Source organism: Oncorhynchus nerka, linkage group LG18 (genome assembly GCF_034236695.1).
Source record: "Oncorhynchus nerka isolate Pitt River linkage group LG18, Oner_Uvic_2.0, whole genome shotgun sequence".
NCBI classification, from domain to species: domain Eukaryota; kingdom Metazoa; phylum Chordata; class Actinopteri; order Salmoniformes; family Salmonidae; genus Oncorhynchus; species Oncorhynchus nerka.
In genome coordinates, this window is record NC_088413.1 from 33,883,694 (window position 1) to 33,955,782 (window position 72,089).

Here is a 72,089-nt window from a genome sequence, read left to right on the forward strand (position 1 = left end):
CATCATCAACCAATTAGCAGACAATTAGGAGGCAATGCCTACTCATAATTGGCTTAAAATTACAAAATGCACACCGATGATGTCATTGGAAACACTCATCTTCCTCTATCTTTCTTTTACTACAAAACCGAGAAACACAACATTTTCACATTATGTTGATGTTGGGATGGTGCTGGAGATGATGAAAATGAAGTTGAAAATGGTTTAAATTTCCCTTCAATACCCATCCTCGTTCTCCAGCCATCTGCAAAAACGAGAGAGCTGTTTTTAGAAGACACAAACTATGCCGGGAGACCTAGTTGTGTAATCAGGTAGCTTCGGTGGAGCCAAAATAGACGAGGCGTCAGCTCTTGTCAATTGTTAATGCCCAGGATGGTGATTAGTTTTGAGAAGCCCACGCACAACAAGTTCAGTGACAGAGGGCTAGCGGTAAAAATACGAGGAAATACAGGCAGACTGGGGCAGCTCAAATTGATTGGGTCCTGGTCTCACCTTCCCAAGGGTCCATTATGTATGTTTGTGTTTGTGTATCCTGTGTGCTGTGTTGTTGGGAGGGGTGAGATAAATATCTTTTTTTTTTAAATGTCACGTGTACCAAATACAACGGGTGTAGGCTTTACATGGAAATGCTTACTTAAGAGCACTTCCCAAAGATGTAGAGTCCATTTTGTTAAAAAAAAGCTAATTATTACTTGTAACTCAAGAGGAATAACATACACGATAATGGAGTTATATACAAAGATTACCAGTACCAGATCAATGTGCAGGGATACAATACAAAAACTGTATTGTGAAATATCACATTTACGTAAGTATTCAGACTCTTTACTCAGTACTGAGAATTGGTCCGAAGCCACTCCTGCATTGTCTTGGCTGTGTGGTTAGGGTTGTTGTCCTGTTGGAAGATGAACCTTCACCTCAGTCTGAGGTCCTGAGCGCTCTGGAGCAGGTTTTCATCAAGGATCTCTCTATACTTTGCTCCGTTCATCTTTCCCTCAATCCGAACTAGTCTCCTAGTCCCTGCAGTTGAAACACAACCCCACAGCATGATGCCACCACCATGCTTCACCCTAGGGATGGAGCCAGGTTTCCTCCAGACGTGACGCTTGGCATTCAGGCCAAATCTTGTTTCTCATGGTCTGAGTCCTTTAGGTGCCTTTTGGCAAGCTCCAAGCGGGCTGTCATGTGCCTTTTACTGAGGAGTGACTTCGGTCTTGCCACTCTACCATAAAGGCCTTATTGGTAGAGAGCTGCAGAGATGGTTGTCCTTCTGGGAGGTTCTCCCATCTCCACAGAGGATCTCTGGAGCTCTTTCAGAGTCGCCATCGGGTTCTTGGTCACGTCTTTTACCAAGGCCCTTCTCCCCCGATTGCTCAGTTTGGCAGGGCGGCCAGCTCTAGGAAGAGTCCTGGTGGTTCCAAACTTCCTTGACCTCATGGCTTGGTTTTTGCTCTGACATACACTGTCAACTGTGGGACCTTATATAGACAGGTGTGTTCCTTTCCAAATCATGTCAGATCAATTGAATTTCCCACATGTAGTGTCCAATCAAGTTGTAGAAACATTTGAAGGATGATCAATGGAAACAGGATGCACCTGAGCTAAATATTGAGACTCATAGCAAAGGGTCTGAATACTTCCACTACTGGTCAAACGTTTTAGAACACCTACTCATTCAAGGGTTTTTCTTTATTTTTACTGTTTTCTACATTGTAGAATAATAGTGAAGACATCAAAACTATGAAATAAACATATGTAATCATGTAGTAACCAAAAAAGTGTTAAACAAATCAAAATATATTTTATATTTGAGATTAGCCACCATTTGCCTTGATGACATCTTTGCACACTCTTGTCATTCTCTCAACCAGATTCACGAGTAAGTCAACGGGAATGCATTTCAATTAACAGGTGTGCCTTGTTAAAAGTTAATTTGTGGAATGTCTTTCCTCAATGCGTTTGAGCCAATCAGTCGTGTTGTGACAAGGTAGGGGTGGTATACAGAAGATAGCCCTATTTGGTAAAAGGCCAAGTCCATATTATGGCAAGAACAGCTCAAATAAGCAACGACAGGCCATCATTACTTTAAGATATGAAGGTCAGTTAATATGGAACATTTCACTAACTTATTTGATTTTATAAAAAGAAAAAGATTCCAGAGAAAATTGGAATCCCTCACAAGTTCTTCTGAAACTTAAAGGGTCTCATATATGGCCACGGATCCACAAGGTCTTATTGGAGTATATCTTAAGTCAATATAAAAAAGTGAACAAATAAGTTATAAACCCTCAAAAGCAGTCTATGTGAAACGTAGAGGGTTTCCTGCCCCTTAAGTACCTCCATCCTTATCCTTCCACTTCCACAATGTGCCTTCACCCTGCCCGGGGTCCTTGCCCTCCTCCAACGAACCAGGAAGTAAGTAACCTCCTTCTGGCAACCTTTGTTCCAGCAGAGGTGGATCAGTAAACGTTTCTTGCATGATGACTAACCTTCCCTGAGACCTTAAGACTTGTATAAGTTCCCAATGCTAATGCCTGTTTTTTTTTTTTTTAGCTCAGTGGGATAATGGGGCATTAAGTCGTGCAGGCGACCCGGGTTCAATACCAAGTCGGTTACGTCCAACAGTGTACTTACTATGAGGCACTGGCCTATGTGCTGTACTGTCTATAGAGCTAGAACACCTAACTTCAAGCACTGACCCGAGATCAGCTAAAGCCACTACTGTTGTACATGTGTGCTGTGCTGTCTATAGAGCTAGAATTCCTACAGTCAAGCACTGACCTCAGCTAAAGCCACTACTATTGCACTTACTATGAGGCACTGGCCTATGTGCTGTGCTGCCTATGGAGCTAGATCACCAAACTTCAAGCACTGACCCAATATCAGCTAAAGTATTAGCCGAGGAAAACTTTAATCTACAGCTATTCACACATATTACACATGAATGATTGGGATAATACCATTTCACTAATACCAGAACACAATGCCGATGTCAATCCACTTCATACCAATAGTGACATACTATTGACCTGGGTTCAAATACTATTCGAAATCATCTCAAATACTTTAGCTTGATTGAGCATGACAGTTTCAAAGGGACCATTGAATGCACCGAGCTGTCTGTTTAAACTACTAGCACACAGTTCAGACACCAATGCATACCCCACAAGACATGCCACCAGAGGTCTCTTCACAGTACCCAAGTCCAGAGCAGACTATCCCTAACCCTATATCTGTAGTATTTGAACCCAGTTCTGCAGCCAACTACGACTCTCAGAAACCATCAACTCACAAAAATCACTTGGAACGTGTGCTGCACCACAATTGACACAGATTCATTTGGAGGTAGTAATCAGCATAGCAAAGCAAGTTGACCCTTGATTATCTAATTACGCTGGAGCAGTGTGCAAATAGATTACCCCGACTTCTGTTGCCACCGTCCTTTGTTTGCGCCATCGGTTAGTGCAGACATCGGCAGAATAGATGGAAGGAGAAGGAAAGCAGGAGAAAATTGGAGGAAAAGTGAAAGGGAGAGGAGAGGAGAGGAGAGGAGAGAGTGAAATAGGTTGAGGGAGAGAGTGAGAAAGAGAACAAGACAGAGAATGAATGAATGGGGAAGTAAACAGCAATTTTGGAGCAGGAGCGGAGTTGTAGCAGGTGGAGGGATCTTGTAAAATAATGCGTTCTCGATAAATAGCGGAGGGCCGGAGTACCTAATCTCATGAATAATTCATGAGGGAGATATTAAAAACATGCTCACTCATATCTGGCACCGAGGAGTGGGGAGCTGTGCACAGTGCCGAGGTATTGTTAGCTCCTACTGTTTCGGCAGGCACGCAAAGCGTCAGCACTCTCAACAGAATGGCTGGGCTGATAGCAAGATAGAAAATAGGAAATGCCAAAGACAACAGAGGAGCTTCACTGTCCAAGTATCAGTTATTTCATTTAAACTTCTCTGCCAGCGTTGCCGCGCTTAGCATCAGAAGGCTTAGAGGAGTGACATTTCCCTCCCTTCTTCGCTGTTCGATGCCGATGGTGTGGTTTGTGCTATTTGTATTTCTTTGTTTTTCGAGAGAGAGAGAGAGAGAGAATGTTGACGTGAACCAAACATGTACAGCTAGCTAGGTGTGATTGGGGTCACTCCGTCACTCCCTCAATTCTTTCATTTCCCCTCCCTAACCTCCCTGCCTCAGAGAGATTTGCCATTGGAAATCCATCTCCATTTTATTGTTCTCTAATTGCCTCTGTGTTTCATTTTTTGGTACATCAAACCGGCTCCAGGGAGATTGGGAGAGGCCGTTAGGCAGGGAGTGTTTGGTCTAGGCCAATATTGTAGAATGTATGTTGTCTTTGAAAGAATGAGAGATTTCTTGAATTAATTCTGATTTAGCAAACCTGCTTGCGATTTAACAAAGTGTATGCAATTCTACAAATCACGTAAAAGTGTAGCTGATGATTTATGCATATGTAAATTGGAGGGTGCTCATTGATCGTGTCCCCGCTTATAATTATCTGGCCATTTGGACTGACAAAAAGCTATCTTTACTTTTTTTTGGGGGTGAGTTAGTTAATAAATGAATAATAATAAATTAATTCAATATCAGAAAACAAATCGTTCAGTCGAAATCATATCTTTCAGATCCCTTCAATCTCCACTGAGGTGGGCAGATCTGCTTTTAGTTTTTTTTTGCACCTCCAATGCATTTTAAAACTGTAGGAAACGGTGCCTCTATAGGGCATTTCAGATGATTGTCAGAGGACCTTTTCACTGAAGTATTTTCATGTGTATATGGATGAGTCATTTAATGTGTCTATTGTATTTGGACGTGAACTGCGGTGCTACACATCTGGAAACTAACCTTGGTCTCAGCAAAGACGAAGAAGAAGCTAACGCTCCATCCCAACGTACAGGAACACAGCCAACCACGGTGGTTTATCAGGAACTCACAGCACAATTATAACTTGCGTTCACAAATTAATTACCTTTAAGTCAAATGCAAAGTGCTTGCTGACAACATGCTGTGGATTGAATCCTGGCCTTTGCAGAAATCAACGGTGGCTGGTGGAAGAAGATATAGGAGGAAGCGCTCATTGTAATGTCTGGCATGGAAACCATGTGTTTAATGTCTTTGATACCTTTCCATTCATTCCAGCTATTACAATGAACCCTCCCTCTGATATCTCCGCCTACCAGCGTACTCTGATTGAAATTGATATTTTACATTTCTGGCTGGTTTTGACATTTTGCAGCAGTCATAGTGGTTGCAGCTATACCATAGTATTTAGAAAACAGGTGTTTCAGGGTGTTTGTACAATGCAGGATATACCAGATTGCGAGGTAAATGCCTCCCTGTATTTTTTTCACCTTCCAAATCAGCCCCGCTTGATGTGAAATGAAACGGGGCTGAGTGATGACGTCGTCATGATTAGAGTGTGAAAATTGGCCCCAGCTGTCACTCATCTCATCGTTGAGGCAACCATCAAAGCACCCAGACATAGTAAAGCCAAGGGCACAGCAGAGCGATAAGACAGACAGAGAAAGACAGAAAGAAACGGAGGGAAGCGAGAGAGTGAGGGGAAACCAAAATACATAGGGCAAATAGAACGAATGGGAAAAATTAAGAAAGGGGGGGGGGGTGAGAGAGAGCAAAGGAGAAGGAGGGGGTGAAAGGGATTGCGATAAAAAAAAGAGAATAAAGAGAGGGTAAGCGATTGAATGAGAGAAATGGGATTAGAGAGAGAGAGAGAGAGAGAGAGAGAAATAAATCAGATGACAGAGAGAATGTGAAAGAAGTTAGTGTACGGAGGATGTGGGAGATAAAACACAGTAAACTAAAGACATCTAGGCAATAAGAGAAAGATTGTGTGACAGATATGAGAGAGAGAGGGAGAGAGAGAGAGAGAGGAAATTACAATATGCAGAACCTTGTGGGTTTGGGTGGAACCCGCGCAATCAAGCATGGGGCTCATAATCTGATCCCCAAACGCAGCCCAAATCCAGTCATCACTATTCATCCACACACTTGTCAAATACAGACCATGGAACACTCACAGGAATCTTTAGCCATCCGGATAATTTAGATTCACTTAAGCCCATTCTGTAGCCCAAAAACACAGCATACCTGTCATTGGAAGACCCTGAAGGACAGAGAGGATGACAGAAAATGACTGTCTAGTTGCCTCAAAAATGCTAAGATCCTTTGACATCCATTCTCTCTCCATTTCCGATGTGAGTCATTCGATTCAGGTAGGGTAGTCGATGCATTAAAGAACGAGTGTGTAAGTGGTAAGATGGGGTATAATAATGCGCATTACCTACATTTGACATTACCTACATTTTACCTTGGCCCATACACTCTAAGCTGTGTTTAGATAATTCAGCAGTTCGAGAGAGGCCTCACAAACTGGTCAATCTACCATAGTTATGCATGGATGTAGTGGTAAGTACAATTATGGTAAAAGCTAAATGGAGCTGGAAGAGCTGTGAGTAGCATAAATGCTAACAACCCATGATTATATGTATTTACACTCCATTACATCGCTATACGAATGAATTAGAGTGACTGCCAAAGAAGCTACACTCCCCTACATATTTATTTGGACATTGAAGCTACGACTTTAAATGTGTCTAAGACTGTATAAGCATGCTGTGCTTAAGCCTAGGCGTCATTCCGATCTCAGGCAAGGTCTCTCACCGAACCACCTCTGTCACGTTAGGACCAGTCCAGTTGATGTCATCCAAGTGGGGTCATTGGTAAAACTACACTCTCCACCGGTATTTGGACGGTAAAGCTAAAAATCTTTAATTTGGCTCAATACTATTGGATTTGAGGTCCACGTTTGATTTGAGGTGCCGACTGTACAGAATGTCACCTTTTATTTGAGGATAGTCTTGATGCATATCTGTTTTACTGTTTAGCAATTCAATAAAACAATTCGTAGAGGAAACATGCTTTATTGTCTCCGTGCGTTCAGCCCCTATACCGTGGTTCTCCCATCCTCCTCAACTTTTCAAGTCACAAGCCTCCACTGGTGTACATACAGTCACTGGTATATTTGTTTGCAATGTTTGTCTGCTTTTTACCTTTGAAATGACTCCTACAGTAAATCCTTAGGAAAAACGGAACTTATTCAATCCCCCCTCTTAATTTGAAAATGCACAAGGCTCTAAGTATTTAAGTACCAAAACCATACCATTTCAAACTGAGATTGACAGCTTCTAAATTACATCTGGTAGTGGCAGGCGGTGGCAAATCCCGCTTCAGGAGTCTTGTCTAATAGCTCTGAAAGAGACACAATAGGAATGTGTAAAAATCCCCTCCGTAATCTGTGTCTGCTTGGATAGGGCTTGGGGGCTCAAGCAGGTACGAATCAGGTATATGTCGGCATAATGAAAAGGGCTTTATGTTGCCTGAAAACGCTTCACACCTCTCAAAAGAAAATAAGGGATTAACCCTGTCCTGGGTTTCCCCTGTAACCACACCCTCCATTGGCTGGCTACCTCATTTGTCTCTTTATAACTTTTCAGCAAGAATTTGAAATGCAAAACTGAGGAAATAACAATGACAATACCGTCTAGGCGCAGGCGGTGCACCTTGTGATGTGTGACGGCAGCCATTGCAATCGAAGTAGAGGCAGGTGAGGCACGTATAGATAGAGAGACATGAGTGAAATAAGGGGAGAGGACGATTTGAAAGGAGAGTGCTGTTTTTTGTTCTCTTTCTCACTCAGGCCTTTAATCATAATTTTCTGTTGTGCAAAGGAACAGATTATCTTGCTCTCTTTTACTCTCTTTACCTGTCACTCACGACTACATAAATCTGTCTCTCTCACCCACACACACCAGTGGCGATCGTCATTCAGGGCAGAGCCCCACCTGTTTAGAGCCCAACCTGTTTAGAGCCCCACCTGTTTAGAGCCCAACCTGTTTAGAGCCCCACCTGTTTAGAGCCCACCTGTTTAGAGCCCCACCTGTTTAGAGCCCACCTGTTTAGAGCCCCACCTGTTTAGAGCCCCACCTGTTTAGAGCCCAACCTGTTTAGAGCCCCACCTGTTCAGATCCCAACCTGTTTAGAGCCCAACCTGTTTAGAGCCCCACCTGTTTAGAGCCCAACCTGTTTAGAGCCCCACCTGTTTAGAGCCCCACCTGTTTAGAGCCCAACCTGTTTAGAGCCCCACCTGTTCAGATCCCAACCTGTTTAGAGCCCCTCCTGTTTAGAGCCCCACCTGTTTAGAGCCCAACCTGTTTAGAGCACCACCTGTTTAGAGCCCCTCCTGTTTAGAGCCCCACCTGTTTAGAGCCCCACCTGTTTAGAGCCCCACCTGTTTAGAGCCCCACCTGTTTAGAGCACCACCTGTTTAGAGCCCCACCTGTTTAGAGCCCAACCTGTTTAGAGCCCCACCTGTTTAGAGCCCAACCTGTTTAGAGCCCAACCTGTTTAGAGCCCCACCTGTTTAGAGCCCCACCTGTTTAGAGCCCCACCTGTTTAGAGTCCCCACCTGTTTAGAGCCCCACCTGTTTAGAGCCCCACCTGTTTAGAGCCCCACCTGTTCAGATCCCAACCTGTTTAGAGCCCCTCCTGTTTAGAGCCCCACCTGTTCAGATCCCAACCTGTTTAGAGCCCCACCTGTTTAGAGCCCCTCCTGTTTAGAGCCCAACCTGTTTAGAGCCCCACCTGTTTAGAGCCCCCTCCTGTTTAGAGCTCCACCTGTTTAGAGCACCACCTGTTTAGAGCCCCACCTGTTTAGAGCCCAACCTGTTTAGAGCCCACCTGTTTAGAGCCCAACCTGTTTAGAGCCCAACCTGTTTAGAGCCCCACCTGTTTAGAGCCCCACCTGTTTAGAGCCCCACCTGTTTAGAGCCCAACCTGTTTGGAGCCCCACCTGTTCAGATCCCAACCTGTTTAGAGCCCCTCCTGTTTAGAGCCCCACCTGTTTAGAGCCCAACCTGTTTAGAGCCCAACCTGTTCAGATCCCAACCTGTTTAGAGCCCCTCCTGTTTAGAGCCCCACCTGTTTAGAGCCCAACCTGTTTAGAGAACCACCTGTTTAGAGCCCCACCTGTTTAGAGCCCAACCTGTTTAGAGCCCAACCTGTTTAGAGCCCAACCTGTTTAGAGCCCAACCTGTTTAGAGCCCCACCTGTTTAGAGCCCAACCTGTTTAGAGCCCCACCTGTTTAGAGCCCAACCTGTTTAGAGCCCCACCTGTTTAGAGCCCAACCTGTTTAGAGCCCAACCTGTTTAGAGCCCAACCTGTTTAGAGCCCCACCTGTTTAGAGCCCGAACCGGTTTAGTTACATTACATTTTTTTTAAATGCCTGTTTTGTGTTCTATTATGGCATTAATACATGTCACATATCAGTGTGCAAACAATGTACAAATAATAATAATTTATTGAGTAATAATTTCTTGAGTAATTCACAAATTGAATCATAAAATTCCTATATTGAACTTGCATTTCATGATTTGAAACTGAATTGCATTCAGTTTTAAAATACAATTTCAATCAAATTCAATATTCAAATTCAGTTTTCAAATTCAGTTTCTAAATTCAGATTCAAAACGGCTAGCAACAACATCTTGTTACTTTTCCAGCCAGGAAAGTAGAAGAACAATCATAAATTGAACTCTCTTCCAGCCAATCGCAAAGTAAAACAGGCTACCACCTGACCTCATAAATGGCTGTTGCATTGACTGTCTTTGCTGGCAGAAGATACAAGAGACAATAGTGATCGCTGAGCAGTCATATTAACTAACTGTTCTAAGAAAGGCGTGTTCTTTAATTTTACACCTGATCAAGAATAATGTGGCACGATGCCACTGTACCACCACTGACAATGGTACGTTTTAAATGTCTGTCATAGTCACAGCACTAATTAGTGGAATGCAGGACAAGGGTTAAGGTTAGCTAGCTAGCTAGAATAGGTGAAACATTTTAAAATCAAATCAAATCAAATTTATTTGTCACATACACATGGTTAGCAGATGTTAATGCGAGTGTAGCGAAATGCTTGTGCTTCTAGTTCCGACAATGCAGTAATAACCAACAAGTAATCTAACTAACAATTCCAAAACTACTGTCTTATACACAGTGTAAGGGGATAAGGAATATGTACACAAGGATATATGAATGAGTGATGGTACAGAGCAGCATAGGCAAGATACAGTAGATGGTATCGAGTACAGTATATACATATGAGATGAGTATGTAAACAAAGTGGCATAGTTAAAGTGGCTAGTGATACATGTATTACATAAGGATGCAGTCGATGATATAGAGTACAGTATATACGTATGCATATGAGATGAATAATGTAGGGTAAGTAACATTATATAAGGTAGCATTGTTTAAAGTGGCTAGTGATATATTTACATCATTTCCCATCAATTCCCATTATTAAAGTGGCTGGAGTTGAGTCAGTGTCAGTGTGTTGGCAGCAGCCACTCAATGTTAGTGGTGGCTGTTTAACAGTCTGATGGCCTTGAGATAGAAGCTGTTTTTCAGTCTCTCGGTCCCAGCTTTGATGCACCTGTACTGACCACGCCTTCTGGATGATAGCGGGGTGAACAGGCAGTGGCTCGGGTGGTTGATGTCCTTGATGATCTTTATGGCCTTCCTGTAACATCGGGTGGTGTAGGTGTCCTGGAGGGCAGGTAGTTTGCCCCCGGTGATGCGTTGTGCAGACCTCACTACCCTCTGGAGAGCCTTACGGTTGAGGGCGGAGCAGTTGCTGTACCAGGCGGTGATACAGCACACCAGGATGCTCTCGATTGTGCATCTGTAGAAGTTTGTGAGTGCTTTTGGTGACAAGCCGAATTTCTTCAGCCTCCTGAGGTTGAAGAGGCGCTGCTGCGCCTTCTTCACGATGCTGTCTGTGTGAGTGGACCAATTCAGTTTGTCTGTGATGTGTATGCCGAGGAACTTAAAACTTGCTACCCTCTCCACTACTGTTCCATCGATGTGGATAGGGGGGTGTTCCCTCTGCTGTTTCCTGAAGTCCACAATCATCTCCTTAGTTTTGTTGACGTTGAGTGTGAGGTTATTTTCCTGAGGACGGCTGGGGATGCCGTTTGGGCCTGCAGCCTTGCGAGGGTTAACACGTTTAAATGTCTTACTCACCTCGGCTGCAGTGAAGGAGAGACCGCATGTTTTCGTTGCAGGCCGTGTCAGTGGCACTGTATTGTCCTCAAAGAGGGCAAAAAAGTCATTTAGTCTGCCTGGGAGCAAGACATCCTGGTCCGTGACTGGGCTGGATTTCTTCTTGTAGTCCGTGACTGACTGTAGATCCTGCCACATGCCTCTTGTGTCTGAGCCGTTGAATTGAGATTCTACTTTGTCTCTGTACTGATGCTTAGCTTGTTTGATAGCCTTGCGGAGGGAATAGCTGCACTGTTTGTATTCGGTCATGTTACCAGACACCTTGCCCTGATTAAAAGCAGTGGTTCGCGCTTTCAGTTTCACGCGAATGCTGCCATCAATCCACGGTTTCTGGTTAGGGAATGTTTTAATCGTTGCTATGGGAACGACATCTTCAACGCACGTTCTAATGAACTCGCACACCGAATCAGCGTATTCGTCAATATTGTTATCTGACGCAATACGAAACATATCCCAGTCCACGTGATGGAAGCAGTCTTGGAGTGTGGAGTCAGCTTGGTCGGACCAGCGTTGGACAGACCTCAGCGTGGGAGCCTCTTGTTTTAGTTTCTGTCTGTAGGCAGGGATCAACAAAATGGAGTCGTGGTCAGCTTTTCCGAAAGGGGGGCGGGGCAGGGCCTTATATGCGTCGCGGAAGTGAGAGTAACAATGATCCAAGGTTTTTCCACCCCTGGTTGCGCAATCGATATGCTGATAAAATTTAGGGAGTCATGTATTCAGATTAGCCTTGTTAAAATCCCTAGCTACAATGAATGCAGCCTCCGGATAAATGGTTTCCAGTTTGCAAAGAGTTAAATAAAGTTCGTTCAGAGCCATCGATGTGTCTGCTTGGGGGGGGGGGGGTATATACGGCTGTGATTCTAATCGAAGAGAATTCTGTTGGTAGATAATGCGGTCTACATTTGATTGTGAGGAATTCTAAATCAGGTGAACAGAAGGATTTGAGTTCCCGTATGTTTCTTTCATCACACCATCTCTCGTTAGTCAGAAGGCATACGCCCCCGCCCCTCTTCTTACCAGAAAGATGTTTGTTTCTGTCGGCGCGATGCGTGGAGAAACCCGTTGGCTGCACCGCCTCGGATAGCGTCTCTCCAGTGAGCCATGTTTCCGTGAAGCAAAGAACGTTACAGTCTCTGATGTCCCTCTGGAATGCTACCCTTGCTCGGATTTCATCAACCTTGTTGTCAAGAGACTGGACATTGGCAAGAAAAATGCTAGGGAGTGGTGCACGGTGTGCCCGTCTCCGGAGTCTGACCAGAAGACCGCCTCGTTTCCCTCTTTTTCGGAGTCGTTTTTTTTGGGGGTCGCTGCATGGAATCCATTCCGTTGTCCTGTTTGGGAGGCAGAACACAGGATCCGTGTCGCGAAAAACATATTCTTGGTCGTACTGATGGTGAGTTGACGCTGATCTTATATTCAATAGTTCTTCTCGACTGTATGTAATGAAACCTAAGATGACCTGGGGTACTAATGTAAGAAATAACACAATAACTTGGCTGCTTGTTAATTGCAATGTTAACTCTTGGGATAACTAAAACTAAGAGAAACTGTAACACATTGGTTGATGTTTAATAGAATTTTCCCTGCGCAACCAAAATGACACAAAACAGGCTTCTGATGAAGGCGGCTAGCTATCTATGCTAGCAACAGTTGGCCTGGTTAGCAAGATCCAGATGTTGAGATGCGTTAGCATGCGGCAACGGTTTACCCCCAGTCTCATAAAGTAATATACAGTACATGACCAAAAGTATGTGGACACCTGTCAGTCGACCATCTCATTTCAAAATCATAGGCATTAATATGGAGTTTATCCCCCTTTGCTGTTGTAACAACCTCCACTCTTCTAGGACGGCTTTCCACTAGATGTTGGAATATTGCTGCAGGGACTTTCTGTGGCTGCAGGGACAGCCACAAGAGCAATAGTGAGGTCGGGCACTTATGTTCGGCTATTAGGACTGTCTCGCTAAACATCAACCAATGTGTTACAGTTTCTCTTAGTTTTATACTGAACACAAATATTAACTCAACATATAAAGTGTTGGTCCTATGTTTCATGAGCTGAAATAAAAACACCCCAGCTTATTTCTCTCAAATTTTTGCACATGTTTGTTTACAGCCATGTTAGTGAAGATTTGTCCTTTTCCAAGATAATCCATCCAAATGACAGGTGTGGCACATCAAGGAACTGATTAAATGGAATGATCGTTACACAGGTGCACCTTGTGCTGGGGACAATAAACGGCCACTCTTGTCACACAACACAATGCCACATATGTCTTGGGGGAGCACGAAATTGTCATGCTGACTTCACAAATGTTCACCAGAGCTGTTGCCATTGATTTGAATGTTGATTTCTCTACCTTAAGCCTCCTCCAATGTCGTTTTAGAGAATTTTGCAGTATATCCAACCGGCCTCGCAACTGCAGACCACATATATGGCATCGTGTGGGCGAACGATTTTACTGAGATCAACGTTGTGAACAGAGTGCCCCATGGAGGGGGTTGGGTTTTGGTATGGGCAGCCATAAGCTACCAACAACAAACACCATTTTATTTTATCTATGCTAATTGAGTTACTGTGACGAGATCCTGAGGCCCATTGTCGTGCCATTCACCTGCCGCCATCACCTTTCAGCATGATAATGCACAGCCCCATGCCGCAAGAATCTATAGTATACACAATTCCTGGAAGCTGAAAATGTCCCATTTCTTCCATGGTCTGCATACTCACCAGACATGTCACCCATTGAGCATGTTTGGGATGCTCATGATTGACCTGTGCTCCAGTTCCTGCCAGTATCCATCAACGTTGCACAGCTATTGAAGAGGAGTTGGACAACATTCCACAGGCCACAATCAATAGCCTGATCAACTCTATGTGAAGGAGATGTTTTTGTGATGCATGAGACAAAAGGTGAGACAAATGGTGCTCAAATTTCTGATCCACTCCCCCACTCCCCTACTTTTTTTAAGGTAACCAACCGAGACATATCTGTATCCCCAGTAAATGTGACAACCAATGAATTATATTGAAAGGTTATTTTAAAACTGAATGCAATATTCATTATATTCAGTTTCAAATCATGAAATACAAGTTCAATTTTGGAATTTAATGATTACATTTGTGAATTACGAATTCAAAAATATTGAATTAAAATTGTTTACGTACACTACAGGAACAGGACCATGCATATTTATTGATGACATTTTTTCCAGTACCCATTGGATGTAGTTTGTGGCTATATCAAGGAAAGCCAAAGTTCTAAAAGCTGGGACTTAAAACAGTGTGAATGAGATCATGCAAACAATTTTGCTGTGACTCTTATGTGGATGATGTTAAAACATGTTTTTGGGGGGGCTGATGTGATTAATAAGGATCATCCAGATGCTGAACTTCATGAAGTTATTGATAAACATGCAACTGTTAAGAAACGGACTGTTAGAACTGTTAAGGCTCCATGGATTGATGAGGAATTGAAAAACTGCATGGCTGAAACAGATGGGGCAAAAGGGAGTGGCTAATAAGTCTGACTGGCTGCACATTTTTATTTTAATGAGGCAAGTCAGTTGAGAACAAATTCTTATTTTCAATGACGGCCTAGGAACAGTGGGTTAACTGGCTGTTCAGGGGCAGAATGACAGATTTATACCTTGTCAGCTCGGGGGTTTGAACTTGCAACCTTCCGGTTACTAGTCCAACGCTCTAACCACTAGGCTACCCTGCCGCCACATTGCGAAATGATGTGACTCGTCTCAGCATAAAGAAGAAGAAACTGTATTATGAAGCCAAGATCAATTAAATAAGGAATGATGGAAGAATCGTTAGAGTACTTTAATGAAATAATGGGCAGTAAAACACAATCAACTCCATCTTTGATCAAATCCGATGGCTTATTCATCACAACATTTTTATTTTATTGATTGCTTCATTGGCAAAGTGTGGAAACTTAGGCAGGAACTGCCAACAATGAACAGTGAGCCATCGCAGTCATGCATGAAAAAAACAAATAATGAAAGAAAAGCATTGAAAGTTAGAATTTTGTAAAGTTCATGTGGGAGAGGTGGAAAAAGTATTATCGATCAATAATGACAAACGTCCTGGCATTGACAACTTAGATGGAAAGCTACTGAGGACGGTAGCTGACTCTATAGCCACTCCTATCTGTCATATCTTTAATCTGAGCCTGGATGAAAGTCTTTGTCCTCAGGCCTGGAGGGGAGCCAAAGTCATTTCACTACTCAAGAGTGGGCAAAGTGGCCTTTGCTGGTTCTAACAGCAGGCCTGTCAGCTTGCTGTCAGCTCTTAAGAGACTGTTGAGGGAAAAAATGGTTTGACCAAATACAATGCTATTTATCTGTAAACAAATGAACAACAGACTTTCAGCATGCTTATACAGGACACTCACCATGTGCTGCACTGACACAATTGATGATGATTTGATGAAAGAAGTCTGAGTGCTAGTATCAATACTATGCATGCCAGTCTCTCATAGTATCAATACTATGCATGCCAGTCTCTCATAGTATCAATACTATGCATGCCAGTCTCTCATAGTATCAATACTATGCATGCCAGTCTCTCATAGTATCAATACTATGCATGCCAGTCTCTCATAGTATCAATACTATGCATGCCAGTCTCTCATAGTATCAATACTATGCATGCCAGTCTCTCATAGTATCAATACTATGCATGCCAGTCTCTCATAGTATCAATACTATGCATGCCAGTCTCTCATAGTATCAATACTATGCATGCCAGTCTCTCATAGTATCAATTCTATGCATGCCAGTCTCTCATAGTATCAATACTATGCATGCCAGTCTCTCATAGTATCAATTCTATGCATGCCAGTCTCTCATAGTATCAATACTATGCATGCCAGTCTCTCATAGCATCAATACTATGCATGCCAGTCTCTCATAGTATCAATACTATGCATGCCAGTCTCTCATAGTATCAATACTATGCATGCCAGTCTCTCATAGTATCAATACTATGCATGCCAGTCTCTCATAGTATCAATACTATGCATGCCAGTCTCTCATAGTATCAATACTATGCATGCCAATCTCTCATAGTATCAATACTATGCATGCCAGTCTCTCATAGCATCAATACTAATGCCAGTCTCTCATAGTATCAATACTATGCATGCCAGTCTCTCATAGTATCAATACTATGCATGCCAGTCTCTCATAGTATCAATACTATGCATGCCAGTCTCTCATAGTATCTCTCATAGTATCAATGATTTCATGGAACACCCTTCCATCTCACATCGCGGCAAGTGAACCGAAAACGTAGTTTAAACAAAACAAATAAATCAACACCTCATGGTGCAACGCCTCTCCCCCATGTGACCTGTTCGTTTTGCATGTACTCACATGTATGTGTAAATGATAGAGGCACACACACGCTCACACACTACATGTTCATGTTTAAAAAAAATGTATGTCAATTCTAAAGTGTTTTGGCTGTAATGGGATCCTATTCAAATCTAATCAGAAACACCAGGCTTAGGGGCCAAGCCCCGGTCAGATGGAGGAGTGAGAGAGAAAGAGAGGGAGAGGGAGGGAGAAAGAGAGGGAGAGGGAGGGAGAAATTGGCAAAAGGAGCCAAAACAGAGAGAGAGAAACAAGGAGAGGGAGATTGAGACTATAGTTCAGAGGGAGAAGACGAGAGAGAGAGAGAGAGAGAGAGAGAGAGAGAGAGAGAGAGAGAGAGAGAGACAGAATGTGAGAGAGATTTCCAGCTCATTATCCAAAAGAGCAAAGCCGGGGGGGACTAGGGCTAACTGGGTGTGTGTGTGCAATAGCTTCTCAATTAATTTGGCAACGCTCTGCCCTTAGAATATCCAGGTCAGCATGGCCTTGAACAGTGAGGCAAGGCAGTAAGGTTGAAGCTTGCTGTACTTTACTGTTCTGTCCTATGCTGTACTTTCCAAACACGTGAAACATCTATGATTGGTTCAGATTTGGTCAGGCCAGGATCGGGTTTTAACCACTTAATCATTCATAAATAAACTTGATATGAATAAAAACACACATGGTGAATGGTCAGGGCGTGAGTTGGGGTGGGCATGGTAATGGTGAATCTAAGTGCAGGCAGTAGTGCTCGAGGTTCAGGGGTGTGTCAGAAATAGAATCACTATCACGAAAGGGCTGGGATGTTATGAATAAACAAGTTGTGGGTGTGTTGAGGCTTGGCACCTCACTGGCCAATCAGAATGTGCGATTTCTTCTCGTAATGTATTTATCCTATTTTATATCATTCCAATTCCAATGTTAGTCCGTTATAGTTTGTTAATAGCTTACAGAAATAAAATAACAAAAATGTAGACCTATCTTTACTAAATACGTTAATAACTCGAACCCATTTGCAGCCCACATCGTTCTAAGTAATTGCATGGCTTCAAAGCATTCACACTGATAGAGAGGCTAGGCCTACTGTACATTGCATTATGCCTGAGCATAATTGTCAATAAGTAAGAGTAAATTAATTATTGACAAGACCTAAAAAGAGAACGAGTGATTCAAATTCTAATTCTAATCAAGACAACAACTTATTTCAAAATAGGCTACGTCACACTTACAGGCACCGTCATTTCTCCCCGTGGTCATGTAATATTGAAATTACACAGACAATGGAGCGTTTTATGCACATCCAAACTTTTTCACAGTGCCCGGACAGAGATGTAATGTAGACAGAAAGAGAGGATGTCCACTCACCGTTGTACTGCTCCCAAACAGGCCTGTGTTTTATGAACACAAATCAAAACCATCTTACAGATCAGATCGTGTTCACACATCCCCAGGAGATGCATTGCAAACACACCACAGACGTTGTCACCATAAAACCAGGAATGTGAATCATTCTAATAAGGAGCCAAACCCTTTATCCACTGCTTTAACTACTACTGCGATTGCATTGGGCAGACCAGAAAAAGGCTTCAATGAGCTTGGTTTTTAATCGAATAAAAAACGAAACTGGATAAAAAAAAATATGTTTTTAAATAGGAATCAAACAGGCACCAAATGCACATTAGGCTGCTCTTGTTCCATACGCTTATGGGCATTGTGCAGCTGGATAGGATAGGCTGCGTTCAAATTCATGCCATAACCAACTGCGTTACCTCTATAACCAGCTTTTGGTTAGTCTTAAATATCCCTTTCAGCTCTGCCTGAAATTAGCACTTTGGATCATGTTTTTAAGGGCAGACCTCAAATATTTCCACCCCGCCCATCTGAGCCCAAGCGAGCTGATAAAAGACAGGGACATTGCCGAACCTGGCAAAGAGGGCTGGAAAATGCCTTGGTGTGTCATCACAGTGTTCTGTGACTTGTGGTCAGACTCATTCAGGTGGAACAAACTTAAACATGCACCTTTTTTCGACACTGATTTGAATGAAATTAAGAAAACAGAATGTTGTCAACAACAACAACAAAAAATCGAGGATCTGTAATCTGATTGCAATATTTTTTCTGCTAACGTAACAGATTACAATTACAGTTTTTATGTAACTAGTTACTCCCTAACCCTGCAAATGTAATTCTGTTAAAATACCCCAAATCACTGTCTTTTTTTTGTCTGGGTTTCCTGAGGAATCGCTCTATTCTGACAATAGCCAACAGACCTTTACAAGACCAGTGTGTCTGCAGTGTTGTTAAAATCGAGACCGCTAGCAGTGTAGGTGGAATCGGACACTCCAGACTGACGATGGGTCAACTACATGTGTCAGGCCTCAAAAGCCTAATGGTGTAGAAACGGATTGTTGTGACTACCAGTTTTCCAAAAGTTGTCGAACAACTCAGGAGAGAGGCAACGGGTGAAAGCTGACGAGGTCAAGCGTTGATGCGTGAACCGCAGACACACATACATTTACTCACACACTCTCTCTATCTCTTTCTTTCTCTCTCTCTCTCTCAAACACACACCGGTTTGCTTTCCCTCTTCCTGTGTTGTGAGGGAGGGAAAATTTGCTTCAAAATGTCACAGACACACAATCCGAGGAATTCTCACCACTGATTGTTCATAGACGTACATACACAGCCAGTTTTGATTCCCCCCCCCTTTTCTCTGAAGAAAACCACACCACTACTTATGAGGTCGTCCAAGACCTCCAGCCTTATAAGGTAAGTGTAACACATTCAATTTGACTCTTGAGGTCCTTCCATTCCAAATAAAGTTGGAGAGCATTTATTTTGTTAAAGAAGTCGGATGGAATTGAAACTGGTAAGACTTGGAATAAATACATCAACCTTGGTAATATATTCTTTAAAATAGGGAGAGTTCTCCATCTCTGAATCGCTATGTTCTGATACCACACCTGTTATCACACCGATCTAAGGCAGAATTAATAATATTGGTTAGAGGATGTGAAAATAACGTAAGGCTCGCTCGGTGGTTGGTGCACAGGGTTGCTGGTTCAAATATGACCCCAACCCAATCTTATCCAACCACTTCTTAATGCCCAAACTTAACCCAACCTATAACTCTGACTTTGTTAGGAATTACTTGCCTAAACCTACCCATTAACATGTCTTGCCTGGTATATCCACGCATGTCATTGGTTGGTCTACTCTGCAGACTAAAAGCCCCAATGGCCTTCCTCTTAATAACCTGAGCTAGAAATTCATTAAACCATATTAATGGAAAACACAGTCCCAAAAAGACGAATCGCTGGAAGCTCACAACTTGGCCAATTTTACAGCTGACTGTTCAAATCAAATGTTATTGGTCACATACACACATTTAGAAGATGTTATTGCTACTGTAGCGAAATTCTTGTGTTCCTGGCTCCCACAGTGCAGTAGTATCTAACAATTCACAACAATACACAAATTAAAGGAAAATAATGGAATCATAAGCAATATATAAATATTAGGACGAGCAATGTCGGAGTGGCACTGACTAAAACACATTAGAATAGAATAAAGTATATACATACGAAAAAGTAAAGCAGTATGTAAACATTATTAAAGTGACTAGTGTTCCATTAGTAAAGTGTCCAATGGTTCCATGTCTATGTACATAGGGCAGCAGCCTCTAAGTTGCAGGGTTGAGTAACAGGGTGGTAGCCTGCTAGTGAATACTATTTAACAGTCTGATGGTCTTAGAAGCTTTTTTTTCAGTCTCTCGGTCCCAGCTTTGATGCACCTGTACTAACCTCACCTTCTGGATGGTACCAGGGTGAACAGGCAGTGGCTCGGGGGGGGGGGGGTTAATGTCTTTGATGATCTTTTTGGCCTTCCTGTGACATCGGGTGCTGTTGGTGTCTTGGAGGGCAGGCAGTGTGCCTGATGTGTGGGGCAGACCGCACAACCTTCTGGAGAGCCCTGTGACTGCGGGTGGTGCAGTTGACGTACCAGGCTGTGATGCTGTACAGCTCGACAGGATGCTCTCAATTGTGCATCCTGTACGAGTTTCTGCCTACAGGAAGGGAGGAGCAGAATTAAGTCGTTATCTGATTTGCCTGAAGGGAGGGCGGGGCAGGGCCTTGTAGGCATTGCGGAAGGGAGGGTAGCTGTCACGGGATTCTTCCTGGGAAGGAGAGGAGGACCAAAATGCGGCGTGGTTTGTGTTCATCTTGATATTTAATGACGAAAACACTGAACACTGAAACACACTATACAAAACAATAAACACATAACGACCGTGAAGCTAAATGAGAACTGTGATGACACAAGCAATCAACATAGACAATCACCCACAAATAAACAGTGAAACCCAGGCTACCTAAGTATGATTCTCAATCAGAGACAACTAATGACACCTGCCTCTGATTGAGAACCATACTAGGCCGAAACATACAAATCCCCAAATCATAGAAAAACAAACAGACTGCCCACCCCAACTCACGCCCTGACCATACTAAATAAATACAAAACAAAGGAAATAAAGGTCGGAACGTGACAGTAGCGGTGATCGAGCATTTTAACAGTGCTATTACTACAGTCAATGTGTTGCTAGTACTTCCAAATGTTCAAATTTGCTTCATTAAAATCTCCAGCTACAATAAATGCGCCCTCCGGATATGTGGTTTCCAGTTTGCACAAAGTCCAGTGTAGCTCCTTGTGAGCCGTTGTGGTATCGGCTTGAGGGGGAATATACACGGTTGTGACTATAACCGAAGAGAATTCTCTTGGAAGGTAATCATATCGGCATTTGATTGTGAGGTGTTATATAGATTGGGTGAACCAAAGGACTTGAGTTTCTTTACGTTATCACAATCACACCATGAGTAGTTCATCATGAAACATACACCTCCACCTTTCTTTTTCTTGGAGAGTTCTTTATTCCTGTCTGCGCGATGTACTGACAACCCAGCTGGCTATATGGAAGGGGACTGTGTATCCGGATAGAGCCATGATTCTGTGAAACAGAGTATGTTACAGTCCCTGATGTCTCTCTGGAAGGAGATCCTCGCCCCAAGCTCGTCCACTTAATTGTCCAGAGACTGAACATTAGTGAGTATTATACTCAGAAGTGGTGGATGATGTGCATGACTCTTGAGTCAGACTAGAAGTTAATTCGAATACCTCTTTTCCGACGGCAGAGTCTTGGAGCAGCCTCTGGGATGTTCAATTGCCCTGGGGGATACGAATGAAGGATACAATTCGGGAAAAGTCATTTTATTGGTCGTAATGCTGGTGAGTTAACACCGCTCTGATATTCAAAAGTTTTTTTCCGGCTGTATGTAATAACACAAAAAACGTTCTGGACTAATTATGTAAGACATAACACAAAATAAATATACCGCGAAGTTGCTTAGGAGCTAGAAGTTGAGTTGTCATGTCTGTCGGTGCAATGTTACTTAGTCCTTTTTCAAATGTATATACACCACTAAAGATGCTAACACGAAGAAGAAACTGCTCTCGCAGGTGAAAAGGGTAAATAGATATATATATTTGATAGAAATACATATTTTTAAGGAAGACCTAGCCAAGCCTCCGGGAGAGTGCCTTTTTAAATTAGGACAAAAACATTTTGGTGCAGTAATGTGACGAGATGTTGAAATAATATAGCCCCCGGATGTCATGGTGACTCCTAGGGTGGCAGCACTACCACTAGGCCAGCCCCAAAGTGTGCGAATGAATTGTTCTTTGTGAGCCACTGACTCAAGTCCCCAACTCTGCTCCACGATACACCAACCCCAGTTTAAGAACTTAAGAACCACATTTTCTTATAATGTGAAACACCAATGATGGTTTATGGAGGCTTCAAAAAGCCTTTAAAAGTTATAATATAAACTCACCGGCCAGTTTATTATGTACACCACCCCATTCGTGAAATTGGATCGCTCCTGTAGACAGTGATCACGTGGCCATGGCTTGGTATATAAAGCAGGCAGACAGGCATCAAGGAATTAGTTACTGTTCAATCGAATGTTAGAATGGTCCAAATGAGTGACCCAAGCAACTTTGAGCGTGGTATGATCGTCGATGCCAGGCGCGTCGGATCCAGTATCTCAGAAACGGCCGCCCTCCCGGGCTTTTCACACAACGGTGTCTAGGACTTGTTAATAAGAGAGGTCGAAGGAGAATGGCAGGAATCGTGCACGCTAACAGGTGGGCCACAAACAGACAAATAACAGCGCAGCACGACGGTGGAGTGCAGAACGGAATCTCGCGTATGGACAACTCATCGATCCTAGTCACCAATGGGCTATTGCAGCAGGCGGCCACACCGGTTTCCTCTCCTATCAGCTAAAAACAACAAGGCTCCAGTGGGCACGTGATCACCAACACTGGACAATTGAGGAGTGGAAGATCATTGCCTGGAACAGTTCAGTTTACATGAGTGGCCTGCACAGTCCACAGACCTCAACCCAATAGAGCAGATTTTTGGGATAAGATGGAACGGGCTGTTCGCAGCATGAATGTACCTCTGTCCAATCTGCAGCAACTGCGTGAAGCTATTGCGTTAGCATGGACTGACATCCCTGTGAACTGTTTTCCCGACCCCTCGCAGAATGCCCTGAAGAATTCAGGCTGTTCTGGAGGCAAAGGGTGGTCCAACCCTGTACTAGATGGGTGTATCTAATAGACTGTATACTATTTTAAGTGTGATCACATTTCCTAAAAACAACATTTGAACAGCCTATAGGTATTTATAAGGTGTCATAAGCTCAAATAAATGCTTCTGGCATGTTTTTTTTATTTCACTTCAAGGTAAATATTGGAAAGCCGTTATCTTATACCGACATAAATACTCTACAGGTACTCAAATGTTTGCAGTTGGTCAAACATAATCTTTTTTTCAGATACATTTACATAAACTTTCATAGAGCACTTCAGCTTCCTCTCCCGCTAGCCAGGAACCATTATTGATGTAATCTTATTCCCCAGACACATCCTCCTTCCTCGAGTGGTCTGGTCGCCCCCCAACCTTTACACATGGCCTTCGCTAAACCCAATAGAAAGATAAGAAAAAGTCCTGATCCAATAGAAAAAGCCCTCACCCATAGTCATTTGCTTTCTCTCTCATCAATCACCTCTCTCCGAACTCCCCCCCCCCGAACCTCTGAAAACAGCCTCAAGCACACCGAATCTTAATGATAAGGAGGAGTGTTTCTGTCTGTAAGAAAGCCCTTATGTGGGGAAAACTCATTCTGGTTGGCTGGGTCTGGCTGCCTAGTGGGTGGGCCTGTGCCCTCCAAGGTCCACCCATGGATGCACTCCTGCACAGTCATGTGAAATCCATAGATTAGGACATAATTAATTTCTTTCAATTGACTGATTTCCTTATATGAACTGTAACTCAGTCAAATCTTTAACATTGTTGCATGTTGTGTTTATATTTTTGTTCAGGATAAATGCAAATGGAGGGCAAGATAGATGTATGCATGTCAGAACTAATTTCACTCCTACTAGGAGTAGTACTGTTGACCGAGTAGTACTGTTGACCAATCACAGAGGAAGGAGCCAGAAGAAAAAAAACTGCCGAAGACCAAAACAAATACAAACTTTTAAAAATGTTGCGGGGACTGTTTCGAAGAATTACGGTAGACTAAAGTCTTACTGCTTCAGTATTCAAGGCCATGCAAACCTGGCTAAGTTCATTCTAGGACATCAACATCAAGGAAGGCAGATTAATGATATTCTAAGGGCCTGAATGCTAAATTAATTGAGAAGCTATTGCACACACACACGAGCACGCACGCACACACACACACACACACACACACACACACACACACACACACACTCCATCTTTTGGATAACGAGCTGGAAATCTCTCTCTATCTCTGGCCTACAGTCTCAATCGCTCTCACTCTGTTTCTCTCTCTGTTTCAGTCTCCTTTTGTAACTTTCTCTCTCTACCTTCTCCGTCTGACCCAGGGTTGGCCCCTAAGCCTGGTGTCCCAAAACTATAGTTCTCCCAAGGCTTAACTATGGTTATTAATGCTTTACAGCAGCTGGGTGTGTTAGTTGTCCACAAACACAACTAACTGATAATACATTATATATACACATAGTCACCTTTCCAGTGACATTATGTTGACCCTCACATACACAAACAAAATGAAGACTATGATGTACTATTCATCAGGTGTCAGATAATGCGGGTCGGTCTTTCTTCACACTGTGGAATATGGACCATTATAACTGGAAGAGGCTGGGTTCCATTTTGACCTGACCTTCATGAAATATGTTGAAATTGTAATAATGATGGCATGCGCATCAAAGGAAGGGAAGCCAAGCAGTTTATTGCCACCAGTGTTCCAAGCCACAGCAAAGCATTGATACAGGAGATTATGCACGGTGTTGACATTCTTATTTTCGCAGTTATATATTTTTTTATCTCGTTCACTTTCACTCTCTCTCTCTCGTTTTTCCCTCGCAATACCTGAGCAAAAATTGGTACTGAATACATTAACTGTAAACATATTCACAATTATGTTTTCAATTTGATTCGTCGTGATATACATTTGAATCTAGTCTATTTTAACTCGTGGCGGGGAGAAGGTTGGTGCATCATAAGGGAGTTGTGGAAAATTGGATTTTGGGCCTGGTGTATCGTGGAGCAGAGTTGGGGACTTGGAGTCAGTGACTCGGAAAGAACATCGATTCACATGCTGGGGGCTGTTCTAGTGGTAGTGCTGCCACCCTCGGATCACATGACTCAGACTAGCACTCATTGAGAGGCACCAAAGTCCACCAGGACATCCGGGGGCTATCTTTATTTCAACGCCTCATCACTAAAGAGAGATTGAGATGACAAAAAATTCAACAAATTACACACATAACCTCACCAAAATGTTTTTTTTGCTCTTTTAGAAATGGGTGAAAATGTTACAAATGCCCTGTGCCGGAGGCTCGTCTTGCTGTTCCTTCAACAACAAAAAGAGCTGTTCCACTTTAAGGTCTGGATAGAAAGAGTATAGTTTCTTCCCTTACCTCCCAGGCCTCAAATATAATTAATTGTTTTATTGTAAATGCCATATCGTTTGCATTTGATTTGATTCATTTTGAAAAGTACTAAGTGACAATTTTTATATTACCTTTATTTAACTAGGCAAGTCAGTTACGAACAAATTCTTATATTCAATGACGGCCTAGAAACAGTGGCCATTCAGGGGCAGAACGACAGATTTGTACCTTGTCAGCTAGGGGATTTGAACTTGCAACATTCCAGTTACTAGTCCAACAGCTCTAACCACTCGGCTACTCTGCCGCCCCTGTAACATGTGGCTAAGCACGTACAAGGTTGCTAGTTCAAAAATGAACCCCAACCCAATTCTTACCCAAACATTTATTGCATAATCTGACTTGCTTAAATTTACCCTAACATTTATTGCTTTAAATCACATTGGCTTCTGCCCTCGAGTCATTGAAAACAGAAAACTCCAAAACCAATAAATGTGATTATCTATCTATAGTAGAATTTGTAGTTGTCTGTGTTGGTGTATCCACACATAAAATTGGATGGTCTGCAGATTAACTGATTTGCATAGTTCAATTTTTTTTTAACATTTTTTTTATTTTTACAGTTGTTCAGTAACTTCTTTACATACTGCAGAGGACTGAATTATTACTAGCTCATTATCTATAGGGCACTAAAAGCATAGACAGGTGGAAAACTAGTTCCCTCTGGTTAGGCTTTAAATATCCTGTCACTCCTCTGTCGGCTGTGAAAACTGGTTAGAGCCTGTTGTCACGTTGGTATAAATGGGTCGGGAGACGGGCGCAGGAATGCATAATAGGGGTTTTTATTTCCCAAATTACAGCGTGCCGTGTAAAGGCACAGGGGCGAAGACCAAACAAACACATATACAAAACATAGGGTAGAAACCCAAACAAAAGAGCGAGGAGTACCTCGAATAAATACACAATCGCACAATGATTATTACGGGGATGAGACCCGTAATCATCTGCATTGTATACGTGGCACGAAAGCCAAAACAACATGGCACAGCTCACAAACCAACGGACCTAGTAACAATAATCGACAGCCCAATGGTGAACCAAAGGGCACACTTATACAATTACTAATCATTGAGGAAATGGGGACCAGGTGTGCGCAATGACACAGTTCCGGAGGGATCCGTGACAGTAATCCCCCGACGCACTGCACCAGCAGCGCAACGACACCGGCCCAGAGGACGATCACAGGAACGCAGTGCGGGTCGATCAGGACCCGATGCAGATACCGAAGTTGCGTTGTCGTCGGACGGGCCAGTTCCAACTGCCGAAGTTGCGGCACAGTCTGAAGGGCCAGTGGCATCAGAAGGACAGGTTGTGGCGGCGTCAGACGGGCCAGTTGCAGCTGCTGAAGTTGCGGCGGTGCCGGGCGGACCAATCGCAGCGGAGTCTGACGTGCCATGCCCACTGTCTCCTTTAATGGTCGATTATTCTGTCACGTTGGTATAATGGTATCGGAATACAGGCGCAGGAATGCGCGGCAGGGTGTTTTATTACTCCCAAAACGGCACAGGGACGAAGAACAAACAAACACGTATACAAAACACAGGGTTGAAACCCAAACAAAAGAGCGAGGAGTACCTCGAATAAATACACCGGGGTGAGACCCGTACACACGCACACAATCATGCCACACGGGTCAAGACCCGTAATCCTCTGCGCAATAGAAGCGGCACAAAAGCCAAAACAACACAGCACAGGTACTCACACGACCAATGGTCATGGGAACAATAGTCGACAGGACAATGGTGAACAAAGGGGACACTTATACAATTACTAATCAATGGGAATAGGGGCCAGGTGTGCCTAATGAAAGTCCCGGAGGGATCCGTGAAACCTGTTCTCATTTGTAATGTTTTTCTAAGGAAGTAGAGCCAATTACCCGTTATCTGCTGTATTTTCTTAGCTTGCCTCCGCTAGAAGGGGGTTTAGCTCTTTGTGTAGATAAAGTATATAAAGACTGTGTCTTTTGTAAATGACCAAGATCCTCTCCGGGTTCACCCTGAGAGAGTGATTTTCCATGCAACTGCTTGAATAAACCTCTCATTGCTGATAAATGAGTTCTGCCTGATTCCATGAACGAGTTTCTCAGCACAACTGTAGGTAGATAATTAAATGACAGGTAGGTTATAATGGTAGGTGTGATATAAAAGCATCGCCACCTAGCAACACGACTGAAGGTAAAACAATGAAATTGTATTATGCATGTAATATACTGTAGGTGTGATATACTGTAATAATATGTGTGATAAAATAACATAGCTGTGTACCAATACTACTGTAGTTACATAATGGCATGATCCTGTGAGTTGTGAAAGAATGCTCGGTGTGATACAAGACCATTACCAATGCTACTGTAGGTAGTAAATCAAAGATAATTTGGTCACGACTCCAATTTGCCCAAGGGTCAAAGGTGCATCTGCTATGGTAGCCCTGCCTGATGAGTGGACAAAAGAGCAACGTTCTATGTGTGTGTGTGTGTGTGCTTGCGTGTGTATGTGCGTGCAAGCTTAGTATACCACACAAACACTGCATACCTCAAAAACGTTGTGATCGAGGTTGTACAGGTGAGATGCAACACACAATCATACCACGATTGATACAATTGTCAGTCTTCTCACATGCCTTCCGACTATGACATATTTTATCAATAAGCCTTATCATGGTTCTTGTCAATTTTACACATTTTGCAAGGATTGGGTGTGACAGACAAATGATATTACATACTTCCATACTTACACATACATACATATACTACACTAATATATTTGGGCTTTGAGCTTTGGAAAATGCAGACGAGCCCCGAATCTTAAGCCAAGCGGACATTTGTGTTTCTAGCTTGTGTTCCTAGCCTTGCTACCAAGTTAAATAGAGATTTGCCTGGCTACACCACTATCAGGATTCAGCAACCAAGTAGCTCAGTGCATATTGATTACTTGAGGGAATTACTCTCTACATAACAGAATAGCAAAGCAACACAATCAGGTATTTCTTCGGGGAAGGGTATGCTTCAGCTGATAGACTCCTTGTTCCCGACATGGCATGAGCATCTGTAGAGACGTGCAGAGAGAGACAAGAGGACGCTGGAGATGAGCATCTGTAGAGACGTGCAGAGAGAGACAGAGGACGCTGGAGATGAGCATCTGTAGAGACGTGCAGAGAGAGACAGAGGACGCTGGAGATGAGCATCTGTAGAGACGTGCAGAGAGAGACAGAGGACGCTGGAGATGAGCATCTGTAGAGACGTGCAGAGAGAGACAGAGGACGCTGGAGATGAGCATCTGTAGAGACGTGCAGAGAGAGACAGAGGACGCTGGAGATGAGCATCTGTAGAGACGTGCAGAGAGAGACAAGGACGTGGAGATGAGATCGCTGGAGATGAGCATCTGTAGAGACGTGCAGAGAGAGACAGAGGACGCTGGAGATGAGCATCTGTAGAGACGTGCAGAGAGAGACAAGAGGACGCTGGAGATGAGCATCTGGAGATGAGCATCTGTAGAGACGTGCAGAGAGAGACAAGAGGACGCTGGAGATGAGCATCTGTAGAGACGTGCAGAGAGAGACAAGAGGACGCTGGAGATGAGCATCTGTAGAGACGTGCAGAGAGAGACAAGAGGACGCTGGAGATGAGCATCTGTAGAGACGTGCAGAGAGAGACAAGAGGACGCTGGAGATGAGCATCTGTAGAGACGTGCAGAGAGAGACAGAGGACGCTGGAGATGAGCATCTGTAGAGACGTGCAGAGAGAGACAGAGGACGCTGGAGATGAGCATCTGTAGAGACGTGCAGAGAGAGACAGAGGACGCTGGAGATGAGCATCTGTAGAGACTGGAGATGCAGAGAGAGAGACAAGAGGACGCTGGAGATGAGCATCTGTAGAGACGTGCAGAGAGAGACAGAGGACGCTGGAGATGAGCATCTGTAGAGACGTGCAGAGAGAGACAGAGGAAGAGGACGCTGGAGATGAGCATCTGTAGAGACGTGCAGAGAGAGACAAGAGGACGCTGGAGATGAGCATCTGTAGAGACGTGCAGAGAGAGACAGAGGACGCTGGAGATGAGCATCTGTAGAGACGTGCAGAGAGAGACAGAGGACGCTGGAGATGAGCATCTGTAGAGACGTGCAGAGAGAGACAGAGGACGCTGGAGATGAGCATCTGTAGAGACGTGCAGAGAGAGACAGAGGACGCTGGAGATGAGCATCTGTAGAGACGTGCAGAGAGAGACAGAGGACGCTGGAGATGAGCATCTGTAGAGACGTGCAGAGAGAGACAGAGGACGCTGGAGATGAGCATCTGTAGAGACTGGAGATGAGCAGAGAGAGACAAGAGGACGCTGGAGATGAGCATCTGTAGAGACGTGCAGAGAGAGACAAGAGGACGCTGGAGATGAGCATCTGTAGAGACGTGCAGAGAGAGACAAGAGGACGCTGGAGATGAGCATCTGTAGAGACGTGCAGAGAGAGACAAGAGGACGCTGGAGATGAGCATCTGTAGAGACGTGCAGAGAGAGACAGAGGACGCTGGAGATGAGCATCTGTAGAGACGTGCAGAGAGAGACAGAGGACGCTGGAGATGAGCATCTGTAGAGACGTGCAGAGAGAGACAGAGGACGCTGGAGATGAGCATCTGTAGAGACGTGCAGAGAGAGAGACAGAGGACGCTGGAGATGAGCATCTGTAGAGACGTGCAGAGAGAGACAGAGGACGCTGGAGATGAGCATCTGTAGAGACGTGCAGAGAGAGACAGAGGACGCTGGAGATGAGCATCTGTAGAGACGTGCAGAGAGAGACAGAGGACGCTGGAGAGGATCGCTGGAGATGAGCATCTGTAGAGACGTGCAGAGAGAGACAGAGGACGCTGGAGATGAGCATCTGTAGAGACGTGCAGAGAGAGACAGAGGACGCTGGAGATGAGCATCTGTAGAGACGTGCAGAGAGAGACAAGAGGACGCTGGAGATGAGCATCTGTAGAGACGTGCAGAGAGAGACAGAGGACGCTGGAGATGAGCATCTGTAGAGACGTGCAGAGAGAGACAGAGGACGCTGGAGATGAGCATCTGTAGAGACGTGCAGAGAGAGACAGAGGACGCTGGAGATGAGCATCTGTAGAGACGTGCAGAGAGAGACAAGAGGACGCTGGAGATGAGCATCTGTAGAGACGTGCAGAGAGAGACAGAGGACGCTGGAGATGAGCATCTGTAGAGACGTGCAGAGAGAGACAGAGGACGCTGGAGATGAGCATCTGTAGAGACGTGCAGAGAGAGACAGAGGACGCTGGAGATGAGCATCTGTAGAGACGTGCAGAGAGAGACAGAGGACGCTGGAGATGAGCATCTGTAGAGACGTGCAGAGAGAGACAGAGGACGCTGGAGATGAGCATCTGTAGAGACGTGCAGAGAGAGACAGAGGACGCTGGAGATGAGCATCTGTAGAGACGTGCAGAGAGAGACAGAGGACGCTGGAGATGAGCATCTGTAGAGACGTGCAGAGAGAGACAAGAGGACGCTGGAGATGAGCATCTGTAGAGACGTGAGATGAGAGAGAGACGTGCAGAGAGAGACAAGACGCTGGAGATGAGCATCTGTAGAGACGTGCAGAGAGAGACAGAGGACGCTGGAGATGAGCATCTGTAGAGACGTGCAGAGAGAGACAGAGGACGCTGGAGATGAGCATCTGTAGAGACGTGCAGAGAGAGACAGAGGACGCTGGAGATGCAGAGAGAGACAGAGGACGCTGGACAGAGCATCTGTAGAGACGTGCAGAGAGAGAGACTGGAGAGAGCATCTGTAGAGACGCTGGAGATGAGCATCTGTAGAGACGCAGAGAGAGACAAGAGGACGCTGGAGATGAGCATCTGTAGAGACGTGCAGAGAGAGACAGAGGACGCTGGAGATGAGCATCTGTAGAGACGTGCAGAGAGAGACAGAGGACGCTGGAGATGAGCATCTGTAGAGACGTGCAGAGAGAGACAGAGGACGCTGGAGATGAGCATCTGTAGAGACGTGCAGAGAGAGACAGAGGACGCTGGAGATGAGCATCTGTAGAGACGTGCAGAGAGAGACAGAGGACGCTGGAGATGAGCATCTGTAGAGACGTGCAGAGAGAGACAGAGGACGCTGGAGATGAGCATCTGTAGAGACGTGCAGAGAGAGACAAGAGGACGCTGGAGATGAGCATCTGTAGAGACGTGCAGAGAGAGACAGAGGACGCTGGAGATGAGCATCTGTAGAGACGTGCAGAGAGAGACAGAGGAGAGAGACAGAGAGACGCTGAGCTGGAGATGAGCATCTGTAGAGACGTGCAGAGAGAGACAGAGGACGCTGGAGATGAGCATCTGTAGAGACGTGCAGAGAGAGACAGAGGACGCTGGAGATGAGCATCTGTGCAGAGAGAGACAGAGGACGCAGAGAGAGACAAGAGGACGCTGGAGATGAGCATCTGTAGAGACGTGCAGAGAGAGACAGAGGACGCTGGAGATGAGCATCTGTAGAGACGTGCAGAGAGAGACAGAGGACGCTGGAGATGAGCATCTGTAGAGACGTGCAGAGAGAGACAGAGGACGCTGGAGATGAGCATCTGTAGAGACGTGCAGAGAGAGACAGAGGACGCTGGAGATGAGCATCTGTAGAGACGTGCAGAGAGAGACAGAGGACGCTGGAGATGAGCATCTGTAGAGACGTGCAGAGAGAGACAGAGGACGCTGGAGATGAGCATCTGTAGAGACGTGCAGAGAGAGACAGAGGACGCTGGAGATGAGCATCTGTAGAGACGTGCAGAGAGAGACAAGAGGACGCTGGAGATGAGCATCTGTAGAGACGTGCAGAGAGAGACAGAGGACGCTGGAGATGAGCATCTGTAGAGACGTGCAGAGAGAGACAGAGGACGCTGGAGATGAGCATCTGTAGAGACGTGCAGAGGACGCTGGAGATGAGAGGACGCTGGAGATGAGCATCTGTAGAGACGTGCAGAGAGAGACAGAGGACGCTGGAGATGAGCATCTGTAGAGACGTGCAGAGAGAGACAGAGGACGCTGGAGATGAGCATCTGTAGAGACGTGCAGAGAGAGACAGAGGACGCTGGAGATGAGCATCTGTAGAGAGACGTGCAGAGAGAGACAGAGGACGCTGGAGATGAGCATCTGTAGAGACGTGCAGAGAGAGACAGAGGACGCTGGAGATGAGCATCTGTAGAGAGTGCAGAGAGAGACAGAGGACGCTGGAGATGAGCATCTGTAGAGACGTGCAGAGAGAGACAGAGGACGCTGGAGATGAGCATCTGTAGAGACGTGCAGAGAGAGACAGAGGACGCTGGAGATGAGAGACGTGCAGAGGACGCTGGAGATGAGCATCTGTAGAGACGTGCAGAGAGAGACAAGAGGACGCTGGAGATGAGCATCTGTAGAGACGTGCAGAGAGAGACAGAGGACGCTGGAGATGAGCATCTGTAGAGACGTGCAGAGAGAGACAGAGGACGCTGGAGATGAGCATCTGTAGAGACGTGCAGAGAGAGACAGAGGACGCTGGAGATGAGCATCTGTAGAGACGTGCAGAGGAGAGAGAGACTGTAGAGACGTGCAGAGGACGCTGGAGATGAGCATCTGTAGAGACGTGCAGAGAGAGACAGAGGACGCTGGAGATGAGCATCTGTAGAGACGTGCAGAGAGAGACAGAGGACGCTGGAGATGAGCATCTGTAGAGACGTGCAGAGAGAGACAGAGGACGCTGGAGATGAGCATCTGTAGAGACGAGATGAGCAGAGAGAGACAGAGGACGCTGGAGATGAGCATCTGTAGAGACGTGCAGAGAGAGACAGAGGACGCTGGAGATGAGCATCTGTAGAGACGTGCAGAGAGAGACAGAGGACGCTGGAGATGAGCATCTGTAGAGACGTGCAGAGAGAGACAGAGGACGCTGGAGATGAGCATCTGTAGAGACGTGCAGAGAGAGACAGAGGACGCTGGAGATGAGCATCTGTAGAGACGTGCAGAGAGAGACAGAGGAGCTGGAGATGAGCATCTGTAGAGACGTGCAGAGAGAGACAGAGGACGCTGGAGATGAGCATCTGTAGAGACGTGCAGAGAGAGACAGAGGACGCTGGAGATGAGCATCTGTAGAGACGTGCAGAGAGAGACAGAGGACGCTGGAGATGAGCATCTGTAGAGACGTGCAGAGAGAGACAAGAGGACGCTGGAGATGAGCATCTGTAGAGACGTGCAGAGAGAGACAGAGGACGCTGGAGATGAGCATCTGTAGACGCAGAGAGAGAGAGACTGAGAGGACGCTGGAGATGAGCATCTGTAGAGACGTGCAGAGAGAGACAGAGGACGCTGGAGATGAGCATCTGTAGAGACGTGCAGAGAGAGACAGAGGACGCTGGAGATGAGCATCTGTAGAGACGTGCAGAGAGAGACAAGAGGACGCTGGAGATGAGCATCTGTAGAGACGTGCAGAGAGAGACAGAGGACGCTGGAGATGAGCATCTGTAGAGACGTGCAGAGAGAGACAGAGGACGCTGGAGATGAGCATCTGTAGAGACGTGCAGAGAGAGACAGAGGACGCTGGAGATGAGCATCTGTAGAGACGTGCAGAGAGAGACAGAGGACGCTGGAGATGAGCATCTGTAGAGACAGAGAGAGACAGAGGCGCTGGAGATGAGATCTGAGAGACAGAGAGAGACAGAGGACGCTGGAGATGAGCATCTGTAGAGACGTGCAGAGAGAGACAGAGGACGCTGGAGATGAGCATCTGTAGAGACGCTGGAGATGAGCATCAGAGAGAGACAGAGGACGCTGGAGATGAGCATCTGTAGAGACGTGCAGAGAGAGACAGAGGACGCTGGAGATGAGCATCTGTAGAGACGTGCAGAGAGAGACAGAGGACGCTGGAGATGAGCATCTGTAGAGACGTGCAGAGAGAGACAGAGGACGCTGGAGATGAGCATCTGTAGAGACGTGCAGAGAGAGACAGAGGACGCTGGAGATGAGCATCTGTAGAGACGTGCAGAGAGAGACAGAGGACGCTGGAGATGAGCATCTGTAGAGACGTGCAGAGAGAGACAAGAGGACGCTGGAGATGAGCATCTGTAGAGACGTGCAGAGAGAGACAGAGGACGCTGGAGATGAGCATCTGTAGAGACGTGCAGAGAGAGACAAGAGGACGCTGGAGATGAGCATCTGTAGAGACGTGCAGAGAGAGACAGAGGACGCTGGAGATGAGCATCTGTAGAGACGTGCAGAGAGAGACAGAGGACGCTGGAGATGAGCATCTGTAGAGACGTGCAGAGAGAGACAGAGGACGCTGGAGATGAGCATCTGTAGAGACGTGCAGAGAGAGACAGAGGACGCTGGAGATGAGCATCTGTAGAGACAGTGCAGAGAGAGACAGAGAGAGGACGCTGGAGATGAGCATCTGTAGAGACGTGCAGAGAGAGACAGAGGACGCTGGAGATGAGCATCTGTAGAGACGTGCAGAGAGAGACAGAGGACGCTGGAGATGAGCATCTGTAGAGACGTGCAGAGAGAGACAGAGGACGCTGGAGATGAGCATCTGTAGAGACGTGCAGAGAGAGACAGAGGACGCTGGAGATGAGCATCTGTAGAGACGTGCAGAGAGAGACAGAGGACGCTGGAGATGAGCATCTGTAGAGACGTGCAGAGAGAGACAGAGGACGCTGGAGATGAGCATCTGTAGAGACGTGGAGCAGAGAGAGACAGAGGACGCTGGAGATGAGCATCTGTAGAGACGTGCAGAGAGAGACAGAGGACGCTGGAGATGAGCATCTGTAGAGACGTGCAGAGAGAGACAGAGGACGCTGGAGATGAGCATCTGTAGAGACGTGCAGAGAGAGACAGAGGACGCTGGAGATGAGCATCTGTAGAGACGTGCAGAGAGAGACAGAGGACGCTGGAGATGAGCATCTGTAGAGACGTGCAGAGAGAGACAGAGGACGCTGGAGATGAGCATCTGTAGAGACGTGCAGAGAGAGAGAGAGGACGCTGGAGATGAGCATCTGTAGAGACGTGCAGAGAGAGACAGAGGACGCTGGAGATGAGCATCTGTAGAGACGTGCAGAGAGAGACAGAGGACGCTGGAGATGAGCATCTGTAGAGACGTGCAGAGAGAGACAGAGGACGCTGGAGATGAGCATCTGTAGAGACGTGCAGAGAGAGACAGAGGACGCTGGAGATGAGCATCTGTAGAGACGTGCAGAGAGAGACAGAGGACGCTGGAGATGAGCATCTGTAGAGACGTGCAGAGAGAGACAGAGGACGCTGGAGATGAGCATCTGTAGAGACGTGCAGAGAGAGATGAGCAGAGGACGCTGCAGAGATGAGCATCTGTAGAGACATCTGCAGAGAGAGACAAGAGGACGCTGGAGATGAGCATCTGTAGAGACGCTGGAGATGAGCATCTGTAGAGAGAGAGAGAGAGGACGCTGGAGATGAGCATCTGTAGAGACGTGCAGAGAGAGACAGAGGACGCTGGAGATGAGCATCTGTAGAGACGTGCAGAGAGAGACAGAGGACGCTGGAGATGAGCATCTGTAGAGACGTGCAGAGAGAGACAGAGGACGCTGGAGATGAGCATCTGTAGAGACGTGCAGAGAGAGACAGAGGACGCTGGAGATGAGCATCTGTAGAGACGTGCAGAGAGAGACAGAGGACGCTGGAGATGAGCATCTGTAGAGACGTGCAGAGAGAGACAAGAGGACGCTGGAGATGAGCATCTGTAGAGACGTGCAGAGAGAGACAGAGGACGCTGGAGATGAGCATCTGTAGAGACGTGCAGAGAGAGACAGAGGACGCTGGAGATGAGCATCTGTAGAGAGCAGAGAGAGACAGAGGACGCTGGAGATGAGCATCTGTAGAGACGTGCAGAGAGAGACAGAGGACGCTGGAGATGAGCATCTGTAGAGACGTGCAGAGAGAGACAGAGGACGCTGGAGATGAGCATCTGTAGAGACGTGCAGAGAGAGACAGAGGACGCTGGAGATGAGCATCTGTAGAGACGTGCAGAGAGAGACAGAGGACGCTGGAGATGAGCATCTGTAGAGACGTGCAGAGAGAGACAGAGGACGCTGGAGATGAGCATCTGTAGAGACGTGCAGAGAGAGACAGAGAGGACGCTGGAGATGAGCATCTGTAGAGACGTGCAGAGAGAGACAGAGGACGCTGGAGATGAGCATCTGTAGAGACGTGCAGAGAGAGACAGAGGACGCTGGAGATGAGCATCTGTAGAGACGTGCAGAGAGAGACAGAGGACGCTGGAGATGAGCATCTGTAGAGACGTGCAGAGAGAGACAGAGGACGCTGGAGATGAGCATCTGTAGAGACGTGCAGAGAGAGACAGAGGACGCTGGAGATGAGCATCTGTAGAGACGTGCAGAGAGAGACAGAGGACGCTGGAGATGAGCATCTGTAGAGACGTGCAGAGAGAGACAGAGGACGCTGGAGATGAGCATCTGTAGAGACAGAGAGAGACAGAGGAGAGATGAGCATCTGTAGAGAGCAGAGGACGCTGGAGATGAGCATCTGCAGAGAGAGACAGAGATGGAGATGAGCATCTGTAGAGACGTGCAGAGAGAGACAGAGGACGCTGGAGATGAGCATCTGTAGAGACGTGCAGAGAGAGACAGAGGACGCTGGAGATGAGCATCTGTAGAGACGTGCAGAGAGAGACAGAGGACGCTGGAGATGAGCATCTGTAGAGACGTGCAGAGAGAGACAGAGGACGCTGGAGATGAGCATCTGTAGAGACGTGCAGAGAGAGACAGAGGACGCTGGAGATGAGCATCTGTAGAGACGTGCAGAGAGAGACAGAGGACGCTGGAGATGAGCATCTGTAGAGACGTGCAGAGGACGCTGGAGATGAGCATCTGTAGAGACGTGCAGAGAGAGACAGAGGACGCTGGAGATGAGCATCTGTAGAGACGTGCAGGGAGAGACAGAGGACGCTGGAGATGAGCATCTGTAGAGACGTGCAGAGAGAGACAGAGGACGCTGGAGATGAGCATCTGTAGAGACGTGCAGAGAGAGACAGAGGACGCTGGAGATGAGCATCTGTAGAGACGTGCAGAGAGAGACAAGAGGACGCTGGAGATGAGCATCTGTAGAGACGTGCAGAGAGAGACAGAGGACGCTGGAGATGAGCATCTGTAGAGACGTGCAGAGAGAGACAGAGGACGCTGGAGATGAGCATCTGTAGAGACGTGCAGAGAGAGACAGAGGACGCTGGAGATGAGCATCTGTAGAGACGTGCAGAGAGAGACAGAGGACGCTGGAGATGAGCATCTGTAGAGACGTGCAGAGAGAGACAGAGGACGCTGGAGATGAGCATCTGTAGAGACGTGCAGAGAGAGACAGAGGACGCTGGAGATGAGCATCTGTAGAGACGTGCAGAGAGAGACAGAGGACGCTGGAGATGAGCATCTGTAGAGACGTGCAGAGAGAGACAGAGGACGCTGGAGATGAGCATCTGTAGAGACGTGCAGAGAGAGACAGAGGACGCTGGAGATGAGCATCTGTAGAGACGTGCAGAGAGAGACAGAGGACGCTGGAGATGAGCATCTGTAGAGACGTGCAGAGAGAGACAGAGGACGCTGGAGATGAGCATCTGTAGAGACGTGCAGAGAGAGACAGAGGACGCTGGAGATGAGCATCTGTAGAGACGTGCAGAGAGAGACAGAGGACGCTGGAGATGAGCATCTGTAGAGACGTGCAGAGAGAGACAGAGGACGCTGGAGATGAGCATCTGTAGAGACGTGCAGAGAGAGACAGAGGACGCTGGAGATGAGCATCTGTAGAGACGTGCAGAGAGAGACAGAGGACGCTGGAGATGAGCATCTGTAGAGACGTGCAGAGAGAGACAGAGGACGCTGGAGATGAGCATCTGTAGAGACGCTGGAGCAGAGAGAGACAGAGGACGCTGGAGATGAGCATCTGTAGAGACGTGCAGAGAGAGACAGAGGACGCTGGAGATGAGCATCTGTAGAGACGTGCAGAGAGAGACAGAGGACGCTGGAGATGAGCATCTGTAGAGACGTGCAGAGAGAGACAGAGGACGCTGGAGATGAGCATCTGTAGAGACGTGCAGAGAGAGACAGAGGACGCTGGAGATGAGCATCTGTAGAGACGTGCAGAGAGAGACAGAGGACGCTGGAGATGAGCATCTGTAGAGACGTGCAGAGAGAGACAGAGGACGCTGGAGATGAGCATCTGTAGAGACGTGCAGAGAGAGACAGAGGACGCTGGAGATGAGCATCTGTAGAGACGTGCAGAGAGAGACAGAGGACGCTGGAGATGAGCATCTGTAGAGACGTGCAGAGAGAGACAGAGGACGCTGGAGATGAGCATCTGTAGAGACGAGACAGAGGAGAGATGAGATCTGTAGAGACGTGCAGAGAGAGAGGACGCTGGAGATGAGCATCTGTAGAGACGTGCAGAGAGAGACAGAGGACGCTGGAGATGAGCATCTGTAGAGACGTGCAGAGAGAGACAGAGGACGCTGGAGATGAGCATCTGTAGAGACGTGCAGAGAGAGACAGAGGACGCTGGAGATGAGCATCTGTAGAGACGTGCAGAGAGAGACAGAGGACGCTGGAGATGAGCATCTGTAGAGACGTGGAGAGAGAGACAAGAGGACGCTGGAGATGAGCATCTGTAGAGACGTGCAGAGAGAGACAAGAGGACGCTGGAGATGAGCATCTGTAGAGACGCATCTGTAGAGACGCAGAAGACAAAGAAGAGAGAGACAGAGGACGCTGGAGATGAGCATCTGTAGAGACGTGCAGAGAGAGACAAGAGGACGCTGGAGATGAGCATCTGTAGAGACGTGCAGAGAGAGACAGAGGACGCTGGAGATGAGCATCTGTAGAGATGTGCAGAGAGAGAGACAGAGGACGCTGGAGATGAGCATCTGTAGAGACGTGCAGAGAGAGACAGAGGATGCTGGAGATGAGCATCTGTAGAGAGGTGCAGAGAGAGACAAGAGGACGCTGGAGATGAGCATCTGTAGAGACGTGCAGAGAGAGACAGAGGACGCTGGAGATGAGCATCTGTAGAGACGTGCAGAGAGAGACAGAGGACGCTGGAGATGAGCATCTGTAGAGACGTGCAGAGAGAGACACGCTGGAGAGAGCATCTGTAGAGACGTGCAGAGAGAGACAGAGGACGCTGGAGATGAGCATCTGTAGAGACGTGCAGAGAGAGACAGAGGACGCTGGAGATGAGCATCTGTAGAGACGTGCAGAGAGAGACAGAGGACGCTGGAGATGAGCATCTGTAGAGACGTGCAGAGAGAGACAGAGGACGCTGGAGATGAGCATCTGTAGAGACGTGCAGAGAGAGACAGAGGACGCTGGAGATGAGCATCTGTAGAGACGTGCAGAGAGAGACAGAGGACGCTGGAGATGAGCATCTGTAGAGACGTGCAGAGAGAGACAGAGGACGCTGGAGATGAGCATCTGTAGAGACGTGCAGAGAGAGACAGAGGACGCTGGAGATGAGCATCTGTAGAGACGTGCAGAGAGAGACAGAGGACGCTGGAGATGAGCATCTGTAGAGACGTGCAGAGAGAGACAGAGGACGCTGGAGATGAGCATCTGTAGAGACGTGCAGAGAGAGACAGAGGACGCTGGAGATGAGCATCTGTAGAGACGCTGGAGATGAGAGAGAGACAGAGGACGCTGGAGATGAGCATCTGTAGAGACGTGCAGAGAGAGACAGAGGACGCTGGAGATGAGCATCTGTAGAGACGTGCAGAGAGAGACAAGAGGACGCTGAGAGATGAGCATCTGTAGAGACGTGCAGAGAGAGACAGAGGACGCTGGAGATGAGCATCTGTAGAGACGTGCAGAGAGAGACAGAGGACGCTGGAGATGAGCATCTAGAGTAGAGACAGAGGACGCTGAGATGAGAGAGAGACAGAGGACGCTGGAGATGAGCATCTGTAGAGACGTGCAGAGAGAGACAGAGGACGCTGGAGATGAGCATCTGTAGAGACGTGCAGAGAGAGACAGAGGACGCTGGAGATGAGCATCTGTAGAGACGTGCAGAGAGAGACAGAGGACGCTGGAGATGAGCATCTGTAGAGACGCAGAGAGCAGACGCTGGAGAGAGACAAGAGAGACAGGACGCTGGAGATGAGCATCTGTAGAGACGTGCAGAGAGAGACAGAGGACGCTGGAGATGAGCATCTGTAGAGACGTGCAGAGAGAGACAGAGGACGCTGGAGATGAGCATCTGTAGAGACGTGCAGAGAGAGACAGAGGACGCTGGAGATGAGCATCTGTAGAGACGTGCAGAGAGAGACAGAGGACGCTGGAGATGAGCATCTGTAGAGACGTGCAGAGAGAGACAGAGGACGCTGGAGATGAGCATCTGTAGAGACGTGCAGAGAGAGACAGAGGACGCTGGAGATGAGCATCTGTAGAGACGTGCAGAGAGAGACAGAGGACGCTGGAGATGAGCATCTGTAGAGACGTGCAGAGAGAGACAGAGGACGCTGGAGATGAGCATCTGTAGAGACGTGCAGAGAGAGACAAGAGGACGCTGGAGATGAGCATCTGTAGAGACGTGCAGAGAGAGACAGAGGACGCTGGAGATGAGCATCTGTAGAGACGTGCAGAGAGAGACAGAGGACGCTGGAGATGAGCATCTGTAGAGACGTGCAGAGAGAGACAGAGGACGCTGGAGATGAGCATCTGTAGAGACGTGCAGAGAGAGACAGAGGACGCTGGAGATGAGCATCTGTAGAGACGTGCAGAGAGAGACAAGAGGACGCTGGAGATGAGCATCTGTAGAGACGTGCAGAGAGAGACAGAGGACGCTGGAGATGAGCATCTGTAGAGACGTGCAGAGAGAGACAGAGGACGCTGGAGATGAGCATCTGTAGAGACGTGCAGAGAGAGACAAGAGGACGCTGGAGATGAGCATCTGTAGAGACGTGCAGAGAGAGACAGAGGACGCTGGAGATGAGCATCTGTAGAGACGTGCAGAGAGAGACAGAGGACGCTGGAGATGAGCATCTGTAGAGACGTGCAGAGAGAGACAGAGGACGCTGGAGATGAGCATCTGTAGAGACGTGCAGAGAGAGACAGAGGACGCTGGAGATGAGCATCTGTAGAGACGTGCAGAGAGAGACAAGAGGACGCTGGAGATGAGCATCTGTAGAGACGTGCAGAGAGAGACAGAGGACGCTGGAGATGAGCATCTGTAGAGACGTGCAGAGAGAGACAGAGGACGCTGGAGATGAGCATCTGTAGAGACGTGCAGAGAGAGACAGAGGACGCTGGAGATGAGCATCTGTAGAGACGTGCAGAGAGAGAGACAGAGGACGCTGGAGATGAGCATCTGTAGAGACGTGCAGAGAGAGACAGAGGACGCTGGAGATGAGCATCTGTAGAGACGTGCAGAGAGAGACAGAGGACGCTGGAGATGAGCATCTGTAGAGACGTGCAGAGAGAGACAGAGGACGCTGGAGATGAGCATCTGTAGAGACGTGCAGAGAGAGACAGAGGACGCTGGAGATGAGCATCTGTAGAGACGTGCAGAGAGAGACAGAGGACGCTGGAGATGAGCATCTGTAGAGACGTGCAGAGAGAGACAGAGGACGCTGGAGATGAGCATCTGTAGAGACGTGCAGAGAGAGACAGAGAGAGACTGTAGAGACGTGCAGAGAAGAGGACGCTGGAGATGAGCATCTGTAGAGACGATGCAGAGAGAGACAGAGGACGCTGGAGATGAGCATCTGTAGAGACGTGCAGAGAGAGACAGAGGACGCTGGAGATGAGCATCTGTAGAGACGTGCAGAGAGAGACAGAGGACGCTGGAGATGAGCATCTGTAGAGACGTGCAGAGAGAGACAGAGGACGCTGGAGATGAGCATCTGTAGAGACGTGCAGAGAGAGACACGCTGGAGAGAGACGCTGGAGATGAGCATCTGTAGAGACGTGCAGAGAGAGACAGAGGACGCTGGAGATGAGCATCTGTAGAGACGTGCAGAGAGAGACAGAGGACGCTGGAGATGAGCATCTGTAGAGACGCAGAGAGAGCAGAGAGAGACAGAGGACGCTGGAGATGAGCATCTGTAGAGACGTGCAGAGAGAGACAGAGGACGCTGGAGATGAGCATCTGTAGAGACGTGCAGAGAGAGACAGAGGACGCTGGAGATGAGCATCTGTAGAGACGTGCAGAGAGAGACAGAGGACGCTGGAGATGAGCATCTGTAGAGACGTGCAGAGAGAGACAGAGGACGCTGGAGATGAGCATCTGTAGAGACGTGCAGAGAGAGACAGAGGACGCTGGAGATGAGCATCTGTAGAGACGTGCAGAGAGAGACAGAGGACGCTGGAGATGAGCATCTGTAGAGACGTGCAGAGAGAGACAGAGGACGCTGGAGATGAGCATCTGTAGAGACGTGCAGAGAGAGACAGAGGACGCTGGAGATGAGCATCTGTAGAGACGTGCAGAGAGAGACAGAGGACGCTGGAGATGAGCATCTGTAGAGACGTGCAGAGAGAGACAGAGGACGCTGGAGATGAGCATCTGTAGAGACGTGCAGAGAGAGACAGAGGACGCTGGAGATGAGCATCTGTGGAGATGAGCATCTGTAGAGACGTGCAGAGAGAGACAGAGGACGCTGGAGATGAGCATCTGTAGAGACGTGCAGAGAGAGACAGAGGACGCTGGAGATGAGCATCTGTAGAGACGTGCAGAGAGAGACAGAGGACGCTGGAGATGAGCATCTGTAGAGACGTGCAGAGAGAGACAAGAGGACGCTGGAGATGAGCATCTGTAGAGACGTGCAGAGAGAGACAAGAGGACGCTGGAGATGAGCATCTGTAGAGACGTGCAGAGAGAGACAGAGGACGCTGGAGATGAGCATCTGTAGAGACGTGCAGAGAGAGACAGAGGACGCTGGAGATGAGCATCTGTAGAGACGTGCAGAGAGAGACAGAGGACGCTGGAGATGAGCATCTGTAGAGACGTGCAGAGAGAGACAGAGGACGCTGGAGATGAGCATCTGTAGAGACGTGCAGAGAGAGACAGAGGACGCTGGAGATGAGCATCTGTAGAGACGTGCAGAGAGAGACAGAGGACGCTGGAGATGAGCATCTGTAGAGACGTGCAGAGAGAGACAGAGGACGCTGGAGATGAGCATCTGTAGAGACGTGCAGAGAGAGACAGAGGACGCTGGAGATGAGCATCTGTAGAGACGTGCAGAGAGAGACAGAGGACGCTGGAGATGAGCATCTGTAGAGACGTGCAGAGAGAGACAGAGGAGAGATGAGCATCTGTAGAGACGTGCAGAGAGAGACAGAGGACATCTGAGATGAGCATCTGTAGAGACGTGCAGAGAGAGACAGAGGACGCTGGAGATGAGCATCTGTAGAGACGTGCAGAGAGAGACTGGAGATGAGCATCTGTAGAGACGTGCAGAGAGAGACAAGAGGCTGGAGAGGACGCTGGAGATGAGCATCTGTAGAGACGTGAGAGAGAGAGACAGAGGACGCTGGAGATGAGCATCTGTAGAGACGTGCAGAGAGAGACAGAGGACGCTGGAGATGAGCATCTGTAGAGACGTGCAGCAGAGAGAGACAGAGGACGCTGGAGATGAGCATCTGTAGAGACGTGCAGAGAGAGACAGAGGACGCTGGAGATGAGCATCTGTAGAGACGTGCAGAGAGAGACAGAGGACGCTGGAGATGAGCATCTGTAGAGACGTGCAGAGAGAGACAGAGGACGCTGGAGATGAGCATCTGTAGAGACGTGCAGAGAGAGACAGAGGACGCTGGAGATGAGCATCTGTAGAGACGTGCAGAGAGAGACAAGAGGACGCTGGAGATGAGCATCTGTAGAGACGTGCAGAGAGAGACAGAGGACGCTGGAGATGAGCATCTGTAGAGACGTGCAGAGAGAGACAGAGGACGCTGGAGATGAGCATCTGTAGAGACGTGCAGAGAGAGACAGAGATGACGCTGGAGATGAGCATCTGTAGAGACGTGCAGAGAGAGACAGAGGACGCTGGAGATGAGCATCTGTAGAGACGTGCAGAGAGAGACAGAGGACGCTGGAGATGAGCATCTGTAGAGACGTGCAGAGAGAGACAGAGGACGCTGGAGATGAGCATCTGTAGAGACTGGAGATGAGCAGAGAGAGACAGAGGACGCTGGAGATGAGCATCTGTAGAGACGTGCAGAGAGAGACAGAGGACGCTGGAGATGAGCATCTGTAGAGACGTGCAGAGAGAGACAGAGGACGCTGGAGATGAGCATCTGTAGAGACGTGCAGAGAGAGACAGAGGACGCTGGAGATGAGCATCTGTGCAGAGAGACAGAGGTGCTGGAGATGAGATCTGTAGAGAGAGAGACGCTGGAGATGAGCATCTGTAGAGACGTGCAGAGAGAGACAGAGGACGCTGGAGATGAGCATCTGTAGAGACGTGCAGAGAGAGACAAGAGGACGCTGGAGATGAGCATCTGTAGAGACGTGCAGAGAGAGACAGAGGACGCTGGAGATGAGCATCTGTAGAGACGTGCAGAGAGAGACAGAGGACGCTGGAGATGAGCATCTGTAGAGACGTGCAGAGAGAGACAGAGGACGCTGGAGATGAGCATCTGTAGAGACGCTGGAGATGAGAGAGACAGAGGACGCTGGAGATGAGCATCTGTAGAGACGTGCAGAGAGAGACAAGAGGACGCTGGAGATGAGCATCTGTAGAGACGTGCAGAGAGAGACAGAGGACGCTGGAGATGAGCATCTGTAGAGACGTGCTGGAGAGAGAGAGACAGAGGACGCTGGAGATGAGCATCTGTAGAGACGTGCAGAGAGAGACAGAGGACGCTGGAGATGAGCATCTGTAGAGACGTGCAGAGAGAGACAGAGGACGCTGGAGATGAGCATCTGTAGAGACGTGCAGAGAGAGACAGAGGACGCTGGAGATGAGCATCTGTAGAGACGTGCAGAGAGAGACAAGAGGACGCTGGAGATGAGCATCTGTAGAGACGTGCAGAGAGAGACAGAGGACGCTGGAGATGAGCATCTGTAGAGACGTGCAGAGAGAGACAGAGGACGCTGGAGATGAGCATCTGTAGAGACGTGCAGAGAGAGACAGAGGACGCTGGAGATGAGCATCTGTAGAGACGTGCAGAGAGAGACAGAGGACGCTGGAGATGAGCATCTGTAGAGACGTGCAGAGAGAGGAGATGGAGATGAGCATCTGTAGAGACGTGCAGAGAGAGACAGAGGACGCTGGAGATGAGCATCTGTAGAGAGGGACAGAGGACGCTGGAGATGAGCATCTGTAGAGACGTGCAGAGAGAGACAGAGGACGCTGGAGATGAGCATCTGTAGAGACGTGCAGAGAGAGACAGAGGACGCTGGAGATGAGCATCTGTAGAGACGTGCAGAGAGAGACAGAGGACGCTGGAGATGAGCATCTGTAGAGACGTGCAGAGAGAGACAGAGGACGCTGGAGATGAGCATCTGTAGAGACGCAGAGAGAGACAGAGGACGCTGGAGATGAGCATCTGTAGAGACGTGCAGAGAGAGACAAGAGGACGCTGGAGATGAGCATCTGTAGAGACGTGCAGAGAGAGACAGAGGACGCTGGAGATGAGCATCTGGAGATGAGCATCTGAGATGAGACGTGCAGAGAGAGACAGAGGACGCTGGAGATGAGCATCTGTAGAGACGTGCAGAGAGAGACAGAGGACGCTGGAGATGAGCATCTGTAGAGACGTGCAGAGAGAGACAGAGGACGCTGGAGATGAGCATCTGTAGAGACGTGCAGAGAGAGACAGAGGACGCTGGAGATGAGCATCTGTAGAGACGAGCAGAGAGAGACAGAGGACGCTGGAGATGAGCATCTGTAGAGACGTGCAGAGAGAGACAGAGGACGCTGGAGATGAGCATCTGTAGAGACGTGCAGAGAGAGACAAGAGGACGCTGGAGATGAGCATCTGTAGAGACGTGCAGAGAGAGACAAGAGGACGCTGGAGATGAGCATCTGTAGAGACGTGCAGAGAGAGACAGAGGACGCTGGAGATGAGCATCTGTAGAGACGTGCAGAGAGAGACAGAGGACGCTGGAGATGAGCATCTGTAGAGACGTGCAGAGAGAGACAGAGGACGCTGGAGATGAGCATCTGTAGAGACGTGCAGAGAGAGACAGAGGACGCTGGAGATGAGCATCTGTAGAGACGTGCAGAGAGAGACAGAGGACGCTGGAGATGAGCATCTGTAGAGACGTGCAGAGAGAGACAGAGGACGCTGGAGATGAGCATCTGTAGAGACGTGCAGAGAGAGACAGAGGACGCTGGAGATGAGCATCTGTAGAGACGTGCAGAGAGAGACAAGAGGACGCTGGAGATGAGCATCTGTAGAGACGTGCAGAGAGAGACAAGAGGACGCTGGAGATGAGCATCTGTAGAGACGTGCAGAGAGAGACAGAGGACGCTGGAGATGAGCATCTGTAGAGACGTGCAGAGAGAGACAGAGGACGCTGGAGATGAGCATCTGTAGAGACGTGCAGAGAGAGACAGAGGACGCTGGAGATGAGCATCTGTAGAGACGTGCAGAGAGAGAGACAGAGGACGCTGGAGATGAGCATCTGTAGAGACTGGAGATGAGCATCTGTAGAGCAGAGACAGAGGACGCTGGAGATGAGCATCTGTAGAGACGTGCAGAGAGAGACAGAGGACGCTGGAGATGAGCATCTGTAGAGACGTGCAGAGAGAGACAGAGGACGCTGGAGATGAGCATCTGTAGAGACGTGCAGAGAGAGACAGAGGACGCTGGAGATGAGCATCTGTAGAGACGTGCAGAGAGAGACAGAGGACGCTGGAGATGAGCATCTGTAGAGACGTGCAGAGAGAGACAGAGGACGCTGGAGATGAGCATCTGTAGAGACGTGCAGAGAGAGACAAGAGGACGCTGGAGATGAGCATCTGTAGAGACGTGCAGAGAGAGACAGAGGACGCTGGAGATGAGCATCTGTAGAGACGAGACAGAGAGACGCTGGAGATGAGCATCTGTAGAGACGTGCAGAGAGAGACAGAGGACGCTGGAGATGAGCATCTGTAGAGACGTGCAGAGAGAGGACGCTGGAGATGAGATCTGTAGAGACGTGCAGAGAGACAGACGCTGGAGATGAGCATCTGTAGAGACGTGCAGAGAGAGACAGAGGACGCTGGAGATGAGCATCTGTAGAGACGTGCAGAGAGAGACAGAGGACGCTGGAGATGAGCATCTGTAGAGACGTGCAGAGAGAGACAGAGGACGCTGGAGATGAGCATCTGTAGAGACGTGCAGAGAGAGACAGAGGACGCTGGAGATGAGCATCTGTAGAGACGTGCAGAGAGAGACAGAGGACGCTGGAGATGAGCATCTGTAGAGACGTGCAGAGAGAGACAGAGGACGCTGGAGATGAGCATCTGTAGAGACGTGCAGAGAGAGACAGAGGACGCTGGAGATGAGCATCTGTAGAGACGTGCAGAGAGAGACAGAGGACGCTGGAGATGAGCATCTGTAGAGACGTGCAGAGAGAGACAGAGGACGCTGGAGATGAGCATCGCTGGAGATGAGCATCTGTAGAGACGTGCAGAGAGAGACAGAGGACGCTGGAGATGAGCATCTGTAGAGACGTGCAGAGAGAGACAGAGGACGCTGGAGATGAGCATCTGTAGAGACGTGCAGAGAGAGACAGAGGACGCTGGAGATGAGCATCTGTAGAGACGTGCAGAGAGAGACAGAGGACGCTGGAGATGAGCATCTGTAGAGACGTGCAGAGAGAGACAGAGGACGCTGGAGATGAGCATCTGTAGAGACGTGCAGAGAGAGACAGAGGACGCTGGAGATGAGCATCTGTAGAGACGTGCAGAGAGAGACAGAGGACGCTGGAGATGAGCATCTGTAGAGACGTGCAGAGAGAGACAGAGGACGCTGGAGATGAGCATCTGTAGAGACGTGCAGAGAGAGACAGAGGACGCTGGAGATGAGCATCTGTAGAGACGTGCAGAGAGAGACAAGAGGACGCTGGAGATGAGCATCTGTAGAGACGTGCAGAGAGAGACAGAGGACGCTGGAGATGAGCATCTGTAGAGACGTGCAGAGAGAGACAGAGGACGCTGGAGATGAGCATCTGTAGAGACGTGCAGAGAGAGACAGAGGACGCTGGAGATGAGCATCTGTAGAGACGTGCAGAGAGAGACAGAGGACGCTGGAGATGAGCATCTGTAGAGACGTGCAGAGAGAGACAGAGGACGCTGGAGATGAGCATCTGTAGAGACGTGCAGAGAGAGACAGAGGACGCTGGAGATGAGCATCTGTAGAGACGCATCTGTAGAGACGTGCAGAGAGAGACAGAGGACGCTGGAGATGAGCATCTGTAGAGACGTGCAGAGAGAGACAGAGGACGCTGGAGATGAGCATCTGTAGAGACGTGCAGAGAGAGACAGAGGACGCTGGAGATGAGCATCTGTAGAGACGTGCAGAGAGAGACAGAGGACGCTGGAGATGAGCATCTGTAGAGACGTGCAGAGAGAGACAGAGGACGCTGGAGATGAGCATCTGTAGAGACGTGCAGAGAGAGACAGAGGACGCTGGAGATGAGCATCTGTAGAGACGTGCAGAGAGAGACAAGAGGACGCTGGAGATGAGCATCTGTAGAGACGTGCAGAGAGAGACAGAGGACGCTGGAGATGAGCATCTGTAGAGACGTGCAGAGAGAGACAGAGGACGCTGGAGATGAGCATCTGTAGAGACGTGCAGAGAGAGACAGAGGACGCTGGAGATGAGCATCTGTAGAGACGTGCAGAGAGAGACAGAGGACGCTGGAGATGAGCATCTGTAGAGACAGAGAGAGACAAGAGGACGCTGGAGAGAGAGAGACAGAGAGGACGCTGGAGATGAGCATCTGTAGAGACGTGCAGAGAGAGACAGAGGACGCTGGAGATGAGCATCATCATCTGTAGAGACGTGCAGAGAGAGACAGAGGACGCTGAGATGAGCATCTGTAGAGACGTGCAGAGAGAGACAAGAGGACGCTGGAGATGAGCATCTGTAGAGACGTGCAGAGAGAGACAGACGACGCTGGAAATGAGCATCTGTAGAGACGTGCAGAGAGAGACAGAGGACGCTGTAGATGAGCATCTGTAGAGATGTGCAGAGAAAGACAGAGGACGCTGGAGATGAGCATCTGTAGAGACGTGCAGAGAGAGACAGAGGACGCTGGAGATGAGCATCTGTAGAGACGTGCAGAGAGAGACAAGAGGACGCTGGAGATGAGCATCTGTAGAGACGTGCAGAGAGAGACAGAGGACGCTGGAGATGAGCATCTGTAGAGACGTGCAGAGAGAGACAGAGGACGCTGGAGATGAGCATCTGTAGAGACGTGCAGAGAGAGACAAGAGGACGCTGGAGATGAGCATCTGTAGAGACGTGCAGAGAGAGACAGAGGACGCTGGAGATGAGCATCTGTAGAGACGTGCAGAGAGAGACAGAGGACGCTGGAGATGAGCATCTGTAGAGACGTGCAGAGAGAGACAGAGGACGCTGGAGATGAGCATCTGTAGAGACGTGCAGAGAGAGACAAGAGGACGCGCATCTGTAGAGATGAGCTGGAGATCTGTAGAGACGTGCAGAGAGAGACAGAGGACGCTGGAGATGAGCATCTGTAGAGACGTGCAGAGAGAGACAAGAGGACGCTGGAGATGAGCATCTGTAGAGACGTGCAGAGAGAGACAGAGGACGCTGGAGATGAGCATCTGTAGAGACGTGCAGAGAGAGACAGAGGACGCTGGAGATGAGCATCTGTAGAGACGTGCAGAGAGAGACAGAGGACGCTGGAGATGAGCATCTGTAGAGACGTGCAGAGAGAGACAAGAGGACGCTGGAGATGAGCATCTGTAGAGACGTGCAGAGAGAGACAGAGGACGCTGGAGATGAGCATCTGTGCAGAGAGAGACTGGAGATGAGCATCAGAGAGAGACAGAGGACGCTGGAGATGAGCATCTGTAGAGACGTGCAGAGAGAGACAGAGGACGCTGGAGATGAGCATCTGTAGAGACGTGCAGAGAGAGACAAGAGGACGCTGGAGATGAGCATCTGTAGAGACGTGCAGAGAGAGACAAGAGGACGCTGGAGATGAGCATCTGTAGAGACGTGCAGAGAGAGACAGAGGACGCTGGAGATGAGCATCTGTAGAGACGTGCAGAGAGAGACAGAGGACGCTGGAGATGAGCATCTGTAGAGACGTGCAGAGAGAGACAAGAGGACGCTGGAGATGAGCATCTGTAGAGACGTGCAGAGAGAGACAGAGGACGCTGGAGATGAGCATCTGTAGAGACGTGCAGAGAGAGACAGAGGACGCTGGAGATGAGCATCTGTAGAGACGTGCAGAGAGAGACAGAGGACGCTGAGATGAGCATCTGTAGAGACGTGCAGAGAGAGACAGAGGACGCTGGAGATGAGCATCTGTAGAGACGTGCAGAGAGAGACAGAGGACGCTGGAGATGAGCATCTGTAGAGACGTGCAGAGAGAGACAGAGAGGACGCTGGAGATGAGCATCTGTAGAGACGTGCAGAGAGAGACAGAGGACGCTGGAGATGAGCATCTGTAGAGACGTGCAGAGAGAGACAGAGGACGCTGGAGATGAGCATCTGTAGAGACGTGCAGAGAGAGACAGAGGACGCTGGAGATGAGCATCTGTAGAGACGTGCAGAGAGAGACAGAGGACGCTGAGATGAGCGTGCAGAGAGAGACAGAGGACGCTGGAGATGAGCATCTGTAGAGACGTGCAGAGAGAGACAGAGGACGCTGGAGATGAGCATCTGTAGAGACGTGAGCAGAGAGAGACAGAGGACGCTGGAGATGAGCATCTGTAGAGACGTGCAGAGAGAGACAGAGGACGCTGGAGATGAGCATCTGTAGAGACGTGCAGAGAGAGACAGAGGACGCTGGAGATGAGCATCTGTAGAGACGTGCAGAGAGAGACAGAGGACGCTGGAGATGAGCATCTGTAGAGACGTGCAGAGAGAGACAGAGGACGCTGGAGATGAGCATCTGTAGAGACGTGCAGAGAGAGACAGAGGACGCTGGAGATGAGCATCTGTAGAGACGTGCAGAGAGAGACAGAGGACGCTGGAGATGAGCATCTGTAGAGACGTGCAGAGAGAGACAGAGGACGCTGGAGATGAGCATCTGTAGAGACGTGCAGAGAGAGACAGAGGACGCTGGAGATGAGCATCTGTAGAGACGTGCAGAGAGAGACAGAGGACGCTGGAGATGAGCATCTGTAGAGACGTGCAGAGAGAGACAGAGGACGCTGGAGATGAGCATCTGTAGAGACGTGCAGAGAGAGACAGAGGACGCTGGAGATGAGCATCTGTAGAGACGTGCAGAGAGAGACAAGAGGACGCTGGAGATGAGCATCTGTAGAGACGTGCAGAGAGAGACAGAGGACGCTGGAGATGAGCATCTGTAGAGACAGAGAGAGAAGAGGACGCTGGAGATGAGCATCTGTAGAGACGTGCAGAGAGAGACAGAGGACGCTGGAGATGAGCATCTGTAGAGACGTGCAGAGAGAGACAGAGGACGCTGGAGATGAGCATCTGTAGAGACGTGCAGAGAGAGACAGAGGACGCTGGAGATGAGCATCTGTAGAGACGTGCAGAGAGAGACAGAGGACGCTGGAGATGAGCATCTGTAGAGACGTGCAGAGAGAGACAGAGGACGCTGGAGATGAGCATCTGTAGAGACGTGCAGAGAGAGACAGAGGACGCTGAGATGAGCATCTGTAGAGACGTGCAGAGAGAGACAGAGGACGCTGGAGATGAGCATCTGTAGAGACGTGCAGAGAGAGACAGAGGACGCTGGAGATGAGCATCTGTAGAGACGTGCAGAGAGAGACAGAGGACGCTGGAGATGAGCATCTGTAGAGACGTGCAGAGAGAGACAGAGGACGCTGGAGATGAGCATCTGTAGAGACGTGCAGAGAGAGCACAGAGGACGCTGGAGATGAGCATCTGTAGAGACGTGCAGAGAGAGACAGAGGACGCTGGAGATGAGCATCTGTAGAGACGTGCAGAGAGAGACAGAGGACGCTGGAGATGAGCATCTGTAGAGACGTGCAGAGAGAGACAGAGGACGCTGGAGATGAGCATCTGTAGAGACGCTGGAGATGAGCATCAGAGAGAGACAGAGGACGCTGGAGATGAGCATCTGTAGAGACGTGCAGAGAGAGACAGAGGACGCTGGAGATGAGCATCTGTAGAGACGTGCAGAGAGAGACAAAGAGGACGCTGGAGATGAGCATCTGTAGAGACGTGCAGAGAGAGACAGAGGACGCTGGAGATGAGCATCTGTAGAGACGTGCAGAGAGAGACAGAGGACGCTGGAGATGAGCATCTGTAGAGACGTGCAGAGAGAGACAAGAGGACGCTGGAGATGAGCATCTGTAGAGACGTGCAGAGAGAGACAGAGGACGCTGGAGATGAGCATCTGTAGAGACGTGCAGAGAGAGACAGAGGACGCTGGAGATGAGCATCTGTAGAGACGTGCAGAGAGAGACAGAGGACGCTGGAGATGAGCATCTGTAGAGACGTGCAGAGAGAGACAGAGGACGCTGGAGATGAGCATCTGTAGAGACGTGCAGAGAGAGACAGAGAGGACGCTGGAGATGAGCATCTGTAGAGATCGTGCAGAGAGAGACAGAGGACGCTGGAGATGAGCATCTGTAGAGACGTGCAGAGAGAGACAGAGGACGCTGGAGATGAGCATCTGTAGAGACGTGCATCTGTAGAGACGTGCAGAGAGAGACAAGAGGACGCTGGAGATGAGCATCTGTAGAGACGTGCAGAGAGAGACAGAGGACGCTGGAGATGAGCATCTGTAGAGACGTGCAGAGAGAGACAGAGGACGCTGGAGATGAGCATCTGTAGAGACGTGCAGAGAGAGACAGAGGACGCTGGAGATGAGCATCTGTAGAGACGTGCAGAGAGAGACAGAGGACGCTGGAGATGAGCATCTGTAGAGACGTGCAGAGAGAGACAAGAGGACGCTGGAGATGAGCATCTGTAGAGACGTGAGCAGAGAGAGACAAGAGGACGCTGGAGATGAGCATCTGTAGAGACGACGCTGGAGATGAGCAGAGAGAGACAGAGGACGCTGGAGATGAGCATCTGTAGAGACGTGCAGAGAGAGACAGAGGACGCTGGAGATGAGCATCTGTAGAGACGTGCAGAGAGAGACAGAGGACGCTGGAGATGAGCATCTGTAGAGACGTGCAGAGAGAGACAGAGGACGCTGGAGATGAGCATCTGTAGAGACGTGCAGAGAGAGACAAGAGGACGCTGGAGATGAGCATCTGTAGAGACGTGCAGAGAGAGACAGAGGACGCTGGAGATGAGCATCTGTAGAGACGTGCAGAGAGAGACAGAGGACGCTGGAGATGAGCATCTGTAGAGACGTGCAGAGAGAGACAGAGAGGATCGCTGACAGAGATGAGCATCTGTAGAGACGTGCAGAGAGAGACAGAGGACGCTGGAGATGAGCATCTGTAGAGACGTGCAGAGAGAGACAGAGGACGCTGGAGATGAGCATCTGTAGAGACGTGCAGAGAGAGACAAGAGGACGCTGGAGATGAGCATCTGTAGAGACGTGCAGAGAGAGACAGAGGACGCTGGAGATGAGCATCTGTAGAGACGTGATGAGAGAGAGACAAGAGGACGCTGGAGATGAGCATCTGTAGAGACGTGCAGAGAGAGACAGAGGACGCTGGAGATGAGCATCTGTAGAGACGTGCAGAGAGAGACAGAGGACGCTGGAGATGAGCATCTGTAGAGACGTGCAGAGAGAGACAGAGGACGCTGGAGATGAGCATCTGTAGAGACGTGCAGAGAGAGAGAAGAGGACGCTGGAGATGAGCATCTGTAGAGACGTGCAGAGAGAGACAGAGGACGCTGGAGATGAGCATCTGTAGAGACGTGCAGAGAGAGACAGAGGACGCTGGAGATGAGCATCTGGAGAGAGACGTGAGAGAGAGAGAGACAGAGGACGCTGGAGATGAGCATCTGTAGAGACGTGCAGAGAGAGACAGAGGACGCTGGAGATGAGCATCTGTAGAGACGTGCAGAGAGAGACAGAGGACGCTGGAGATGAGCATCTGTAGAGACGTGCAGAGAGAGACAGAGGACGCTGGAGATGAGCATCTGTAGAGACGTGCAGAGAGAGACAGAGGACGCTGGAGATGAGCATCTGTAGAGACGTGCAGAGAGAGACAAGAGGACGCTGGAGATGAGCATCTGTAGAGACGTGCAGAGAGAGACAAGAGGACGCTGGAGATGAGCATCTGTAGAGACGTGCAGAGAGAGACAGTGCAGCAGAGAGACAGAGGACGCTGAGATGACAGAGATGAGCATCTGTAGAGACGTGCAGAGAGAGACAGAGGACGCTGGAGATGAGCATCTGTAGAGACGTGCAGAGAGAGACAGAGGACGCTGGAGATGAGAGTGAATGGGCGTAGAGAACTTGAATTAATATCTGTATCTCGCGAGGAGAAACGGGTAAACGTTATTAGACTGGAGCGAAATAGCTCTCTCTTTCTCTCTCTCTCTCTCTCTCTGAGGTGAGTAAGACGTTTAAGCATGTAATCCCTTGAAAGAATGCTGGCCCACACGGCATCCCAAGCGCAATCCTCAGAGCAGGTGTAGACGAGTTGGCTGGAGTGTTTATGGAGATATTCATTCTCTCCTTATCCCCGTCCGTTGCCCCCACTTGGTTTAACCCTTGTGTGGTGTTCAGGTCTGTGGGACCCATTTTCAATGTTTACTTAGGGAAAAATGATACAATGAATCTTTTTTTTCAACCTAAGACTCATTGGCCTTGGCTCATTTTCTGTGAAGAACATGTAAAAGAACACATTTTAATTGAGTGCCCACTGTGCTCCCCACTACACATGTATATTACATGTGTGGTGTTTGGGTAATACTTGTGGAAAAGTGTGTGTGTTGGTGAAAACAAGTAAAAATGAAACAAAAAGGTTCACTCTTGTCTTCCTCCTCCCTGGGCCTGCTGTTTCAACATAGCCTTAAAAGAACCTGTCTGTCTCCCTGCCTGTCCCTGTCTGTCTGCCTGTCTGTCTGTCTGTCCTGTCTGTCTGTCTGTCTGTCTGTCTGTCTGTCTGTCTGTCTGTCTGTCTGTCTGTCTGTCTGTCTGTCTGTCTGTCTGTCTGTCTGTCCCTGTCTGTCTGTCTGTCTCCATGCCTGTCCCTGTCTGTCTGCCTGTCTGTCTGTCCCTGTCTGTCTGTCTGTCTCCCTGCCTGTGTACCTGTCTCCCGTTATTCTGAAAGTCTTTACCCTTTGAATGTAGTGTGTGAAACTACACAATGTCTTCCGGGAACCTGCACAATGTTATTAAAATACATTATTTTCATGCATTATTTTGCTACATTGTAAACATAAATCTGTATTTCCCCCACACTCTACCCAGCCAGGTGCAAATTGGGGGAGGGACACAACAAATCAATAGCTTTGCATAAGTGGTTCCTTACTACAATCAATCAGTAGGGCCTTAGAAATATTTTTTGCAGAGAGAGAAGCTAGTGTGGAAGGAAAATGGAAGAATCTTGAAAGGACACCTTTTTCGGCAAGACGGATCTTCCAGGGGAGGGCAATATTTACCAAAGATTTTTTGTTGTCTCCACCAAGTCTGTCCTCAAACAATTTGATTTCTATTCACTTTCAAATAGCTCTTTGTTGACTGTTGCTGTATCGTCCTCTATCATCACCTGCCTGTACCCTACCTGCCCTAAGCTCTCTCCCTGGCCCCTTATACCAAGTTTGAATTAACCTAAACTGAGACATGCTTAAACCACCTGACCAAGTCCTAAAGCAATGGGACTCCCTAAATCTTTCTCAGATTATTACCAATCCCACAAGATATGACTCCAAACACCCAGAAAAGGCAACTCTTTTTGATGTTGATGTCACAAATAATCCTGATAGGTATCAGTCTGGGGTTTTCTGTAATGACCTTAAGTGATCACTGTTTTACAGCCTGTGTTCATAATGGCTGCTCAGTGAAATGACCTGTCCTATTTTGTCATAAACGCTTGCTAAAAAACTTTAATGAGCAAGCCTTCCTTCATGAACTGGCCTCTAAATTGGTTTAGAATCAGTTTGATCCCCTCTGTCGAAGATGCTTGGACCTTCTTTTTTGTTATATCAGTGGTATTGTTAAAAAAACACGCACCCAAAAATAAAATGAGAATTAAAAACTGGTTCAGCTCCTGGTTCTACCTTTATCTTGCAGAGTTACTCCACCTCAAGAATTGCATTTGGCGAAATGTTCAGCACGCGCATACTCATGCTGACTGGCTCTTCAGGCAAATGAGAAATAAGTGCATTCAGGCTATCCGGAAGGCCAAAGTTAGTTACTTTAAGGAGTAGTTCTCTCTCTGTGGGTCTAACCCCAAGAAGTTCTGGAAAACGGTTAAAGACCTGGAGAATAAACCCTCCTCAGAGCTGTCCATGTCCCTTAAAGTTGAGGATGTGGTTGTTACTGACAAGAAGCACATGGCTGAGCTCTTTAATCACCACTTCATTAAGTCAGGTTCATATTTGACTCAGCCATGCCTCCTTCCCCGTCTAACATTTCCTCATTTCCCACCGTTTCTAATGCGATTATCCCTGATGCTTTTCCCTCTTCTTCTCCTGCCCCGCTACAAAGTTTCTCCCTGCATGCAGTCACTGAGTCCGAGGTGCTAAAGGAGTTTCTCAAGCTTGACCCCCCAAAAAAACATCTGGGTCAGATGGTTTAGACCCTTTCTTCTTAAATGTTAATTCCCCTATCATCGTCAAGCCTATCTCCAACCTTTTTAACCTGTCTTCCGTTTCCGGGGAGGTTCCCATTGCATGGAAGGCACCCACGGTTTATCCTTTATTTAAAGGGAGAGATCAAGCTGGTCCTAACTGTTATAGGCCAATTTCTATTTTGCTCTGTTTATCAAAAGTGTTCGAAAAAACTAATCAACTGACTGGCTTTCTTGATGTCTATGTACTGCCTGAAGGGGCAGCGGCACCTACATGGCATAAGCTGCTCATCAACAGTAACGTTGGGCCCAGGGTTGTAAAATAGGGCAGGTGTTCCACCCACTTGTCCAACACTGACCTGATTGCAGCTAGCTGGTCTCTCTGCTGCCTAGCTGGTCTGGTGCCTCGGTTATCGAAGCTGATAATCCCGGAAATAATGTGGAAGGTTTCGAGAGACATTGTTGCATGGAAAAGTTATCTGACAGTTTCTGCATCCCACAGGGATTCTGTTGATTCCCCATTGGATCTGAAAACACCAGCAAGGATAAGAACCACAAAGTATGCATGTAAATGAGTTTGGTCCATCTCCTTCCATCTCTCTCCAAAAACATGCCTTCCCTCCAAATGAGTGCAGTCCAGAATGATTTTCTGGATGGTGTCTGGGATGAACAGTTTAAAAGAAGACTTGATGTCCTGCACATGAGTACCGGACGTAAGTGTGAGTGATGTTGTATGCGTGTATGTTTTCTGTTTTCGTCATTCTGGATTGCAGCCGGTAGCAACAAGAAGTGACGTGTGTGGACCCAAGAATGACAGAAGACACAATACAGTACACATGCATCAAGTGCAAGAAATACATTTGCAACACACACAAAGTAGAACTCTGTCCCTCATGTGGTGTGTAGTCCGTCCTTCATTTGTGTTCAATGGGGCTCATTTATCATTTCCATAAATACAGTATGGAAAATGTGTTCTTCCAATTTGTTCAGTTCAAATCAATACACATCAATAGTGATAACCTTGTTTCATTTATATTTGTTCAAGATAAACATGATTTATTCCACCCATGTCTTGATTATAATTGATTTTTGTTGACATATTTTATTTAAAAAAACAAATAGTGCATTTATTGATAAATGTGATCAATATTAACCATGTATACTGTCTATATTGCATGTAATTGATATACAGTTGAAGTCGGAAGTTTACATACACCTTAGCCAAATACATTTAAACTCCGTTTTTCACAATTCCTGACGTTTAATACTAGTAAAAAATTCCCTGTCTTAGGTTAGTTAGGGTCACCACTTTATTTTAAGAATGTGAAATGTCAGAATAATAGTAGAGAGAATGATTTATTACAGTTTCTATTTCTTTCATCACATTCCCAGTAGGTCAGAAGTTTACATACACTCAATTACTATTTGTCAGCATTGCCTTTAAATTGTTTAACTTGGGTCAAACGTTTCGGGTAGCCTTCCACAAGCAATCTACAATAAGTTGGGTGAATTTTAGCTGAGTCAAGTTTGTGGGCCTCCTTGCTCGCACATGTTTCTTCAGTTCTGCACACAAATTTTCTAAAGGATTGAGGTCAGGGCTTTGTGACGGCCACTCCTGTAACGCGTGTCGTCGTCTGATGAGGAATAATCGGACCAAAGAGCAGCGTGGTAAGTGTTCATGACTTTTATTGAACTGAACACTGACACAAAATAACAAAGAGCAAAACGAAACCGAAACAGTCCTGTTAGGTGCAGAAAACAGAAAACAAGTACCCACAAAACATAGGAGGAAAAAAAAGCTACCTAAGTATGGTCCCCTAACAGAGACAACGATAGTCAGCTGTCCCTGATTGAGAACCATACCCAGCCAAAACAAAGAAATACAAAACATAGAAAAAAAACATAGAATGCCCACCCCAAATCACACACTGACCAAACCAAAATAGAGCCAGGGCGTGTCAGGGCGTGACAGTACCCCCCCCCCCCCCAAAAGTGCGGACTCTGAACCTATAGGGGAGGTTCTGGGTGGGCATTTCTCCGCGGTGGAGGCTCTGGTGTGGGACGGGGGACCCTCGCCGCTGACCCCCAGAGGCCCCGGACTTGGCACCCTTGTTGGGGGCTCCGGACTGGAGGGCGTCGCTGGAGGCTCCGGACTGGAGGGCGCCTCTGGAGGCTCCGGACTGGAGGGCGTCGCTGGAGGGAGGAGACACAGAGACAGCCTGGTGCGTGGGGCTGCCACAGGGCCCACCAGGCTGGGGAGACCTACAGGAGGCCTGGTGCGTAGAGGATGCACAGGATGAACCGGGCTGTGGGGGAGCACTGGAGCTCTGGTGTGCAGCCTTGGCAACACTCCACTTGGCTCAATGCCCACTTTAGCCCGGTACGGATTGAGCGCAGGCATAGGATGAACTGAACAGTCACAGCGCACCGGAGACACAGTGCTCAGAGCCGGCACAGGATATCCTGGGCCGAAACGGCACACCGGAGACCAAGCGCGCTGAGCTGCCACAATCAGCCCTGGCTGGATGCTCACTTTTGCATGGCACTTGCGGAGGGCTCAGGTCTATCACCTGACTCCGCCAATCTCCCCATGTGCCTCCCCTCGTGCCTGCTGCGCTGCCTTGCCTCATATCGCCGCCTCTCAGCTTTAGCTGCCTCCAGTTCTTCTTACGGGCGGCGATATTCCCCAGCCTGTCTCCAGGGTCCCTGTCCATCCAATATCTCCTCCCATGTCCAGAAAACACTAAACGAAAAACAACTACCCACAAAACATTGGAGGGAAAAAGCTACATGTTACGATAGTCAGCTACGATAGTCAGCTGTCCCTGATTGAGAACCATACCCGGCCAAAACAAAGAAATACAAAACATAGAAAAAGAACGCCCACACCAAATCACACCCTGACCAAACCAAAATAGAGACAACTAATGGAAATGTTTACAATATGCGGACGCAGGCGTGACATCCTGAGATTTCTTATGTTTCCCAGATATAGGACAAACACTTCAAAACCTTGTTTCTTATGAAACATTTTTACTATATTCTTTTGGCATTTATGAATGGGTTATTCAATGCGTATCTCTGAGCTATAGTAGTACAGGCCAAATTCTGTATTTGATCAAATAATTGTTTTATATATATTTGTGTATACCTAATGGGGTCCTAAAATTCTAAATAAAATAGCTAAAGTATCTATAGTATGACCATCATAAAACCATTTTATATGTCAGCTTAGTACCCCCCCAACAGCTTAGACTTTTAACAATTGACCTGTCGCCTCCCCTTCAGCTACACTGATAGTGGATTTAACAAGTGACATCATTAAGGGATCATAGCCTTCACCTGGATTCACCTGGTCAGTCTATGTAATTGAAAGAGTAGGTGTTCTTACTGTTTTGTATACTCAGTGTATTATATATATATATATATATATATATATATATATATATATATATATATATACGTATATATATTTATTCTGGACTCTGACATTGCTCGTTCTGATATTTCTTCATTTCTTCAGAGCATATTGTTTTTTGTATCACTAGGTATTACTGCACTGTTTGGAGTCAGAAGCAACAACATCCGCAAATACTAGATTTTGACCTCATTCATCCTCTCTCTCCCTGTCCCTCTCTCTTTCTCAGTGTCTTCCCCTCTCACTCTCTTTCCATGTCTCTCTCTCTCTCGCTCTCCGTTTCCTATCCTTTTTTCACGACTTCAACCCGATGTCCCCAATCGGAGTTTAGCTGGATGATTCCCGTCTCCATTTTAATTCCTTATAACATCCCGTCTTTTCATCACTCTCCTCCCCTGTTAGTGTAGCGTGAGGATGTATGTGTGTGTGTGTCAAAGTGGGTGTGTAAGTATAGGTGTAAACGTCCGTGCTTTAACATAACAACTCCATTATAAGTCAATTCTTGCAGCGGTGCAATAAATGCCACGTGGACCATGTTGAAGGCAAATGTTCACATCTAATGTGTGTGTCCTTTGTGGCGGGAGCTCCTTTGACAACCAGTGGTGTTGTAGTGGGATGTTCTCTTCAGAGGAAGGCTGAAACATTTGAACTCGATGTGTCTGTACAGTACGTCAATGAACAATTTGTGGCAAAGATTCTTCGCATTGTTTTGTCTGTCATTTTGAAGCTAATTTTCCCTTCCTCACAACACAGGAAGAGGGAATGCAAACGAGTGTGTGTGTGTGTGTGTGTGTGTGTGTGTGTGTGTGTGTGTGTGTGTGTGTGTGTGTGTGTGTTTGTCTGCGCGTGCGTATCTGCTGTTCAAACATCAAAGCTCCTACTCGTCAGCTTTCCCATGTCGCCTCTCTTCTGAGTTGTTCGACAACATTTGCAAAACAGTTAGTCATAACAATCCGTTTCTACGCCATTATGCTAATGGCGCCTGACACATTTAGTTCACGCAGCGATGGTGCGGAGTGTCTGATTCCACCTCAACCGTTAACGGTCTTGAAGTTGTTTGTGAGCAATGCCGCAGACACACTCGTCTCATAAAGGTCTGTGGGCTACAATAGTCCGAATATCATCACAGTAACATTATAGGCCTGCACATGCCCCTACATGTGTTTTTCAATCACCTCTCTACCGCTGTGTTCTTGGGTATCCGGTTCCTCCACGGTAATGACACAGGAATATGTTCAATCTTAGATGTTATTTCAACAACCAAAAAATAGGTGTATAATTTTCAGGCTGTATGTGTTTGTGTGTGTGTACGTGTCCAGTTGTATGTGTGTTTATATGTTTTGTATGGGTACGTGTACATGATAGTGTGTATGTGTGTATGTGTGTATGTGTTTGTGATGTATTGTTGCCTCTTCTTGCCCTTTGTGCTGTTGTGTGTGCCCAATAATGTTTGTACCATGTTTTGTGCTGCTACCATGTTGTGCTGCTGCCATGTGGTGTTGCTACCATGCTGTGTTGTCATGTGTTGCTGCCTTGCTATGTTGTTGTCTATGTATTTGTGAATATGTGCCATAAGGGTGCATGCATTTGTATGGTCTTTCTGTGTGCAAATGTACATATGCACTGTATTTGTGTGTACATGCCAGTGTGTATGTGCTTGTATGTTTTGTTTGTGTGCATTTGTGGATGTTTATGATTTCAGTGTGTCTTGCCTTCGATTGTCTCCCAGATATAATTCGTTGGCAGTCTGGTCACGCTGCCATTCCCAACCTGTCACAAGAGAGATCACATAGGGAAACATAATTTGTAGTAACCTCAGCACTATTGATAGACAATGGCTCCCGGTCGTGTTTGCATTCGCTGTCATCTTACTTCCAGTGTCCTCCCATGTGACAGCCAGACCGTCTTATCTCTTGCCTCTTTCTTGTGCCTTTGTGCCGTCCTATATACTATCAGTGGGATGGGTAGCTTGGATATTCATCAAGGGAGGTTTACCATCGTCTCCCCACTGACAACATAAAAACAAATGCGAGCCCGCAGGCTCTTCAAAATGGGATCGTCCCTCATATCATTATGGAGGTGTTACCTCTACTGCATCCTCTCTTGGCTTTGACAAATTTTCATACATCGCATCGCTATGTCTGCAGCCAATTCATATTTGAGAATCCGATAATTTTGGAAGTCTTATGCAACCTTGAGGATGTCTTCCGTCTTTACACCCAGTGCCTCCGGGGGTTTTGGGCATACCTGGCTTTGGGTTGAGGGACAACAGACACAGCAGCGGTTTAGTCTGGTCTGAGAGCTATGAGGTCAAGTTTCTCCTAGATATGCCACATAGTTTTTTTTTTTTTTTTACATATCTAAGATCAGCTTTCCTTCCACCAATCGTAACCTTAACATTAGTGGGGAAAAATGCTAAACTGAGCGCAGATCAGTGACTATGGCCAACTTCACCCTACGTCGGGTAAAATATAGACAGCCCATGACCTTGCCCTTTTTCTAAATCGATCCAACTGGGAGATTCAAACATCGGTAAGCTGTTCAACGGATTGTTACGGATCAGCAGGCATAGAACTGTGGCTGGGTAATACTCCAGTCCAGAGCTTGACTCATTTCATATGGTGGATCAGCTGAGGTTTTTGTGTTGTAAAAAACCTTAGCTGATGGAAGATAGGGTCTAAGGTACAACCTATGCAAATATGAAGAAAATACATCAGAGTATAAGCGTATTTAGATAATAGAAATGATTTCTTTTTTGCAGAAATTATTTGACAACCCTGTTTGCAAGCTTTTAAATGAAATCAATCTCCATTGTTTATCTTTCCCAGTGATGACGACGTCGATGTCTCATGGTACGGTGGGGTATGCAAAAGGGGTCAACTTTGAACACCTTTACTCCTTGAACGTTTTTGCATTCAGGTTCTAAAAGCCACTTTCTGAACACTACTACAATTTTTTTTTTTTTTTTTTTACCTTTATTTGACTAGGCAAGTCAGTTAAGAACAAATTCTTATTTACAATGACAGCCTAGGAACAGTGGGTTAACTGTTAAGGGGCAGAACGACAGATTTGTTGGCTGCCCACGGGCCTCCCATTACCCACCTGTGACTGGCCCACAAGTCCGTAATTGATGTGGTCTGGAAGATAATGTCCTGCTGAGACTATGTTTTTTTTTCTAACATGTTAACCTTAGAAGCTTCACAAACGTTACTTGTTATTCACCGGCTGGAGTTGCTGCACTTGAAAAGCTCAAAGCCGATGGCTTTTGCTCAATCCGGTCTCTGTTCGGTCAGCGTCCGCCTTCGAACTTGATCATTAATCATCATTAATGAATGAAAAAAAAAGAAGTGTTTGGTTGGAAGAGAGTGGACCGCACACTGGTTAACGAACTTGTCAATTACCAATACTAACTGGCTGCAATTAATGATGACCTTGAACTGGTCTCGTTAAATGACACTATAGACTCTTTAATTAGACATTACACAATGATTAAACGTCCTTAAAGGTAGTCTGTGAGAGTGTGAATTGGAATTGGCATTGTGCCCTAGCTGCGCCGGTCATTGTCCAAGACCTCAAAATAAAATAAAAAAATGCTAAACAATTTGCCTGATAAGGGCTCCTCTGAATGCATCTCCCTCATCCAAGCAACTCAAATCCAATCAATCAAATCCCATTTTACATGTCACATGCGTCGTAAACAACAGGTATGGACCCTCAGTGAAATGTTTCCTTATGGGCCCTTTTCCAACAATGCAGAGAGAATATAAAGTAGAGAAATAATAGAAAAGTAAAGTATGATCAGTCCTCTGATCTCCTCCCTATAGGCTGTCTCCAGTGGTGTAAAGTACTTAAGTAATAATAATTTAAAGTACTACTTAAGTCGTTCTTTTGCGATATTTATATTTTTGCTATTTGTATTTTTGACAACTTGTACTTTTACTCCACTACATTCCTAAAGAAAATGATGTACTTTCTACTCAATACATTTTCCCTGACACCCAAAAGTTAAATTTTAAATACTTCGCAGGACAGGAAACTTGTCCAATTCACACACTTAAAGAGAAAATCCCTGGTCATCCCTACTGCATCTGATCTGGCGAACTCACTAAACACAAATGCTTTGTTTGTAAATTATGTTTGAATGTTGGAGTGTGCCCCTGGCTATCCGTAAATTTAAAAAACAAGAACATCGTGCCATCTGGTTTGCTTAATATAAGGAATTTGAAATGATTTATGTTTCTATGTGCTTAGCTCTATTCTGTTTCTATTTTTTGTGTGATATCCAATTGGTAGTTACAGTCTTGTCCCATTGCTTCAACTCCTGTATGGACTCGGGAGAGGCGAAGGTCGAGAGCCATGCGTCCTCCAAAACACGATCCCTGCCAAGCTGCAATGCCATGCATTGTTGTATGGTGGTATTAAACATTTTGTATATGCACAGTATAGTGATGTAATAATGTTATATGATGTACTGTTTTATCTTTTGTTTTATGTGTGATATAAGTGGCTTAATGTGTTTGAACCCCAGAAAGAGTAGCTGCTGTCTTGACAGCAGCTAATGAGGACCCCTAATCAATGCAAATACAAATACCGTAGCAAAATGTTAGCTTAGATGGGATAGCAGTGATTTGCAATTAGGGTTAAGATTAGTTATGGTTAATTAGGGCCCAAGTGCATCAGTTGGTCTCTTAGCTGAGACAAGAAGTTGTGTTTGTGACTTGACTGAATTGAAATGGAATTAACACCAACCCTGCTTCTATAGCAACATGCAATAACTATTAATTCCTTCTTTGTTGCTATTTTTTTTCATATTAGCTGTGCATATTAGCTGTGAGGTCAACCGATTATGATCGGTTAAAAAAGCCGATACCGATTTATCGGCAGTTCCAATCAATCGGTGGACCTCTATTCCTTATGTAAGCATTTTGTCACTCTCACACACACGGCAGGTGGGCTGGGCGTCTCAGAGTTTATTGGGCTTCAAAACAAGGGAAATACTCAAAAGTATTCAAAAATCACCTTGCAAAGGTCAGATAAGCAGACCCCATTAAAATGACCGGTGGTCCAGAATGCATTGCTCAGGGCATCGAGGAGATTGTAGAGATATGCAAGTGGGTAGATCTCGTTGACAGCAGTGGGGGAACAGAAAACCGAATTGAGAACCACAGGACTCAGGTAATGAGTCTAGGGCTACCTCTCTGGGTTTCTGACAAGAGCATTACTAATTTTCAATTGGAACGTTTTTATTTTTTAAGTTTTGTTTCCTCTCTCTCTCGGTCTCACACTCTGAAGGGAAGCACTCAGTTTATCATAGTGCGCTATGATAAACTGCATCTAACAGCTGTAATGAAGTGGCAGCTGCGTTCATATACAGTTGAAGTCGGAAGTTTGCATACACCTTAGCAAAATACATTTAAACTCAGTTTTTCACAATTCCTGACATTTAATACTAGTAAATATTCCCTGTCTTAGGTCAGTTAGGATCACAACTTTATTTTAAGAATGTGAAATGTCAGAATAATAGTAGAGAGTGATTTATTTCAGCTATTATTTCTTTCATCTCATTCCCAGTGGGTCAGAAGTTTACATACACTCAATTCGTATTTGGTAGCATTGCCTTTAAATTGTTTAACTTGGGTCAAACGTTTCGGGTAGTCCTCCACAAGCTTCCCACAATAAGTTCCTCCTGACAGAGCTGGTGTAACTGAGTCAGGTTTGTAGGCCTCCTTGCTCGCACACGCTTTTCAGTTCTGCCCACACATTTTCTATGGGATTGAGGTCAGGGCTTGGTGATGGCCACTCCTATAGCTTGACTTTGTTGTCTTTAAGCCATTTTTCCACAACTTTGGAAGTATGCTTGGGGTCATTGTCCATTTGGAAGACCCATTTGCGACCAAGCTTTAACTTCCTGACAGATGTCTTGAGATGTTGCTTCAATATATCCACATCATTTTCCCTCCTCATGATGGTATCTATTTTGTGAGGTGCACCAGTCCCTCCTGCAGCAAAGCACCCCCACAACATGATGCTGACACCCCCATGCTTCACAGTTGGGATGGTGTTCTTCAGCTTGCAAGTGTTCTCCTTTTTCCTACAAACATAACGATGTTCAATATGGCCAAACAGTTATATTTTTGTTTCATCAGACCAGAGGACATTTCTCCAAAATGTATATTTTTTTTATGGCGGTTTTGGAGCAGTGGCTTCTTCCGTGCTGAGCAGCCTTTCAGGTTATGTCGATATAGGACTAGTTTTACAGTGGATATAGATACTTTTGTACCTGTTTCCCCAGCATTTTCACAGGGTCTTTTGCTGTTGTTCTGGGATTGATTTGCACTTTTTGCATCAAAGTTCGTTCATCTCTAGGAGACAGAACGCGTCTCCTTACTGAGCGGTATAATAGCTGCGTGGTCCCATGGTGTTTATACTTGCGCACTATTGTTTGTACAGATGAACGTGGTACCTTCAGGCTTTTGGAAATTGCTCCCAAGGAAGAACCAGACTTGTGGAGGTCTACAGTTGTTTTTCGGAGGTCTTGGCTGATTTCTTTTGATTTTCCCATGATGTCAAGCAAAGAGGCACTGAATTTGAAGGTAGTTTTTGAAATACATCCACAGGTAGACCTCCAATTGACTCAAATGATGTCAACTAGCCTATCAGAAGCTTCTAAAACCATGACATAATTTTCGGGAATTTCCCAAGCTGTTTAAAGGCACAGTCAACTTAGTGTTTGTAAACTTCTGACCCACTGGGATTGTGATACAGTGAATTATAAGTGAAATAATCTGCCTGGAAACAATTGTTGGGAAAATGACTTGTCATGCACAATTTAGATGTCCTAACCGACTTGCCAACACTATAGTTTGTTAACAAGTGGTGGAGTGGTTGAAAAACAAGTTTTAATGACTCCAACCTAAGTGTATGTAAACTTCTGAGTTTTGTGGAACAGTTCCATTGAGTTTATAATAGTCTTTGTGTCTCAAAATCATTGTCTGTGATTAATTAATTTAGTGTCTTATTCTAAAATGTACTTATTACCATCGCCAACTATGTAAAAATAGCATACATAAAGCCAACACATAAAAACATTGCAGCCTTTAGGTAGAAAATATCCTGATAAAAAAAAAACGCCAGTGACCCCGGGACAGACACAGCTGTAGGCTATTTGTGGAAGGGATAAAGAAATAATCAGATATTTTATGATGATTCCACTGGATCAGAGCATTATATTTTCATTCTCAATTGATTCTAAAAACAGGATTTGTTTACTCTCTGTTTGAGATGAAGAAAAATTACATTGAGAAGCTCCACAGCTCATTACCGGCGGTAAGTTAAGACAATCGCAAATACTATCAGACATCCCCAAATGACCACATTTATAGGCCGACATTTGCATCCAGGCCATGTAGACCAGTCATACTTCTGTATCCATAATTAGGTGCGTGTCCTTACTCAACATTGACAGGAGAGTTTCAAACAAAATACGATGAAGAAATGTAATGAAATTAACAAAAACAAGTGTAGCATAGGTTGCGAGTTCTGCAAAACATACGTCCACTCCGACAATGAGAACTGTAATAAATGACTGTAATAAAAATACAGGGCTTAAAATAAACACCCACCACTTGCCAAATGCCGGTAGATTTTGGCATTGCCAGGTAAGATGTCCTTTTTACCAGCCACGTTGGCGGGTGGTCAGGGCTCCACAGTGGGAGCATTTCACTCACATTTATGCATCAAAATATTAATGTCTGATCACATTTATAGGAAAGCAAATTCTGCCTTAGCTGTTTTCAAGTGATTTCTACCGTTCTGTTTCATAGCTGGTAAATTAATCGCACAAAGTCAAAGATCTACAAATCCTATAGCCTATCCTACCTCGAGTTTCAACATATTGAACTTATGAAACAATGAATACCCACAAAATGGAGGTAGAGAGCTCATTCTGGAGAGAGAGACGTACCTTGTGCATCTGAGCCACAATCCCCATATTCTTGGACCATGTCATCCCTGCAGCCTCCTCAATGGATTAGTCCACTGAGACATATGCAAATCAGATAGGTGCCTCATGTGCCATGGAAAGAGATATATATTTGCGACTGCTGGACGAAAAAAATCTAGTGTTTTCTTTCTCATACAGTATTCCATATAAGGCACCAATATAAGGCACCCAGTATACCCTTAATCTCATAATGAAACAAATCTAGTGATACATAACATTGACATTTATGCCATCCATTGTGACATTGTGGGAGGATAACCAACCTTACAATTAATGGCAATGCATTTCTTAGCTGCTATAAATGATAACACACCAGTATCAACATTTCCAAGCAAAAAAAACAGGGAGAAGGGAGAATCTGTAGACATGCTGAGATAAAACAAACATAGTCTTTGCCAGAATTCAGCCAACCTTCACAAGGTCATACCATGCAAACATGTCCCCTTTTGTGTTTTAGCGGAGGAATTACATTTCTGAGTGCATGATATTCAGTTTCCCTGGCATATAGTAGGTTAAATTGCACAAATTTATGTCTGAGATCATATGAACATGACTGGGACTTCAAACATATCTGTATTCATTCATCATCATCAACAGTCTCTCCCAGGTCATCCTCACATTTTTGTTTGACATGTTTTGTGTCATTGGGAAAAGCCTCTAACTTTTAATACAGTTTGGAAATCAACTTGAGGTTTGCCAGACTGCCTTAAAATAGTGTTCATCTTTGAAGTTTCTGGCTTGTCCAGTGTTTGCTGCACTGAAAGAATAAAGTGTTGTATCTGCAAAAGTTCCCCTCTGCGCCATCACTGATTGGTCTTCCCTGGTTTCCTGACCCTGCTGAGACCCCTGTCACAATCTGATCCTGCTCAGATGAGGCATGACAAATAATGACCTTGGTGTACATTTATACATTACATTATCCAAGAATACAACCAATGGTTCAATAATTTAAATTACCATTATTCACAGATCCCAGACTGTAGCCCATCAACTCAAGATGGCACTTTACTGATTGTTATAATATACTGCAATATTCACCTGACCTCTGTAGACTGATCCTCCCTGGATTTCTGACCCTGCTGGGACACCTGTCACCATCTGATCTTGATAAGACATGATGAGCATAGTGTTGTGTACTGACTGTGCACCATGACAGTGTAGCCTGTGCAGCTGTTTATACCATGTCAGTGTAAAAAGTATGGCGTTAGCTAGGGAAAGTGACAGATCAATAAAGTTACATTGCTATACTGACTCTAATAAACACTCACATTGCACTGTCAAAAAATGTCAGAATACCGGTCTTCAATTGTTTGGCCGCTGGTTTCATCGTTTGTTCAGGTCTAGTATGATTGAGGCAAAAATAATAGCTAAGTTAGTGAGCTAGCTAACTAATGTTAGCCAACTTTTGGCTAGCTCTAATGGTACATCAACTGAGTTAATTGCCTTCTGTTGAAACAGGACAAAAGGCTACAAAACATTTCCATATACACAACAGCTGTTAGATACTGCTACCTAACAGATACTGTAGCTAGAGGCTAAAGCTGAACTGGCGGCTGTGGTAGCAGCTAGCTAGCTAGTTCATTCTCCTCAGACAGAACTTTAGTCGAATATATATTTTTTTCTGTTAAGTCAAGCAGTAGGTACCTTACCAGCTACATCAGTCAAATAAAGAGTAGCCAGTTTCTGCTCTGCTTGCTTTTACAACTCTGAGAAAAAGCGCAAAACACACAGAGACAGCAGCTGCAGACAGCAGCACCATGTCTTTCAGAAGCTTTGCCTTCACATAGTGTCACGGTCATCATATAGAGGAGACCAAGGCGCAGCATGGTATGCGTACATACTTCTTTATTAAAGAAAGAACACTGAACAAAACAACAAACCTAACCGTGAAGCTAATATGGCTAGTGCAGAACAGGCAACTAAACATATAATAACAACCCACAAAATACCCAAGGCATATGGCTACCTAAATATGGTCCCCAATCAGAGACAACGATAAACAGCTGCCTCTGATTGACAACCAATCTAGGCAACCGTAGACATGTAAACCCCAAGACATACAAAACCCCCATGACATCCTAGACAATACAACAACTAAACAAACCACCTCTTCACACCCTGACCTAACCAAAATAATAAAGAAAACAAAGATAACTAAGGTCAGGGCGTGACACACAGCCTGTCCGCAAGCTCTGCGGTGTCTATGTGGTCCTAAATCCAGCCGGCTGAACCTGCCAAACAGCCTACCCAACCGCTCTGAGATGTACTTATGGTCCTATAGCACACCGATGCCACTTTTACTATTACAGTGCAATGATAAAACTTTGGGGGACAAAAATGCAATTTTATAGTGTTTTGGGGTCATGTTGCCCCCCGTCCCCAGTGAAAGTTGCACCCCTGCTGACATCAACAATGATCGTTTTGATTTATCATTTAATTTGCGACTCTCTGTCTGCCGCCACTCTCTGAGTCACTCCCCCGTGGCCGACACTGATTTCATTGTTAAACCCACAGCCAACAATTGTGTCCTTGGGGGTGTGCCCCATTGTGTCTTGTGCCGTTTAAAAAGCTGGAGCTTGGCAACCCTCCCATGAATTATTCAACGCTCCCCGCTACACGTTGGCCCCCGTCGGATTCCTTCCTAACCAATATAATTGTTGAACCAGTTAGAAGGAAATATAAATCACAATGCCACAGAGCAGTGTGGGAAAAGGGAAGGGGAAGAAGGAGAAAAGAAAGAGAAAAGGAGAGAGAGATACCTCATTAACTGATTAGTGTCAGTGGGTGTAGTACGAGGGGCCCGTGGACCATGCTAACGTGTCTAGGAGATAATGACTCCTAGCTAACTGAACATAGGAGCAGCGGAGGAGGGAGGGAGGTGGGGGGGAAGGAGATGCGCCCCCAATGACAAGGCCAATGAGCAGCTCTTTAGCTTTCTGTCTGTCATCTTGGCAAAAGAACAAGTCTTTAAGCTTTTCCCTATTGGATTTTTAAGTGGCGACTGTCATTTGCTAGCTCTATCCTCTCTGTCCAGCCATTTGCTCACAACGTTCTGTAGCTGTTGGGTTTGATTGTGATCTCGGAGGGTTTCTCCAAAAGCTGCCATACTGGCTTATCCACGAGGTGCATAGATGGACCAAGAGATCAATTTCTGACAGGGGAGAACAGTATTGTCTTGAGTGGAAAAGGGACTGCAACACAATATCAGTCAATACAGGAAACGATGTGTGTAACAATGGTGACAGGTGTGCGTAATGATGAGCAGCCCGGCGACCTTGAG